Source organism: Triticum aestivum, chromosome 7A (assembly GCF_018294505.1).
Source record: "Triticum aestivum cultivar Chinese Spring chromosome 7A, IWGSC CS RefSeq v2.1, whole genome shotgun sequence".
NCBI classification, from domain to species: Eukaryota; Viridiplantae; Streptophyta; class Magnoliopsida; order Poales; family Poaceae; genus Triticum; species Triticum aestivum.
In genome coordinates this window covers 508,337,583-508,409,671 of record NC_057812.1, presented here as the reverse complement: position 1 = coordinate 508,409,671, position 72,089 = coordinate 508,337,583, and the positions used below count along the sequence as shown (strand labels likewise).

At 45.4% G+C, this 72,089-nt stretch overlaps 1 protein-coding gene across 1 annotated transcript; it reads right to left on the bottom strand.

The window, feature by feature from the left end:
* Nucleotides 1-33,567: 33,567 nt before the first annotated feature.
* Nucleotides 33,568-48,988, bottom strand: LOC123153434 (uncharacterized). Its single transcript, XM_044572559.1, has 14 exons — nt 48,785-48,988; nt 48,340-48,653; nt 48,074-48,246; nt 47,304-47,384; nt 46,140-46,314; nt 45,388-45,572; nt 42,519-42,644; nt 42,341-42,429; nt 42,045-42,078; nt 37,282-37,437; nt 37,085-37,234; nt 36,500-36,697; nt 35,209-35,292; nt 33,568-34,572 (listed from the first exon to the last, which is right to left on the bottom strand). The coding sequence occupies exons 2-14, from the start codon at nt 48,602-48,604 to the stop codon at nt 33,904-33,906; spliced, it is 2,385 nt and encodes a 794-aa protein (XP_044428494.1). The 5' UTR covers nt 48,605-48,653; nt 48,785-48,988; the 3' UTR covers nt 33,568-33,903.
* Between the last annotated feature and the right edge of the window lie 23,101 nt (nt 48,989-72,089).

Below are 72,089 nucleotides of genomic sequence, written 5' to 3'. Positions count from 1 at the left end.
AACGACTTCATCACCGACACCGATGCAAATGACAAGGACTACTCCGCTCCTACCTACTGCTTCATGGCACGCGGTGCCAAGGTAAACACACGCACTACTCACTATCAAACATCTAGTGAAGATGACTCTGATTGTGATTCCAAACCCAGCTACAAAACACTTGCTAAAATTGCAACTGAACAACAGAAAGCTATGGAACATATTCAAAAACTGTTAGACAAAAGCGATGATCTGCTAGACGCTGAAATGACTCGATCTCAGTCCTTAATTGAAGACATAAAAAATCTTCATGTTAAGTATGAGGAACTTGAAAGTCGTCATGAAACGCTCTCAACAACTCATGAAAGGCTTTCCTATGATTATCTTCAAAGGAAGCAAGATCTTGAGAAATTGAGAGCGGCTCATGAAGATCTTCAAAAGGAAAACGAGTCACTTCGCGCCAAACAGATCAGTTCCGCTCAGGAAGGATTTGAACCACCATGTCTTAAATGCATTGAGCGTGATAACGCTACCTCTGTTGCTGAATGTTCTACTGCTGCTACTATTGCAATATCTTCAACTGTTGATGTGGTAACTAACCCCTCCGCTGAGGATACCACTGCTATTGCTGATGAGAATGCTAGGTTGAAGACACTGCTTGAAACAGGGATGTACAAAAGTCTCAAAGGGCATCAGACACTATGTGATGTCCTCAAAAGGCAGATCCTGAACCGAAACCCTAGGAAAGAGGGTGTTGGGTTCGAAAGGAAAATGAATGCTGATGGCTCTTACTGGAAACCTGAGCAGTACCCCAAAACCACATGGGTTGCTGCAAAGGAACCCTCAGCGGATCCATCCACCCTATCTGGCTTCACTTGTGCTAATCCCATCGTTATTGATGAATCCTTTGATGCAAACTATAAACTGTTTAAGAATCAGAATGGTGAAGTGTTTGCCAGGTATATTGGTACTAACTGCAGGAATGGACCGTCTATGAAGAAGATCTGGGTGCCGAAAAGGTGTTTGGAGAATCTTCGTGTGAATGTCATCATGACACCACAGGTGAAGAAGATAAACCCCAGACCACAGGCTTCATACGGTCCAAAGGCTTCATACAGACAGAGGACTCACCTGAGTCGCACTAACGCAAATGTTTTGCAGGGAAGCCATACTCAGGCCTATGAATATGAGCGCGGTTCATCAAACCGCCATGTTCATAAGACCAAGAACTATTCTGCTTATTCTTATGAGTACTATTGTCCTCCTGCAAGACTTTTTGCTAGGGCTCCAAAGCCAAAGTTCTCAGATGCTGCACTTAGACTTATTGCTTCTAAGCCACCCTTGAAGATGTGGGTGGCTAAGAAAGCTTAACTCTCTTTTGCAGGGAAGGGTCTCCAGCAGAAAACCAAAATCGTCTGACGCTATTGCTGGGGACCTTAAACATCTTGTAGGGCGCAAGATCAAATGCCCGAATGGTCTTATTATGTACTTTGTTCCTGAATCGCTTGCTACTCGCCCTATCAGTCCAAATCTCGATCTAAGCTTTCATAACCCACTGGTTCGTCAAATGTTTTTGCTTCACAATTCTCTTCGTGAAGCCTATCCCCCTAACTGCACTTAGGGTACGACACCAGCAGCTTCAGAATGGATTATTGATAGTGGGTGTACCAATCACATGACTGGCAAGAGAAGCCTTCTTATGGACTCAACCTTACGTCCATCCGACAAGAGTCACATCACATTTGCTGACACTGGTAAAAGTAAGGTATTGGGTCTAGGTAGAGTTGCAATCTCAAAGGATCAACACATGGATAAAGTCATGCTTGTTGAATCCCTTGGTTTCAACTTAATGTCTGTCTCAATGCTTTGCGATTTAAACATGATCGTGATGTTTGGAAAATATCGTTGCCTTGTTCTAATGGAATCTGACAAGTCTCTAGTGTTTGAAGGGTATAGGAAAGATGATTTGTACGTGGTAGATTTCTCAGCAGGACCACAGCTTGCCGTATGTCTTCTGGCAAAAGCTTCAGAATGCTGGCTCTGGCATCGGAGGCTAGGGCATGCTGGCATGAGGAACCTCCACACCCTTGCAAAGAAGAAGCATGTCATAGGCATCGAGGGCGTCAAGTTCAAGAAAGATCACTTATGCGGTGCCTGTGAAGCAGGAAAGATGACGAGGGCCAAGCATCCCTCGAAGACAATCATGACAACAACTCGACCCTTCGAACTGCTCCACATGGATCTTTTCGGTCCCACTCATTACTCAACTCTTACTACTACTGCTTGTCTCTATGGCTTTGTCATTGTTGATGATTATTCTAGATATACTTGGGTGCACATAATCCTCTACAAGACTGAAGTGCAGGATGTCTTCAGACGCTTCGCCAATCGAGCAATGAACAACTATGGCGCCAAGATAAAGCACATCAGAAGTGACAATGGCACTGAATTCAAGAACACTGGCCTTGATACATATCTTGATACTTTGGGCATCACACATGAATTCTCAGCTCCGTACACGCCACAGCAGAATGGCGTCGTCGAACGCAAGAACAGAACACTCATTGAGATGGCCCGAACGATGCTTGATGAATACAAGACTCCAAGAAAATTCTGGCCTGAAGCCATTGATACTGCATGCCATACAATCAACCGTGTTTATCTTCACAAGCTTCTGAACAAGACATCTTATGAGCTCCTTACTGGCAAGAAGCCAAATGTCAGTTACTTCAGAGTATTTGGCGCCAGGTGCTGGATCAAGGATCCACATCACACTTCAAAATTTGCACCAAAAGCACATGAGGGTTTTATGCTTGGATATGGAAAGGATTCGCACTCCTACAGAGTCTTCAATCTCTTTCATTATAAAGTGGTTGAAACAGTGGATGTGCGGTTCGATGAGACTAACGGTTCACAAAGAGAGCACCTGCCAAATGTGCTAGATGAAGTTCCATCCAGTGAATCAATCAAACTTATGGGAACTGGAGAAATCATACCCTCTGAAGCTCAACCTGAAGAGGAACTTATCATCTCCGCACCTGATCAACCTGAAGACAATGCTCAGCCTGAAGACAATCCCTCTAACAATGACAATGATCAGCAAGAGCAAAATCTTCGCCCTGTACATCCTCGTGTTGCCAATGAAGTGCAGATTGAGAGAATAATTGATAGCATCAATGCACCCGGTCCGCTCACTCGTTCAAGGGCAACACAGCTAGCAAATTTCTGTGGGCACTTCGCATTCGTCTCAATAACAGAACCCAAGAAAGTTGAAGAAGCCTTCATGGAACCTGAATGGATTCAAGCTATGCAAGAAGAGCTTCAACAGTTTGAGCTGAATAATGTATGGGAACTGGTTAAGCGTCCTGATCCTCGGAAGCACAATATAATAGGCACCAAATGGATATACCGCAACAAGCAAGATGAGCATGGTCAAGTTGTCAGAAACAAAGCTCGTCTCGTTGCTCAAGGATATACTCAAGTGGAAGGGATTGACTTCGATGAAACATTTGCTCCCGTGGCTCGACTTGAAGCCATACGCATACTGCTGGCCTATGCAAATCATCATAACATACTTCTATATCAAATGGATGTGAAGAGCGCTTTTCTCAATGGCAAGATTGAAGAAGAAGTGTATGTTGCACAACCGCCTGGCTTTGAAGATCCAAAGCATCCTGACATGGTATACAAGCTCAACAAGGCACTGTATGGCCTCAAACAAGCCCCTCGGGCTTGGTATGACACACTCAAATACTTCCTGAAAAGCAAAGGCTTCACACCTGGTTCCCTCGACCCCACTCTCTTCACGAAGACATATGATGGTGAACTGTTTGTGTGCCAAATATATGTGGATGACATTATCTTCGGCTGCACCAATCAGAAATACAGTGAAGAGTTTGGATATATGATGCAAGAGCAATACCAGATGTCCATGATGGGAGAGCTGAAGTTCTTCCTTGGTCTTCAAATACGACAGCAACGCAACGACATCTTTATATCTCAAGAGAAGTATCTCAAAGATTGCCTGAAGAAGTTCGGTATGCAAGACTGCAAAGGCTTCACGACGCCAATGCCAGCCAAACATCATCTGGGTCCCGACGACAATGGTAAAGAGTTCGATCAAAAGGTATACCGCTCCATGATTGGTTCTTTACTTTATCTATGTGCATCTAGGCCAGATATTATGCTTAGTGTTTGCATGTGTGCTCGATTCCAAGCGGCACCAAAGGAATCGCATCACTTAGCTGTGAAGCGAATTCTTCGATATTTGGCTTACACCCCAACTCTAGGATTATGGTATCCAAAGGGCTCAGAGTTTGATCTAGTTGGATTCTCGGATGCTGATTATGCTGGTGACAAGGTTGATCGCAAGTCTACATCAGGCACATGTCATTTTCTGGGACGATCACTTGTATGTTGGTCTTCAAAGAAGCAGAACTGTGTATCTCTCTCCACTGCTGAATCTGAATACATTGCTGCTGGATCTTGCTGCGCTCAGCTTCTGTGGATGAAGCAAACACTCAAAGACTATGGCATTCATCTGAAGCAAGTGCCACTCTACTGCGACAACGAAAGCGCCATCAAGATTGCCAACAACCCAGTTCAGCACTCGAAGACAAAGCACATTGAGATTCGTCATCACTTTCTCAGAGATCATGTTGTGAAGGAAGATATTGATATCATACACGTCAACACTGAAGAGCAATTGGCAGATATCTTCACCAAGCCCTTGGATGAGAAGAGATTTTGCAAGTTACGGTGTGAGCTAAATATCTTGGAATCCTCAAATGTCCTGTGATCAGGCACACATCCTAACACTTATGCATATTGATGACTTAGATGTGCAACACACGAAGCAAAGTATATCTTCAATCAATGAAGACATGCATTCTAAGTGTGAATACATTAATGAGGAATTTGACCTCGGAGCGCCACGATAATTGTGCGCCGTGTCTGGGTCTAACACTTCCTATACGGTGGGTAACGCCACCACCAAATGTTCTGTTTGAAGTGTTTCACTCATGGCGTTACATTTGCTATGTCTTCACATTTGGTTTGGCTTCAATCTCAACATGTCTTCATGATTATCTTCACTATGTTGATTATATATATATACTAGTGTTCTGTCCTCTACAGCATTCACTTATAGCTATGTCTTCTTGTTGAATCTTTTGAACTAAGTGAATGTGATCGGACCCTAACCTCTCTATGCTTTCTATCTCAAACTCTATCTCTCCAAATCATATGCATTCTCTTGAAACTGTCAAATGTCTTCTCTGCGTCCTTGTCAGCAGAAGATACAGAGACAAACATTAAGTCCGCTTTCAATGCTAATTCCTTCACCTGAAACCCGGAGAAGTGGGAACGACCACCCGACAATCCAGGCGTGCGTGGGACGTGGAACAACCTCCGATATGCTGCATGATGGCCACGTGTTCCTCAGATGTGAATCGCCAGGGGCACCTGTGTAATAACACTGAGCCGCCCCTGTCCCTATAAATACACGCCACACCACAGTCATTATCTCTTCTTCCACTCTCGCACGAACCCTAGCGCCACCGCTAGCCCTCGACGACGCCGGCGACGAAGCGCTTAGCTGCCGCAACCTCTCCGACGCCGTCTTCACGCCGACCGCGGACATCGTCCTCTCCGCCGTCGCCGTAGGTGTCCTCCGTCGCCAAGTTAGGGCACGGACGATCGAACTGCTCGGCCTCCTCTTCCACTCCGTCTAGCAGTTCCTTGTGTGGTAAATAAAAACCTCCTTTTTACGGCCCCTTTGATCCTACAGATTCGTCACTTTCTACCACAAGTAGTTTCTGTTCACACATGTTGGATCCACTTCATACTGCATCTCATATTATGCCTAGTATGTTCACTTATGCTTCACAAAGTAGTTAGATTCCTCACTTGTACTGATCTCTGGATTCGTACAAATCTGGAACCAACTCCTTATCTATGAGTGAATGTCTTCGCACGATGAGGTCAATGTCTTCTAAACTGATTTATCTTCAAAATCTTCTGAGAATGCATATGACCTCTTCCCCTTCCCTCGCACCTTAATGCTGTCACAGGTACATGTCCGTGGGAGAATCCCTTGGTTCTCATAGTCTGCATTCATTTGCAGAATTCTTACAGCATCATATAAATTCTCCCGAAGCCAGTTCCTGTTTGTCCAGCAAGCGAAAGCCTCTGAAGCCTTTGAACGTGTTGAAGCCATTCAGTTTAAAGTTCATGGCTACAGAGATATCTGCAAGGAAGGGAGGCAGACAGCGTCGTGGGGGAACATCAAGAGATTTGACTGATGACCTCTCAGAGCTTTACAAGACAGATCCTGAAGAGGATTACAATCAGCGCAAGACCCGAATCCAATGGATTCGAAGATATTGGGCAGAACAATGGTTCAAATACCGGTTTGTGACCCAGGAATATGCTGAGAAAAATGCCATCAAGCGACCTTGGGGAGACATCCTATACAAAAATCTTCGACCCAGGTCCAGAGCTGAAGCCATTGAACAAGGCTTCTATCCCTGCATGGTCCATGGACCACAGCCTGCAGATGCACACCCATCGTCACTACTATGGTGTCGTGACGACAATCTGTTCAAGCGCAACTTCCAGTTTGCCAAGAACTCAGCGAAGCAGAACAAGAAGTCTTTGGGACTAGACTTCAACCCTGGTCCCTCTGCTCCCTGTACTGACGGCACACGTGATGCAGAACCCAATTTCATCGGTCCGTTCTACAACCTGGATGGCCTCATTACTCACATTTCTGTTCTAGGTGCCAAAGTGGATCATTCTGATAATGATGCTGACACTGATGAAGCCCCAGCCCCTACTCCAAAGCCGCAGAAGCCAAAGAAGGCTAAGGCTTCAAGATCAGCTGCTCCACCAAAAATTTCATGGGCGAAGCCACTGGCTACTGCACCTCCTGAAGACAGTGTGCAGTCTGAAGATCTGTCACGCATCTCCAAGCCCCAGAGAGTCAAGATGCCTCTGCCACACACCAGCCAAGAACTGACTGCTGCTGCCATTCTGCGCAATGATGCCATTGATCTGTCTAGTGATGAAGATCTGGCAGATCATGCTCTTGAGCAACTGATCAAGAGCAAAGAAGAAGCAGAAATCTTCAATGATCTGCCTCTCTTTGACGTGGCAATCATCCACAACTTCATTGATGAGTGGTTTGACACGCCCAACCTCAGCTTCAAAGATCTGCAACTTCCAATTGGCCTTAGTGTCACCTTCCATGGCGCCATTGCTTCAGAGCTAGCTCTAGCTCAGCGCATCGTCGAACTGAAGAAAAGATTGACTTTGAGAAAGCTCAGTTCAAGAAGCATATGGCCAAAGCTCAGTGTGCAAGAGGTGAAAACTTCAAGATATGCTGCACGAGCTCAAAGAAGCCTTTCTCAAGAAACATGCAGAAAGCTCAAGGTTCTCGTGAGCGCATGAAGGTCCTGGCTGACAAGAGTGTGCCAAGCCTACAATGAGGCTGAGAAGCGCAAGGCCCTTGGTCGTCCTGGCATCGACCCCAGGATGGCTGCAAAGCACAGGCGAGCATGCAAGAAGAGAAGAAGAAGAAGAAGAAGAAGAAGAGAAGAAGAAGAAGAAGAGAGAAGAAGAAGAAGAAGAAGAGGAAGAAGAAGAAGAAGAGAAAAGAAGAAGAAGAAGAAGAAGAAGAAGAGAAGACCGCTATGGCCGAACCCGAGCACCAAGGTAGGAAGCACATCCCATTGTCTTCCCAACTAGCATGACTGGCTCGAAGCCAAAAGCCAGGTCTACCGCTTCAGAACTGAAGAAGACAAGGACTGCTGAGGCTGAAGCCAGAAGAGGAACATTCTGAAAGCCTCTGATGCTGCTCCCTCCAAGAAGAAGCGGAAGACCAAGAAGGAACGGGCTGCTCCCATAGAGCCCTTACTTGTTGAACCCATCTCCATGGTTTGCCCTGCCGCTGAACATCAAGAGCGCCAACTGACTGTCCATGAGCCTGCTTTCACAGAGGCTCATGAAGCTAAAGACTTTCCAGCAGCTGATCCCACTGCTGCTGAAGACATTGGTCACCATGACCATGTTGAAGATGATGCAGTTCTTCCTCAGATCGAGCACCAACAGGTACCATCGCCTATGCTTACGCACAGCAAACTCATCAGCATTGGTCGTCCTCTAATGCCAATTGCTCAGGATGCATCATGGGCTGATCACCCATAAGAACAAGAAGAAGATGACCTTGAGGCCCAGCCAACTCCTTCTCCAAAAGCATCGCCAGCGTTACGCAGGCTTCGCAAAGGACCAAGGCCTCTAGTCTCTGAATCTAAAGCTAAAGCTGTTGAAGACATTCTGGCTGCATCAGCCGATGACACCCAAGAAGAAGAACATGTCCCCACTCCCCCAACTACTGACGAAGCTGTTCTCGCGGAGAACGTGTCTGTGCCCGATCCTCCAGCTCATCAAGTGGAGGTAGAAAATCTTGAGGCTGCCACCACCAACACCAATGAAGCCACTGACGCTATCATGGCTGAAGCAAATGTGGAGCCTACACCAACCCAAGAACCTGAAGTCAGCGAAGCCAATGATGCTACTGCTTCTGTTCCTGCGCCTACTGCTGGTCCTCAGTTTGACTATCATATAGAGCATAAGCCTCAGGTACAGAAGCCAATTCCAAGGTTGCCCAGGTTTCCAGGTCCTGCATCAGCACCTGGATCCTTCAATGTCAACGGCTTCAAAGCAGACAACACTTTCTTCAACAGCTCCAAGAACCCCTAATCAAGGGAACGAATATCTTCTGATCAGTTCTGGAGCTATCCACAGCGAAGCTATTACTCCTGCATTCTGTACAATCAAGGTCGCATCTTCCCACATAAGCATCTTGACACCGAAGCAATAGCTGGTCTGCCCTGTCTGGAAGAAGCTCTGGATTGCTTCAAAGAGGTTGGACTGTTGCCTTTTGTCACCGACCAAGAGCACTGGAACGAAGAGTTGCTGCTCCAATTTTATGCCACACTTCACATACATGGCTACAATAGAGATCCGAAGACTTGGGTCCTGGAGTGGATGACAGGAAATGTTCATCACGAAGCCAAAGCCTTTGATGTCATTGAGCTCACTGGTCTGCCCACTCCTAGAGATCTCTATGAACCTGGTTGTCAGCTTCACAGTGAAGCTATGGAGAACATCTTTCAGAAGCCTGAACCGAACATGAGTCAGATGCTCAGTATGATGAAGCCCTTGCCACAACATGCTGCATATCCTAAGGAGTTCTTTGTTGAAGACCTTGAGTATCTGCCAAGGACTATCTATCACATCATAAGGCAAACTCTCTGGCCCATCAAAGGGCATTCTCCACATGCCAAGCTGGAAGGTGCAATGAAGGCTTTGGTCTTCTATATTCTTCATGGCAAATGCTTCAATGCACAAGACTTCTTCATCCGCCAACTTGCTGCATCAGGCTCTGATCTTTTTGGCTTGAAGTTCTATGCTCCATGGATAATGCGGCTGATTAAACTCCACTCCGCTATCCCATATCAGCCATCTGCTCGCAATCATCGGATCTTTCTGCCTGATGTGGATATGTCCGTTGAAGCCATTTATCCTGAGCCTGCCAAGGAGCCTCTTAGTCTTCATAATGTGGAGCATCAAAGTTTCTCTCAAAACATTGAAGGAGTTGAAGCAGTCACTCGTGTTTATCCTCTAGCTGGAACTACACGTGCACCTCATCGTGCCCTTATTGAAGCCACCGAAAGCACTATTGCCCAACGACCCAAGAAGCGATCTCGTGTTCTCAATGACCGAGAGCTTCTGGTGGCTCTTCATCAGAAACAGCATAGGCATCATGACTGGCTGAAGCGCCAAATGCAAAGCCTCTTGGTGGATGTTAACCGCATTCACAATCTTGCCACCAAGAATGCCTTTGTTGCCCATGAAACCTCTCGACGCACATGGAAAGGGCTGACGCTTATGTGCTCTGAAGATGATCTTCAAGAGGATGGCTTCTTTGAACGCTTCAAGTTTGACTCCACACCTCCCCGAAGGGCAGTGCTGCGACGAACTCCATCTCTTGAAGACTCTGAGTTCTCTTCCTCTGCGGCAACTGTGAATGCCCGAGTGATCGAGGACGAAGACGATGCTACTTCACCACCCCCTCCTTCAGCACGCTTCGACACTTCTCCAAGTTCTTCTGCACCGCCGAACACCACTGACGACCCTGCTGCTTCACCTACTCTTCATGGGAACGAGTAGATGCTCTATATCTTCAAACCTTTTTGGTCCTTACTGACAAAAGGGGGAGAAGCATATGAGTTCGATAGTCTTCAAGCGGGTCCATATGGGCGGTTGCTTTATATTTTGCCTAGTGTTTACAACTCTCGTTTTGATACATTTGGTTCTTTGAGTTGTAACACTTAAACTCGATGGTCGTCTGCTACTTATTTGCTACTTTGTGATGCGATGATAAATTCTGCACTTAGATCATTTTGCAGACGTCCATTTTCCATTATGCATGTCATTATCTTCACATACCTTCACATGCATAATGAATTGTCATCATAAGTTGAAGAAGATCTCCACAAGTACAACCTGCCATGTGCATTTGCATTCCAAAAGCAAATTACTCATATGGACATCTTCAGGGGGAGCCCTTGCAACTTATGAAGACAATTCCTTATCCTTTACAATTTCACATTATATTCCCCATTGAAAACTTCAACTAGTTTGTCATCAATCACCAAAAAGGGGGAGATTGTAAGTGCATCTAGTCCCACCCCTAGTTGGTTTTGGAGTATTGATGACAAACCTAGTTGAGGGACTAATGTGTTTGTGAGAATTGCAGGATGACACAGGTAGAAGTCCCTCATTGATTCGGTTTTCCTACCAGAGATGACCCCTAAAAATGTATGAAGACATTGATGTCAAAGGTGGTATGTGAAGATATTCACATTGAAGACTATGACAAGAGAAGACATCGCATGAAGCCTATGGAGCTCGAAGACTTAGATCTTTCGTAGTTCTTTTTCTTCCTTGTTGAGTCATAGGAACCATCGTACTGTTAAGTGGGGTCCAAGAGAACCAGTCAGAATGACTGAAGTGATGCTTAACCAAAACCTATGTCTTCGAGTGAAGACTATGAGAGCGAATCTTGTCCAGAGTCGGACAAGTCAGCTTTGCTTGTAGCCCAAGTAAAGTTGCCGTGTGTGTTTGAAATCTGACCATTGGAACACGTGTCAGTTCCTTAGTGACCCAGGGTCATTTCGGACAAATCAGGTCGGGTTGCCTAGTGGCTATAAATAGCCCACCCCCTACAACCATAAATGGTTGGTTGCTCAGAGTTAGAGTACGGCTTTTGTCGTTTGAGAGCAACCCACCTCGAAGCCTTTGAGAGAGAATTCCTTGCGAGGATAAAGCCCTAACCACCCAGAGCCAAAGAGTGTTAGGCATCACTTAAGTCTTCCTGTCTGTGTGATCTGAAGACTTATTGCACTTGAGGACTGTGAATCCTCCAGCCGGTTAGGCGTCGCGTTCTGAGCATCCAAGAGTCATTGTGGATCGCCGGTGAACGAAGTCTGTGAAGGTTTGGGAGTCTACCTTGAAGACTTATCAGAGTGATTGGGCGAGGTCTATGTGACCTTAGCTCAAGGGGGATACGGTGAGGACTGGGTGTCCTGAGCTGCGTGTTTAGGACTGGGTGTCCGGGACTGTGTGTCCTCGGGTTTAAATACCTAGCCGCCCTAACCAGATGTACAGTTGTCACAGCAACTGGAACTGGTCTAACAAATCATTGTCTTCAACGAGTCACTGGTTTCATCTTTCCTTTCCCTTTACTTACTGTTGGTCCTTGTGAAGTCATTGTATGATTGCACTATTTTTTGTCTTCACTGAGTGACTGCGTGTTCTGTTTGGCTTCATAATATCTTCCTACCTGATCCTAACTACCTAGCTGCTATAGGTCATTGTGCTTTCACTTCATTGAATACTTGACTATGGTTTGCCTAGTGTAGTCTACCTTCCGCTGCATGGTAATAGGTCTATTTCTATCGTTTGTCTTCGAAACTTCCACGTTTTGAAGACTTTCATAAAAATCACCTATTCACCCCCCCCTCTAGTCGATATAACGCACTTTCAAGACCCGTTGACTAAGCCTCTCTCACGAGCAAAACATGATCAGTACCAAGACCCCATGGGTGTTAGAATCATTACAATGTAATCTAGATTATTGACTCTAGTGCAAGTGGGAGACTGAAGGAAATATGCCCTAGAGGCAATAATAAAGTTGTTATTTATATTTCCTTATATCATGATAAATGTTTATTATTCATGCTAGAATTGTATTAACCGAAAACTTAGTACATGTGTGAATACATAGACAAATAGAGTGTCACTAGCATGCCTCTACTTGACTAGCTCGTTGATCAAAGATGGTTAAAGTTTCCTAGCCATGGACAAAGACTTGTCATTTGATAAACGGGATCACATCATTAGAGAATGATGTGATTGACTAGACCCATCCGTTAGCTTAGCACGATGATCATTTAGTTTGCTGCTATTGCTTTCTCCATAACTTATACATGTTCCTATGACTATGAGATTATGCAACTCCCGAATACCGGAGGAACACTTAGTATGCTATCAAACGTCACAATGTAACTAGGTGACTATAAATATGCTCTACAGGTGTCTCCGATGGTGTTTGTTGAGTTGGCATAGATCAAGATTAGGATTTGGCACTCCGTGTATCGGAGAGGTATCAGTGGGCCCTCTCAATGATGCACATCACTATACGCCTTGCAAGCAATGTAACTAATGAGTTAGTTACAGGATATAGCATTACGTTACGAGTAAAGAGACTTGCCGGTAACGATATTGAACTAGGTATGATGATACCGACGATCGAATCTCGGGCAAGTAACATACTGATGACAAAGGAAACAACGTATGTTGTTATGCGGTTTGACCGATAAAGATCTTCGTAGAATATGTAGGAACCAATATGAGCATCCAGGTTCCGCTATTGGTTATTTACTGGAGATGAGTCTCGGTCATGTCTACATAGTTATTGAAACCGTAGGGTCCGCACGCTTAACGTTCGGTGACGATCGGTATTATGAGTTTATGTGTTTTGATGTACCGAAGGTTTTTCGGAGTCCCGGATATGATCACAGACATGACGAGGAGTCTCGAAGTGGTCGAGACATAAAGATCGATATATTGGATGACTATGTTTGGACATCGGAATGGTTCCGGGTGAATTCGGGCATATACCGGAGTACCGGGAGGTTACTGGAACCCCCCGAGAAGTATATGGGCCTTATTGGGCCATAGTGGGAGAGAGGAGAAGGGAGCCTAAGAGGGGGAGCCCCCCCCCCCCGAAGCCCAATCCGAATTGGGTGGGGGCCCGGCCCCCCTTTCCTTCCTCCTCTTTCCCCCTTCCTTCCTCTCCTAATCCAACTAGGGAAGGGGGGAATCCTACTCCCGGTGGGAGTAGGACTCCCTTGGGCGTGACATAGAGGGTTGGCCCCTCCCCCTCCTCCACTCCTTTATATACGGGGGAGGGGGCAGCCCATAAACACACAAGTTGACAATTGTCTTAGCCGTGTGCGGTGCCCCCCTACACCATAATCCACCTCGGTCATATTGTTGCAGTGCTTAGGCGAAGCCCTATTCCGGTAGCTTCATCATCACCGTCATCACGCCGTCGTGCTGACGAAACTCTCCCTCGACACTTAGCTGGATCTAGAGTTCGCAGGACATCACCGAACTGAACGTGTGCAGATCGCGGAGGTGTCATACCTTCCGTGCTAGGATCGGTCAGATCGTGAAGACGTTCGACTACATCAACCGCGTTGTCATAACGCTTCCGCTTACGGTCTACGAGGGTATGTGGACAACACTCTTTCCCCCTTGTTGATATGCATCACCTAGATGGATCTTGCGTGTGCGTAGGATTTTTTTTATATTACTACGTTCCCCAACAATATTAATATCATTATTCATAACATACATCTCATTCATAATGAAAGTATGGCCCTTATGTTTATTCATAATACTAAACATCAAAAGTTCTGTTATGAACAACCTTCTTGCAAGATACCTTACACAAAGAGCTAGAGTGTGTAAAACTCTATAATGAATTATGAAAATAAATACATAGGGAATACAACGATGGAAGGTATAGTAACTTTTACTATGATCCCATAGCATATCAAAACCTCATTCCTGGCTCGTCTTTCAGGCGGTAGTAGTTCTTCCATGGATTCGCAATAGAATGCATCGAGCGGGTATCTTTGTGATCAACTCACAATACCCAAGAATTAGCGATTAACAAGTTTAATCATAATTCCTAAGAACTATTTCTTCTGACCAGCCTTCTATACATCAATAACTCGTATGACATTCATACATATGAGCTGGATATTCCAGTCTTCACTCCTTTTGCCTTTATACTTCTAACAGTTTAACTTTTAGTATTTCTCCTACTCGCAAAAGAAGAACCCAACTTAAGAGTGGTGTTAGCCACGGACTTCCTAGGCGTGTAAGTCATACTAACAACCTTTGGACACTTCCTTTCTCTTTAAGTTGTTGTTTTATTCACCTTTCATCATATGACAAGTGTTCTTCTGGATCCCTATCTTATCAGTCCAATGCATAGTAAACACTTTACTAATAATTTGCAAACATACATTGCTTTGTTTGTATCTGAAAACGATTTTCAGTTCCATGAATATCACATAACTATCCCAAACTTTCGAAGTTCGGGTCTCATGGAAGCAAACATTTTGCACTTGAACGTAACAGAATTCTAGCTTTTGGATCGAAGGACGAGAGTCACATCATTCATAGCATTTGCGGGAGGATACCGAAAGCATGCGATAGGACAAAGTCCTTCTCGGCACTCTTGAGGACAATCCTCACATTACATTGCCAATCATAAAGTTTTAAACAGATATTTAACAGCTATTTAATTTTAACAAGGAAGGTGGAAATGTGAGCCATTATTCTACAACTATTTTGCAAGAAACACTTAGATAATATTAATTACACTGAGAATTAAACATGTTAATTCAATAGTGCGCTCCCACTCAAATCAATATCTCTCATAATTGATTGTGAGTGATTCAATATCCATATTACAATTCAACACCAAGGATGCATCCATCTCAAGTGACGAGAATTGCAACCGGTAGGCCAACTTGCCAATCACTTCTTTATGTGACTCTTGTTCATCTTTCGATGCGTGTGTTCCGATCTCATGACTTTCATGCTTGAACATCAAGACAACCAAGTGATCTCGATGTGAGGTCTCAACTCACCCGCCTCACACTTCTCTAATCGTTCGTACCCATGCATCCATGTGATACCCCGAAGAGATAGGTGCCATGACGGTACTACACTTGGGAGAACACTAACTACTTGATATTTTAAGTGATAGATCACCCTAATAAAAATATACTACCGCGCAATCAAGAAGGGTGCATCATAAGGGATAAACATCTCAGGCAATTCATAATAGCATGATATGGTATAGCCCTTTCTGACGGAGAAGTCTTTCATTTCTTCGTCTTCAGTATTTGCCTCGATGTTCACCTTCATGAATATTGCCACCGCCTTGTCAATGCACCAGATAATATTGCTATCTCTATAGCTAATAAAATAAGTGCATTACTTAAGGTTGACACGCAGGTCATTTAAAGTGACAATCATATGGCTCCTGCCATCATGCCGAATCATGACATGCAGGTCATGTTAATTTTAGATTATATAGTCATCTCATACATAATAAAATTATTATGAGCACTGCTATACCACATCACATGCAAACCATCCTGCAAAACCAAGTTAGACGCCTCTAATCGGTTCATACAAAAAAGGTTTTATGTGGCTTCTAAGGTTTCGTAACAAACCGAAGCTACCAACGTCCATCATCAAGTATGATAATTCAAGTCGCTAGATTAACTTTGCAGGGTCTATGAAGCACGAGATAATAAAATCTCGAACCCCATACTAAACTTCTTCATACGCATGACCCCTGTGCAGATCATATCTTCATTGCCCTTTCGTGTGCGAAACATCCATCTTTCTTTAACTATGGTGGAACCCAAAGAACTGTTAGCACTTCGTTGATATGTCAATCAGCATACTCAGGGAGCAGCATGAAAGGATCGCGGATTGCCAGAACTTTGTGAGATTCCACCATGTTGTCAAGATTAGGATTATGCAAATTCAAGGGAAGCAACATGAACATCGGGTAATAGATTTCATCTGCTACCCGCACAAATAATTTTCAGTAATAGAACTCATCTACTACATAATTATATTATGCAACACCCATACATCTCTATGTATTCTAGATCGCAACCTGCATCTACGCATAGCACGGCTCATTATGCCACTATAGGGTAACGCGGTAGAAAACAAAAAATTCCGACCTATGCACCAGCCCAGGACCACTATGGAGACTGCATACAAGGTTTGATCTTTTTCGTTACTGACTCGTAGCGCAGTGGAAGTAGAGTCGATGACGATCGGCGATGCGGATCCCCGCAACTAGGATTTACAACCTCCCAACCGCGAGGATGTACTCCCTCATCTGCCCCACAGACAGCCCTCCGGGAAGCGGTCGGGCAGTCCCTCGGACGGTGTCGTGGACAGCCCTTCGGGAGGCACTCTCAAAACTCGGACGGTCACTCGAGCAGCCCTTCGGGAGGACTCACAGAACTCGGACCGTCACGTGGACAGCCCTTTGGGAGGCACTCTCAAAACAGCCCCTCGGGCACAAAGATCGAAACTACGACCTCTCTACGGGGTTGCACACATACGATGTCATCTATCCGGCAGGGCTTCGCCATCCAGAACTTGTTCCTGCCAGAACCCAGACGGCCTTTCAGCTCTACAAAACTATTTCACGGGGAGGGAGAGAGAAGCCAGATCATAGCATGGCACTTGTATGGGAGAAAGAGTGTGTCTTTAGGCAGCCCCCTCCACCCCTATTTATAGGCCAAGCCCAAGGGTGGCTTCTCCAAGAAGCCAAGGGGATAATACCAAAAGGCCCTCAAGGTGGCTTCTCCAAGAAGCCAAGCAAAAAGCACTTTCACTATTCATGACAAAAAAATTCAGCATCCGTTCGAACTGAAAATATTTATGTGGGCTCAGAACATTTCCAGTACCCACTAAAATAATTTTCAACGCGTTCCGAAACAATTTTGGTTTAGTGATTTTCATCTGCGCGAAGCAAACAAGAATGTATTTTCACTATTCATGAAGACAATTTTTTGCGTCCATTAAATCCGAAAATATTTCTATGGGTCTTAGAATAACTCCAGTACTCACTAAAATGATTTTGGATTCATTCCGAAACAATTTCAGATTAGTGAATTTCATCTGCGAAAAGCAACCAAACCGGTACCGACAGCTCCAGAACATTTCTGGTTTTTAACCCGAAAAAATTCCTAGAAGTTTTCAGAATAATTCTGGCACCCTCCAAGAATTATCAGGCCTGTCTTGAAACCAATTTTACTTAATGGTATATCCCGAAACAAATTTTCGGTTGTACGAAACTATTTTGCTATTCTCTCTCCGGAACTCTTCCATTATCTCCGAAACTTTTTCGGCAAATTTCTCTCAGACTCCATGTCTAGTATTCAGCAGATAGATGACCCTTAAGCGTGTGACCCTATAGGTTCTGTGAAGCATAGACATGACTGGAACACTTTCTGATCAATGATCAACATCGGAGCCGTGGACACCCATATTGACCCCTATACCCACACGAATGAATATTTGAGTGAACCTCCAGTTGTCGTGTGCTATTCATGTTGCTTCGTGATATGTTACAAATACCCGAGGTAAGACATGTTGGCATCCCCATGGATCAACAACTTGTCTACTATGCCAGTTACCTCGTTATTGGTATTGTTCTCTTTTCTCGTTCCCGTGTTCCGGCATCCCCATGATCAAATCACAAAGTGTCTGGCCAGACGATGATGGATACCATAACATCGAGAGGGCCGAGAGATATCTCTCCATCGTTGGAGGATCAAATCCCAATCTTGAGCTATCAAGTTACTTGACATACTTTTCCATTTACCCGTAAGCCGTCGTAATAGCCACTTATTCAGGGATGATGTTTAACAAACCCCAAAGTTCATGAAGCAAGCATGAAGAAACTCGATGCTCTCATGGTCTAAGGAATCATGCAAACATTAACCATCTCTGGGTTATGTACCATTAACTTGTGACGAATGAATCTCATAGCATAACATTAATCCGGGTCGATTCAACACAAATGTTCTCTTAACATTATGCCCTCAAAGTTGTTGTCATAGACATGCCCATGATCAGGAAAACAAAACCATCATGCAACACTTGAGCTAGTCATAGAGGCTAGACTAGGAATACTTCTTACCGTTTATTATTCCACACGTGCATATGAGTCTTCCTCCGAGCCTTGTGTTATTGCAGACTCGAGAACCATAGCAGTTATAGCATGGAACATAAACATAATTATGAACATGGAGATAAATAATAGCATTTATTATTGACTCTAGGTCATATCTCCTACAATTTGGACACCGAAAGTGTTTCGGGACGTACCGGGAAGGAATCAGGTCACCGGAAGGGGTTCTGGGCACCCCCCCCCCGGCAAGATATGGGCCTTATGGGCCAAACGAGGGGATAGACCAGCCCACAAGAGGGCTGGTGCGCCCCCTTCCTTGTTTGGCCAGCCCTAGGGAAGCAAAAGGGGGAGGGCTAGGCGGAGCCCTGCGGAGATCACTTTACCATCACCGTCACCATGTCGTCGTGCTGACGAAACTCATCTACTACCTCGATGTCTTGCTAGATCAAGAAGGCGAGGGACGTCACCGAGCTGAACGTGTGCAGAACGTGGAGGTGTAATGCATTCGGTACTTGATCGGTTGACGTGAGAAGAAGTTCAACTACATCAACCGCGTTGTGAAACGCTTCCGCTTACGGTCTACGAGGGTACGTAGACACACAGTCTCCCCTCGTTGCTATGCATCTCCATGGATAGATCATTGTGTGTGCATAGATTTTTTTTGTTTTCCATGCAACGATTACCAAAAGTAGTCACCAAAGGACCGGACCCCATGGTAGAGACGGTAGAAGATATTTTTATGCATCTGAAACCGCCGGTGAAAATTGTTAGTGAAAAAAGCATTAGGGGCAAAGTAGTTGGACATCAGTGTTAAATGGCCTCATGACCTATAGCGATTTAGCACTCGATGACTCTTGATGATCCCTTGAAATCGAGAACATGCTATTCCACATCTGTAAGGACCACCTGCATCATCATTGTCTCATTCATGTAGTCCTCCTCGTCAGAAGAGTTGTTTGATGACTCAACATAGAGCTCGTATATGTACTCCATATCCGGATCAAGTGCTTCAAAGAAGAAGGGCCAAAAAAATTTACCACAGCCATTTCACCAAATAGTTGTTGGGCATGGTGATTACCATAGGAGCTGATGGTACCTGCACAAAGGTTTGGAGGGGGTGTAGAATGGTTGTGGAGAAGAAGTGGCTTGGAACCCGGATGTGTCGTTGTAGGTGACGGACTCGTCGAGTACCATCAAGGTCGTGCCGGGGTGGTCTAGGTGGTGGACCTGTGGCGAAGGAAAGAGAGAAAAGGGGAAGGAGAGAAAATGGGAGGATGGAGGAGCGGGGTCCGGGAGGGGTTTTGGGTGGGCCGGGGGTGTCGGAGTTTGATACGTCTCTAACATATCTATAATATTTGATTGTTTTATGCTATTATATCATCAATCTTGTATGCTTTACATGTCATTTTATATCATTTTTGCGGACTAACCTATTAACTTAGTGCCTAGTGCAAGTTCCTGTTTTTTGCCTATTTCTTTGTTTCGCAGAAAAACCATACCAAACAAAGTCCAAATACGATGAAACTTTATGGTGATTTTTTTGGACTATAAGAGACCCTAGAATCTTCGGGGGGCAAAAGATGCATGAGGGAGCGACAAGCTCAAGGGGCCCGCCCGAGGAGGTGGTCACGCTATCAGCACTTGCGGGGCCACATGGCTCCGTTTGACCTAATCTATGGCCCATAAATTCCCTAATGTTCCAAAAGCCCCAAAATGAGACCCAAAACAATTTTACCGACGCCGCAAACCTCAGCTCTTCTGCAATCCCATCTGGATGCGTTTTCCGGTACTCTGTCAAAGGCGGAAACCATTGGGGAGGCAATCTTCATTGACCTTGTTGCCTCCATGATGATGTGTGAGTAGTTCTGACAGGACCTACAGGTCCATATCAATAGCTAGATGGCTTTCTCTCTCTCTTGTTTTGATCTTCAATACAATGATCTCTTCAAAGACCTATTCAATGTAATTCTCACGGTGTGTTTGTTGGGATCTAATGAATTGTGGGTTTATAATCAGATTATTCATTGGAAGTATTTGAATCCTTTTGAGATCTATTTATGTGTGATTTGATAGCCTTGTATTTCTCTCCGATCTATCTGTCTTCTTTGGCAGAGTAGATTGATTTATCTTCAGTGGGAGTGGTGCTTGGTAGTAGGTTTAATCTTGTGGCGCCCTTACTCTATGACAGGGGGAGTTGCAACGCACGTATTGTATTGTTTCTACTAAGCATAAAACAATGGGGTTTGAACATATTATTTGGTCTTACTTTGTCTATATTATGTCATCTTACTTAAAGCATTACTCTGTTTCATGAATTTATACTTTGAGATGCATGCTAGATAACGGTCTTAGGGTGAGTAATAGTAGTAAGCGTCAGTAAGTTTAATGGTCTACTTATCATGAACGTAATGCCTATATATGAATCATGCCATGAAGAATCATAATCATAACTACGCACTATTTTGTCAATTGTCCAACAGTAATTTGTCTACTCACCGTTGCTATATGTTGGGGAACGAAGCATGAAAATCAAAAAAATCCTATGAACACCCAAGATCTATCTAGGAGAAGCATAGCAACAAGATGGGAGAGTGTGTCTACATACCCTCATAGATCGTTATTTAAGCAGAAGCATATATCACACGGTTGATGTAGTCGTAATCGTCATGATCCAATTGCGACCCAAACCGATGGAGTGCCGAACGAACGGCACCTCCGCGTTCAGCACATGTGCGGCTCAATGACGTCTCCTCCTCCTTGATCCAGCAAGCGAGGGAGAAGAAGTAGACGGGATTGCCGGCAGCACAACGACATGACGGTGATGGTGGTGGAGTGATTCCGGCAGGGCTATGCCGAGCGCTACCGAAACAACAAAGACAGAGGAGTTACGAAGTAACGGGAGAGAGGGGGGCCAAGGGCTTGTGTGTCCTCTTGGGGGTGTCCCTTCCCCTATATATATAGGTGGAGGGGCATGGTGTCCAGACCTCCAATCCCTAGGACAGGCGCACCAAGGGGGAGGAGTTGAACTCCTAGTCCAATTCCCTCCTTTCCTTACACAGGTGGACTTTCTACCTTTCCCAGCCACATGGGCCTTGAGGGACTTGTGCGCTAGCCCAATAAGGCCAGGGCGCCTCCCCTCATCCCATGCTGGCCCTTGGGACATGGTGGAACCCTTGGTGGACTTCCGGACTCCTCCGAAAGTTTTCGGAACCTTATGGAAGCTTCCCGGTACAATACAGAAAAAACTGAAACCTTTTCCGGAACCCTAAAAACAACTTTTTGTATATAAATCATTACCTCTGAACCATTCCAGAGATCCTCGTGATGTCCGGGATCTCATCCGGGACTCTAAACAACATTCGGTTACCAACATGCACATCCAATATTACTCTAGCGTCACCGAACGTTAAGCGTGAAGACCCTACGGGTTCAAGAATCATATAGACATGTCCGAGACACCTCTCCGGTCTAACCAATAGCTGAACCTAGATGCCCATATTGGTTTCTACATATTCCATGAAGATCTTTTATCGGTTGAACCACGATGTAAAGGATTCGGTTAATCCCGTATGCAATTCCCTTTGTCCGACGATATGTTACTTGCCCGAGATTCGATCGTCGATGTCTCCATACCTAGTTCAATCTCGTTACCGACAAGTCTCTTTACTCGTTCCGTAATACAAGATCTCGTGTGTAACACCCTCGATGCGACTATAGCTCCCACGTGTCGAGGCACGACTTAGAGACATAATCGCATTGAAGGCATATGTCGCAAATTAGGCAATCTTCACAACATCCCATGTAATATGATAATAAAGGGGAGAAAACATAGTTGGCTTACACTCGCCACGTCAATCAAGTACATAAATAACATTACATCAACCAAACACTCATGGCCCGACTACGGCGCCAAAATAAAAGATAACCCAACAAGCGACACGGTCCCGATCACCCCCAACTGGGCACCACTACTGATCATCAGGAAAAGAAACATAGTATCGTTGAGAGTCTTCGTCGAACTCCCACTTGAGCTCAAGCGCGTCTCCTGGAGCAGAATCATCGGGCCCTGCATCTGGTGTAATAGTAATCTGTGAGCCACAGGGACTCAGCAATCTCGCACCCTCACAATCAAGACTATTTAAGCTTATAGGTAGGGCAAGGTAAAAATATATATGGAGCTGCAGCAAGCGACTAGCATATATGGTGGCTAACTTATTCGCAAAAGAGAGCGAGAAGAGGAGGCAAAGCACGAGCGATAAACTGGAGAGCAACCTGTGCAAACATTACTCCAACACCGTGTCCACTTCCCAGACTCCGCCGAGAAGAGGCCATCACGGTAACACACTCAGTTGATTCATTTTAATTAAATTAAGGTTCAAGTTATCTACAACCGGACATTAACAAATTCCCATCTGCCCATAACCGCGGGAACGGCTTTCGAAAGTTCAAATCCCTGCAGGGGAGTCCCAACTTAGCCCATGACAAGCTCTCACGGTCAACGAAGGAATAGACCTCCTCCCAAGACATTCCAATCAGACTCGGTATCTCGGTTCTTTAAGACAACTCCGACAATGGTAAAACAAGTCCAGCAACACCACCCGCTGTGCCGACAAATCCTGATAGGAGCTGCACATATCTCGTTCTCAGGGCACACCGGATAAGCTAAGTGTACGGGAGCCAATGTAACCCAAGTTGCCAAGGGACGGCCCCGCACGGTGCTCTAGGTTGGACCAACACTCAGAGGAGCACTGGCCCAGGGGGGTTTAAAATAAGATGACCCTTGAGTCCGCGAAACCCAAGGGAAAAGGCTAGGTGGCAAATGGTAAAACCAAGGTTGGGCATTGCTGGAGGAGTTTTATTCAAAACGGACTGTCAAGGGGTTCCCATTATAACCCAACCGCGTAAGGAACGCAAAATCCGGGAACATAACACCGATATGACGGAAACTAGGGCGGCAAGAGTGGAACAAAACACTAGGCGAGAGGCCGAGCCTTCCACCCTTTACCAAGTATATATATGCATTAAGATAACAAGATAATATAATGATATCCCAACAAGTAAATAAATGTTCCAACAAGGAACGGCCTCCAATCTTCACCTGCAACTAGCAACGCTATAAGAGGGGCTGAGCAAAGCGGTAACATAGACAATCAACGGTTTGCTAGGACATGGTGGGTTAGAGGTTTGACATGGCAATTTGGGAGGCTTGAAAGCAAGTGGTAGGCATCATAGCATTGGCATAGCAAAAGAGCGAGCAAACTAGCATAGCAAAGATAGTAGTGATTTCGAGGGTATGATCATCTTGCCTGCACATTTGTCAGAGTTGACTGGATCCACGAAAGCAAACTCAACGGGCTCCTCGTTAGCGAACTCGTCTCCCGGCTCTACCCAAACAAGACAAACAAGCAACAAGGACACAATCAACCACGTGCAAGGATCAAACAAGATGATGCAAAAATGGTATGCTATGCGGGATGCGATGCGGGATGCAAATGCAGGATGTGACAAGAAATGCAAGAACCTGGCCTCAACTTGGAAATACAAGTGTGCCACTGGAAAGATGAGATGAAATCGCTTGAAAACGATATAAAGAACGCCGGAATCGAAGTTACGGTTTGGAAATGGCAAGCGATTCAAATATGACACCGGTCTGCGATTTACAGCAAGTAGCCATCTAAATGAAATGAGATGAACATGTTACAGCACCCAAACATGATAACAAAATACATGGCAGGGATGCATTCAAGATGCTTAACAAAAGTCTAGCACTGAGCTACGGCCAATTCATCCATTAACAGGTTCAAACAAGCATGGCAAAAATGCATATGGCAAACAGATCTCAGACTTAGTGAAATTAACACTTGTCTGGAATTTCAGATCAGGTAGCACTCTTCGGAGCAACAAAACTACATGCTACAGGACCTGAACATGGCAAAGTAAAGCATGGCATGGAGCTACTCAAAGAGCTTAACAAAAGTCCCTTAGTGACCTTGAGCCAAAAGGGATCAGAAAATACAATTGCAAGCATGTGAACATAGCAAAAAAAATAATCAGTTTTCAGACTTAGTGAAAACTGGAGCATGCTAAAAACAGATATCAAGTAGGCATATTTACGAGCTCGGTGCACTCACTACGGAGCAAGTCATGATAAGCTAAGCATACACCCATCAAGAATACACAAAATTCAAGCTAGACATGGCAAGAACAAGAGCATAGCATGCATGGATCAACTACAACATAATCGGCAAAATTGCAAACAAGTTGACAATCTGCCCAGATTCACAAAGTAGCAAAAGTAGAGCTCGATTGACTCAAGCTATGGTGCTCCAAAATTGCAAACAAAGACATGGATGGATAGAGCACTACAAGATTAACAAAACATCCTTACTAATCATCCTCAAAAGAGGCACGGATCACTAGGAAACAACATGAACATATGACCATATGAGATAACAGCTCAAGGACTTAGTGGAAATGCTAAGTCCCTGAAAACAGAATTAGCAAGTGCACCACTTTGTAAGCTTGTGCTAGTCACCACACACATCACAAAAATACATGGGTTGCACCTCTATAAAGATGACAAAACCCTTAACAAAACATATGTAGAGCATCAGGGCATTCATGCACACATTAATCATGGCAAAAAATGACAAAAAGCTAAATAGAGTAGCAGATCTGATAATTAACTCAAGTAGCCCTCTTCTAACAGCATTTCGGGCATCAAGATGAACTCAAATGAAAATGATGCAATGGAATGAAATGATGTACTCTCTGATATGAACATTTTGATATTCTATATGCATGAATCGGAGCTACGGATGCAAAGTTACGAGGCTATGAACAAGAGCACTTGGATCTAGAATTTTTGGGACTTAGAGGAAAAATCAACCCCGAGATAAAAGTCAACGGAGCACGAAAGTCGAGGCAGTGGCGGATCTCACCGGAGCCGGCCGGGACTTCGCCGGAGAGGGGGCGGGGAGGCAGATCCGGAGCTCCCTCGGCCGGATCCCGACGGCGGCGAGGTAGAGGATGGCCGGCGGGGTCGGCGGCTCGCGGTGGCGCCGGGCGGAGGCGGCGACGCGCGCGGCGGAGCGGCGACCGGCCGGGCGGCGGGCGTGTAGGCGGCGGCGGCGCGGAGGCGGCGGCGGCCGGCTCGGAGGAGGAGGTAGCGGCGGAGAGGCGACTGCGGGCCGCGGGGGCCCCGGCTGGGCCGCGCGGGCCTCGGGCGGTGGCGGCGGCGGCTTGCCACGTGGCAGGCGGCGGTTGGCGGCGGCGGATCCGTCCGGTCCGGACGGACAATGTCCGGCGCGCGCGAGGGGACTATCTAGGGTTTTTTCGGGAGGAAGGAGAAGGAGATCCGCGAATTTCGGGAGGGGACTTTAAATAGGCATAGAGGGAGCTAGGAGAGTCCAAATGAGGTGCGGTTTTCGGCCACGCGATCGTGATCGAACGATCTAGATGATGGAGAAGGCTTAGGTGGGTTTTAGGCCAAATTGGAGGGGTGTTGGGCTGCAACACACACGAGGCCTTTTCGGTCCCTCGGTTAACCGCTGGAGTATCAAACGAAGTCCAAATGATACGAAACTTGACAGGCGGTCTACCGGTAGTAAATCAAGGCCGCTTGGCAAGTCTCGGTCCAATCCGGAAATGTTTAATCCCCACACATGAAAGAAAGCTAGAAATGACCACCGGAGGAGAACGAAGCGCCGGAATGCAAAACGGACAACGGGGAAAATGCTCGAATGCATGAGATGAACACGTATGCAAATGCAATGCACATGATGACATGACATGCGATGCATGAAAACGACAACAACACACGGAGACAAAGACCCGAACCCGAGAAAAATAAATAACTTAACGCCGGAAACAGCAAGAGTTGGAGTACAAATTGGGAAAGTTACATCCGGGGTGTTACAACACTCCACCACTATGAAAGGATCTCGTCCCGAGATCTAGGACTGAAAGAACACCGGGTACTCAGAACGGAGGTGATCCTCACGTTCCCAGGTAGCTTCACGGTCGGAATGGTGTGACCACTTGACTTTGAGAAATTTGATTGACTTGTTGCGAGTCTTGCGTTCTGTCTCTTCAAGAATAGCAACTGGGTGCTCACGATAGGAGAGATCTTCTTGGAGCTCAATGTCCTCGAAGTTGACGGTGCGGTCAGGAGTCTTGAAGCACTTTTGAAGCTGAGAGACATGGAACACGTCGTGAACATTTGCAAAGTTTGAAGGAAGCTCGAGTTGATAGGCGAGGTCGCCTCTCTTGCTGACAATCTTGAAAGGTCCCACGTATCTGGGGGCAAGCTTCCCTTTGATACTGAAGCGACGAGTACCTTTCATAGGAGAGACGTGGAGGTAAACATGATCTCCGATCTCGAAAGCCAAATCACGGTGCTTACTATCATAGTAGCTTTTCTGGCGGGATTGGGCTGCTTTGAGGTTATCACGAATGACTTTGCACATTTCCTCTGCCTCTGTGATTAAGTCATTACCCAAAAGCTAACGTTCACCGGTTTCAGACCAGTTGAGAGGGGTACGGCACTTCCTGCCATACAAAATTTCAAATGGGGCCTTGCCCGAACTTGCTTGAAAACTGTTGTTGTAGGAGAATTCAGCATAAGGAAGACAATCCTCCCACTTCATGCCGAAGGAGATCACACAAGCCCTGAGCATATCTTCAAGAATCTGGTTGACACACTCAACTTGACCGCTAGTTTGAGGATGGAAAGTTGTGCTGAAGCGGATGTTGGTGCCCATGGCCTTCTGAAAAGAGTCCCAAAACTTGGATGTGAAAATGCTGCCACGGTCTGAAGAGATCACTTGTGGAATACTGTGCAGAGAGATAATCCGAGAGGTATAGAGTTCCGCCAATTGAGCTGCAGTGATCGACTCTTTGATAGGCAGAAAATGAGCCACTTTGGTGAGTTTGTCGATGACAACGAATATAGCATCATTGCCACGCTTGGACTTTGGAAACCCAGTCATGAAGTCCATTTCAATGTGGTCAAACTTCCATTCTGGAATGGCAAGAGGTTGGAGGAGACCAGCTGGCCTTTGGTGTTCTGCCTTCACTCTTCTACAGACATCACATTCATTCACGAATTGAGCAATCTCGCGCTTCATTCGAGTCCACCAATAGGCCTGCTTGAGGTCCTGATACATCTTCGTGCTCCAAATGAGTGGACTTTAAATAGGCATAGAGGGAGCTAGGAGAGTCCAAATGAGGTGTGGTTTTCGGCCACGCGATCGTGATCAAACGATCTAGATGATGGAGAAGGATTAGGTGGGTTTTGGGCAAAATTGGAGGGGTGTTGGGCTGCAACACACACGAGGCCTTTTTGGTCCCTCGGTTAACTGTTGGAGTATCAAACGAAGTCCAAATGATACGAAACTTGACAGGCGGTCTACCGGTAGTAAACCAAGGCCGCTTGGCAAGTCTCGGTCCAATCCGGAAATGTTTAATCCCCACACATGAAAGAAATCTAGAAATGACCACCGGAGGAGAACGAAGCGCCGGAATGCAAAATGAACAACAGGGAAAATGCTCGAATGCATGAGATGAACACATATGCAAATGCAATGCACATGATGACATGACATGCGATGCATGACAACGACAACAACACACGGAGACAAAGACCCGAACCCGAGAAAAATAAATAACTTAATGCCAGAAACGGCAGGAGTTGGAGTACAAATTGGGAAAGTTACATCCGGGGTGTTACATCGTGACTAACTCATTAGCCACATTGCTTGCAAGCTCTTTACAATGTTGTATTACCGAGAAGGCCCAAAGATATCTCCCTGTCACATAGAGTGCCAAATCCCAGTCTCGATCCATGCCAACCCAACAGACACCTTCGGAGATAATTGTAAAGCATCTTTATGATCACCCAATTACGAAGTGACGTTTGATAGCACACAAGGTATTCCTCTGGTATCCAGAAGTTGCATGGTATCATGGTATTAGGAATAGATACTTGACATGAAGAAAGCTATAGCAATAAACTCAAGTGATATGATCGAATGCTAAGCTTGTGATTGGGTCTTGTCCATCACATCATTCTCCTAATGATGTGATCCCGTTATCAAATAACAACTCATGTCTATGGTTAGGAAACCTTAACCATCTTTGATCAATGAGCTAGTCTAGTAGAGGCTCACTAGGGACATAGTATTTGTTTATGTATTCACACTTGTATTTAAGTTTTTGGTCAATACAATTCTAGCATGAATAATAACCTTTATAATGAACAAGAAAGTATGATAATAACCAATTTATTATTGCCTTTAGGGCATATTTCCAACACTATGCTTATGAGAGATGTCTCTAGTGAACCTATGGCCCCGGGTCCATTCTCCATATTTACTAAAACCCTAAATTTGCTCGTTGTTTTTATTTTATATATCTACCACTATCAGATTAATCCTTGCAATTAGTGGGATCAAGGGGATTGACAACCCTTTTGCCTTTGTTGGGTGCAAGCATTTGCATTTAGTGTATGCAGGTACCACTTATCTTGCTTTCATAGTATTTCTTATTAGTTCGATATAAACTTGTTTCTTAACTGGGGGAAATACTATCTGCTACTATATTGCTTTAACCCTTTCTCTTCGGGGAAAGCCCAACACTATCACAAGTAGAAAAAGGAATTTTTGGTGCCGTTGCCAGGGAGGCTTCACCAAACAAATCAGGTGCCTTCGCACACATCTATCAATTTGCTTGTTTTTACTTTCTTTGTCATTTGCCATTTTATTCACCTTCTCTTTTTCATCTCCCTCCTTCCTCTCTAAAAAATTAAAAATACCAAAAATATTTTGTGTGTTATCTTTGCTTGAATCACCAACATGTCTACTCAAAAAAATACTAAGTTGTGTGATTTCTCAAATACTAATAGTAATGATTTTATTAGTACACCAATTGCTCCTCCCGCCACTACTGCGGAGTCATATGATATAAAAGTTGCTTTGCTAAATCTTGTTACGAAAGAACAATTTCCTGAAAACCTAATGAAGATGCTACATCCTATATTAATACCATCGTTGAATTATGTGATATGCAAAAAAGAAAGACGTGGACAATGATATTGTAAAACTGAAATTATTTTCTTTCTCTCTTAAAGATCGAAATAAAGCATGGCTTTCATCTTTACCACAAAATAGTTATGAAAGAACATTTTTATTGTTTCATGCTATTATAATATCACTTCTGAATACTTTTTTATAGTAATTTATATTGTTTTTATGGACTAATCTATTGATTGAATGCCCAGAGCCAGTTGACGTTGTCTGCATGCTTTTTCTTTTATAGAAAATCCGTATTAACGAAGCTCAAAATACCATGGGGATTTTTGACAAATTCTTTCTAAAGGAGAAGAATCCAGAAAGCACCGGAAGATGTTGGGGGCTACATAGGGCCACCAGATGGCCAAGCGGTGTGGCCAGTGGGTGGCCCACATGGGCCAGCCTTTTTGGGTCCCTGGGCACCGTCTCTTGACCATTTTTCATATAAATTCCCATAATTTTCAAAACCCTTGGTACCATTTTTACCTATTTTTTCGACGCTGTGGGGTGGGCTCACGCGAATAACCAGCATCCGCATGCAAAAACGCTTTCTGATAGTATGTGCACCCGCATATGCCATTGTGACAACAAAATATTTTTATTTTATTTTTATTTTTGTGAATTAGTGCCAGTGTATTTGTATCTCCTCGAAAGCAGGGCAACACATTCTTTCATCTCACTAGATGCAATAGTGACATACTTGTGGTGGACTCATGTCCTCAGGCTCCCCCGTTGCAACGACGTTTGCTCCAGCACTAGTGCGGAGCTTCCGAGGTAGTCCATGAGGGGACGCATGGTCTACGTCGACGACATCTGGAAGACAGTGGTTTGTGGGCTGGGTTCTTGGTTTGCGGCTGGCAGGTACGGTTTCTTCCTTCGATGTTTTAGTCAAATGGGGTGCCTGATCTGGAGTTAGATGGCGTGTTTTGGGTGCTGACCAGCTAGATTCTTTCAATGGCAATGGCTTCGTCGTTGGTAAGGCACTTTGAAGGTCCGAAAAGCTGCATATTAGCGATGGAGCCGCATCGAGCTCAGGTGAAGAAGTGATCCATCATATTATTCTTTGGTGGGTGCTACGGTGGTGCCGGAGGCAGGTGATGGGCGTTGGCGTCATCTTCGGTCCTGATTGTATTTTTACTTCTTGGCTGGTGGTCCTTTGTGCAAAGACTAGTGTTCTGGGGTTTTTTCAGTTTTGTCATGTCAGTGTATATGTGGCTTGTAACTCTAGTTTTATTATATAAATGAGACACGTAGTGCACGCAAAACAAGAAAGATGTGGATGCTATTTTGAACATTCCTATTCGGCAAGACATGGGTGAGGACTCTTTCGTGTGTTCGAAAATCTAGGCAACTACATTGTTAAAACGGCGTACAGTATTCTAGTAACTCAAAAAGAGGGAATTGTCTAGTGGAAGGGATGGCTACTAATACCTCAAAGAATTATCGACAGTTGTGGAATGCACTTTGGAAGTTGGATGTTGTGCCAAAGGTGAGAATATTATGATGGGGAGTTCTTTGTGGAATACTTTCAAAGAACACACACTAAAAAAGACCCCATATCAACGAGTTGAAGCAGATGTAATATATGCCTTGCGATGGACGAAGATCTTCAGGACGCTTTCATTCACCGTTTGTATGCAAAACATTTTTGGGAGTAGGAGCATTTGGGGGTGCAATCACAAAATATGTATATATGAAGTCTCGCATAAAGTTGTGTCCCGGCATATCTTTTGTAATATCTGAACTAGTTATAATTTGGGTATGCAAAATGACATTATAATTTGTGGATGACAACATGACTCGTGTTTTGCAAGTGTTATAACAAGTTGACTGAAATTTCAACACGGACGGTTCAAGTTTGAAGCAAGTGGATTGAAAGAAGCAATAGCATGTTACATTATTTTTCTTTATTTTTAATCTATAGTAGAAGTATATCTAAAAAACAGATCTACACCTATTATCAAACCAAGCACACATGCACTCCAATGTGATAAAATTACCGAAGGATAAGAAGCCGGATACATCTCTCCTAGGCCATCTCATACACGAGCGGGAGATGATTCTCATGAAGGTTGATGAATACGATTCCAGATTTTCTAGCTAAATTTTCGCGCTCCGAGCACATAACCGACTTGTGGTTACATGATGCCCCCGGGATCTCTAAGCCTTGGCTATGAATTGTAAACCTATTCATTAGTCAATAAAGCTCCCAATCTTTATGCAAAAAAAAAAAGAACTGGTACTATGCATCAGGTACTATACTGCATCAAAGTAGATTAACGTTATATATATGGACACCCTAGCTGGCGAGCGTTGGCCGAGAAAGGGTGGCATTACGAACGATTTCGCTAGCATTATTAGTTATCAGGAGGTGGCAGTTTCTGTCGAAGAAGGTAATTTTTCGTTTTAAACTGCCATTTGATCTCATTTGGAACTAAAACTGCCATCAAAAGGGATTCATGTGCCACTCCTCTCTCACCAAACAGTCACTAGATATCATTTTCGTTTTTATATACCATGAGAAATGATTCAGTGATGAGCTCCCATTCCCATGATGGCATTCTTGCGCCGACAAAGCTGGCAATAACGATCAGCGGCGTCTGCAGCTATCGCGGCATCAACGAGTGCCCAATATCTAGTCCTGGCCATGGACAGCCCGGCCGAACGACCCAGCCTGAAAAAGCCCAACCCGCCTGGCCCGACACTGCTTCGAGGCCTAGATTTTGAGCCCGGAGGCTGGACCGGGCTCGGGCCTGCCATTTTCGTGATTTACTAAAGAGGCTTGGCCCATGGCCCGAGACCCGACGGCTTTTACACATGCAGGCTGGGCTTGGGCCTGATTTTCTAGGCCGGCGTCCGGGCTGGGCCATGCCCAGGCCTAGGTTTTTTGCGTCGGGTTTGGCTAGACCCGGCCCGAGAGATGGCCAGGTATACCAATATCCCTAGGAAACACAACGAGCACATGGGACAGCAAGCGGTGGCTGACGACCATAGCATCCCACAAGCAGTCGGCTGCCCGGCGGTGGCGATATTCAGATCGAAATCGTCTAGGGCTCGGCTGTTCGAGCTTTCAGTAGAATATACGAGGTAGAAACTTGCAGAATGTATGGGCAGATAACAGTTTTTCAAACAAAACTTGCCGAATAATCCTGCCCAGCAACGTCGACCCTTCGCAAGGCGCACACGCCAGCATACTCTCTCCCGTCCACAAATAAGTATGCTCTCCCATCCACAAATAAGTATGGGAGTATCTAGAACTCATTTAGATGAGATATAATTTGATCTCATTCACTTGGAAAACAAGAACATATGACATCCACGTCAGCACACACGCATCTTATAGCATCATATTCAAGAGTAGGGCGTTTTGGAGCTCGGTCTCCATGGAGGCCGAATTTTTTGAAAAAATCAAAATTCACATTTTTCAGTTTCAAAAAAATCTGAAAAAAATCATACAAGTAAACAAGGATGTTATGTGTATGTATGTAAAATTTGAAGATGAAATACCCTAAAATACGATCTGTGCAAAAAAGACAAACTCATGGACTTTTAGGATGAATAGTGCATCTACTAAAAAGCCTCAGATTTGTTCTTTTTGTGTAGCACTCATTTTAAGGTGTTTTGTTTTGAAAATTTACACACATGTGCTTTATGTCTCTAAGTATGTGTGTATTTTTTTCAATTTTTTTTGAAATGTGAAATTTTAAATTTTGATCAAGTCAAACTCGGGCTCCATGGAGCCCGAGCTCTAAAGAGCATTTTCGCATACCCAATGGCTATAAAAGATGAATGAGATCAAATTATATCTCATCTAGATGAGTTCTAGCAAAACTGAATAAGTATGGCTTTAGACGCACCTTCAGTCAAAACTTTCCTTTTTAGAGTTCAGACAAAACTTTTACTCCCGGAGTAGAACTTTGACTGTCAATATCGTTCTAGATATTTTGATTGGAGATTGGAGATTTTAAAATCGTATGTATAGCTTACTTTGTAAACTAGGAGTAGGGTATTTTTCCCCGTATTGTGATAGAACAAATATAATTTATCTGACTTTAGAATTTGTCAGGGTTGTTTAGTTCAAAACGTGGTGCAATTTCTGACATGAGACATGATGAGAGCTAGGCAAGTCACTGGACAAGATATACCAAGTAATTTATATTTCTGGGCACATAATCAAGAATAAAATGCACAATTACATATGAATGGGGAATTATATACACAATGAGGCAATTATTCTCACGCGTATATAATTTACACTAGTAAAACATGCTTTTGGGCACAAGTCCTATGGCTATCTTCTGACCCCCCACACAAAAAATCTTCAAAATGCTGTCTTCTGTTGTCTATTCTCCATATAAAACAACCTGACCTCCAGCCTTCTTAGCTTCTTTACTCTCCATGCAAAATGAAAACACAAAGGTAGGAGGAAACTCGACAAGATATATCAAAAGCTGGACAACAATAGCGTCATAGCTCTCACTTCATCAAGTCCAGGAATACAAAACCGTTCCAAAGGCTATGAAGCACCATCGATGCCAATAGGTTGCGTGATCTGGCAAAGACACCTCCCATCACAACCCCGAGAAATATCAACGGCAACACCCTTTGCACGTTGAAGTGCGCTAGCGCAAATGCTGCGGCACTTAGCAGGATTGACCATGGAAGAGGCATGTATCGCGTTAGAGATGGGAGAAGGAAACCACGGAACACAATCTCTTCCCATATAGGTGCACATACAGTTACTACCACAGCATACAAGACCATTGCCACCGGATCACGGGCCATGATGGATTGTTCTACACTGGATACCCCAGTGACTGGCCCTGATGACATATGAACTAGGCTGATGTTGATGTGAGAGAGCAAATTCACCAGTGGGAATAACAGGCACCCCAACGCTACATCCCAATGCCATTTGCCCTTCAATTTGAACTCAAACCAGCCTGGAGGAAGCGGACGGAATCTACCTAGGCACTGGTGAAGGATAGCAATCCCAGCAAGGCCTTCAGTTATGTCCGTCACGAGGCTATATAATGCTTGGCCTCTGTGCGTCAATGTTTCCTTGCTAAAGCCGGCAGCATGAGCCAAGAATGGCACTATCCAGGAACCCACAAGCCAAAATGCCGCGATCCACAAAAACATGACCTGCATTCACAAAGTATAACTAGCTTCCCTTAATACCAAATTCATGTAAACTGCTAAGGCCTTGTACAATGCAAGGTGCTTAGGAGATGCTTGGAGAAATAAACCAGGCTTTCCTTAAGCACCGGTGCTTATTTGTACAGGGCAGACGCTTAATTAGGCGTCTCTCCTCTAGAAATAGGCACTGGTGCTTCAGAAAAACCACTTTATTTTTCTAAGCATCTCTCTAAGCACCTAGCATTGTACAAGGCCTAAAAGATCATTATATTCAATCAATGTTCCCTGTTTAACTGATAACTTTAGCAAGACAACCAATAACCAACGTATTACCAGGGGCATCCATTTCTTTCCATTACATACATAATATGCTAGCACATGCATCATAACATTTTTTTTCATGTCATATCCAAAAGATGTAACCACATAGGTTCGGCATCTTTTAGATCAGATTCACTATTGATATGTCCGTGTCCGTATACAGAAATCTAACGGAACATGGATGAATTACAATAAAAACAACATCTGACCCCTACCCATGTCCCTTAGGATACCCAGAAGATATCTTATGAATTAGCAAAACGGATGTCCGACAAAACCAAAACAAATATAGGAACATAATAGAATAACTTGAGAACTAACCTGGGTAATTGTTTGTCCAGTCCAAGGTACTGCCCAGCGCTCATTCCAAAATCTGGATACCGTTTCCTGTAGATTTCCCTTTATCTGGAAGATAAATTCAGAATTTCCATTGATTCACAGGACAAAATAAAAGTCTTAACAATGAAAAGGACTGGCATCAACATCTAGCCAATTGGCACTAAACAAAATATGAACACCTGAACCGATCAAATATCGAATGAGTGAGAAACTAATTTTCAAAGTATATTAACAATAAGATGGTAAATATTCTGCCAAGTAACTACAGATCCCACAATGTTTGCAACAAGAGTAACACAAAAGGAGAATATTAGAATTTAGCTTTACTGGTGAAAGACCGTGCAAGATATCATACAAATACCTGGGCTTGATGAGAATGTGTAGTGCAAGGCCCTAAAATGGCAGGTATTCATAAACTTATAAACGACAAGCACTTCTTCCTATATGTTACTCCCTCAGTTCCATAATTCTTGTTGTGGTTTTAGTTCAAAACTAAAACCACGACAAGAATTATGGAACGGAGGGAGTATTAAACATTGAGATGATCAATTGTTCATCCAAAAGGTTCCTTATAAACTCGGATAGACATGCAACGCAATACAGTAGCACAACAATAGCTATTTTCCTTCGGTCCACACATTGACTGGCACCACACTAACAGAGAAAAGCACATGCCTCTATCGGTAAGAAAATCAATTCAGGTGCAACAACTAATTTTTTATCAGGTCGCCGCCAGTTAATACTAATAGAAGCGATGTGATTCGGTAACTTGAAAACCAGGCCCAGCCGTAGTTAAAAAAGGCGCGCCTAAGCAAGCGCTTAAGTGCGCCTAGGCTCTAGGTGATAGCAAAACACCTAGCGCATAACTGCGCTTAATCTGCACATAATTGCGCATAAGCATGCGCTTTGATCAGAAAAGCGCAAGACGGTGGCAAAACGCACAATTAACGCCTAGCGCTTTTTTGAACTACCGCCCAGCATTTAATAGATCAAGTATGAACTCAAATCGATGTAGTAGTTCACAATGTCTCCTTCATCGACTGTGAAGAATGTTCTATGCCACGATTCCATGCATGACTATTGACTACTGTTTTGCCATTTTATCTCTTAAGCTCTCAAATAGCGTTTCAAGTGAGCAACTGAGCATAGAAACTGGTAGTTCTACTTCTATTGTATCACGCATACTGTGCTTCATTTTGCAGTATCAACCTACTGAAATTCCTATTGGTCAAAACACAATGTAGTTGGAATGCGAAAAAGAAACAAGACAAACCTTCTGCGCTCTAACAAACCAGTCTCCCTTTACATAATTCTCATCATCCCTGTTGGGGATTCCACCGTCTTCCTCCTTCAGGTCAGGGTCCCCTGAGATCTCTGCCTGCTCATTGTACTTGAAGCCGGTGCCATCATCAGATGTTGTTGATACATCGTGCTCCTGCTTGAAGCACGAGATGTGAACCGGCCCCCACCCCTAAATGCACACAACAAGCACAAGAAACAAAAAAAAAATCAAATTAACGCAAGCAGCATGCCATTGGCATGTCATTCAGATTGGACAGGTGGATAGCAATGTTGCAGCTCGGAAACCAGACTTAATACATCACACTAGCAAAATAAACCACACATATCAAAGTTAATGAATCCATCGTTGCTTTCGTCTACAGATATCTGGAACCAAGATTACTACACTGATCCACACGACTCGCAAAATCTGTAGCCATTTCTCGCCAAAATTCCACAAAGCCGAGCACTGTACAAGGCTTGCCTGCTGAAGTTGCGGCAGACAACGACACGACCGGCTACGCAGAAACAAGGTCAAACGGTTCAACCAGGGAGCAGGGGATCTTTTTGGCCTTACCTTGGTGGGAGCAGCCACGCGAGGCTTAAATCTGAGTGATGGCCTCTCTGCGGCGGCGGAGGGAGGTGGGAGCCTAACCCTACCGCAGGTGAGCCGCGGAGGGGGAGGGGCTAGGCAGGAGGTGGACGACATGCGTGTTCGGTAACCCGCCGAACCGATTTAGGGCAGGAGAGAGGGGCTTGGGCAAGGAGGCGAACGGCGCAGCGCGACTCCGGCGACGTCGAGGCGGGGACCAGGATGCGGGCGAGTGCGCGTGCAGGCCACAGCAACGGTGGGGGCGCGGGCGCACCGGCGGCCGGCTGGTAGGGCGACGAGGGGGGAATGCGAGCGAGCATGCGCGCGGTGAGGACTACCTACAAGATAAGACGTAATTTGGTTTCATTCACCTGGAAAATAAGAAAGGATACAACCCACGTCAGCACACACGCATCTTATAGCACCACATTCAATGGCTATAAAAGATGAATGAGACCAAATTAAATCTCATCTAGATAAATTCTAGCAAAACTGTTTCACATTCACTTGTGCATCAGTTGATATCTATGCCGATGTGTTTTGTGTTTGTTGATCCGATCAATCCAAACCATCCAAATTTTACACTCTTAGGCCTCCTTTAGTTTGTAGGAATGTCATAGAATTTCTATAAGATAGAATTTGTATAGGGAAAAAAATTTTGAGACCTTTTTTTTTTAGAACGAAGGTTTTAGAGGAGTCCGGCTTTAAATTAACAAAGCCATCAACCGGCCAAGAATAGTAATACAAGCGCGAAACCAACACAAGAAAACAGAAAAGCGACAAGGTACAAAGACGCTGGACAGAGCTCACAAGCCTCACACACACCAAGCTAAATAAGATCGAACATGGAGACACGCAGCTTGGAGATGTGTAGGTCCTCAATCCCGTACGGGTCACCAAGGAAGTAGGAGAATGTCAGCACAGGAGTAGCAATTCCGACGGTGAGGAAGGACACGCCGTCGCCAAATCGCCAGCGGCCCCGACATGCCATGACCTCCCAGCTCCACTGTCAAAGAAAGCCCCTGCCTCCTCGCCTGGATCGAAGGCGCCGAACCGTTGACAGTGTCGCGGTTCACCCTAGAACCTGGGAGGAAGGACACCGGCAGGCTGCATCTGGAAAAGGAACCGAGCGCACCCGACAAGCCACGGAGCGCTGACCTGGAGCAGAGCACCACCAAATCCATGGACTGGACATGAATGAGAAAGAGATGCCGGAATGGGCGGAGAAGAGCAGTAGCGGCCAGCTACCTCCGCCGCTGCACACCCACCACATCGCCGAGCAAGCCCAATGCCCACCTAGCTCCCAAAGACGGCGCCTTCAGGAAGGAACGCGACGCCAAGGGCGCCGCCGCCGCCCAACAGAGTTGTGGTTTTCACCCGGGAGACTAGAGGGCAAGGGGGCAGTGGATCTGACCTGAACGGCGCCTCCAAGGAGGGGAGGGGCGCCCTCGAGCGTCGCCGCCGCCAAGACCGGCGAGGCCGGCCTGGGATTTCTCCCGGTCTTCGAATCCACGACACCCATACCCTAACGGCGCGAGACCTGGTGGCCCGCAGAGGAGCAGGCTGGATCTGGCCGGGGAGGAGCTCGCCAAACAGGGGAGGCAGGGGCGGCCAGATCTGGCGCTGCCGATCTGCCGCTGCACCACGCCACCCGTCCTCCGGTTCACCCGCCGTCCACACGGCCAGGTTCGCCGGCCCACGCCCCCGCCACCGCCTGTCGCAGGGCCGATGACGTCTCTCCGACAGGGCCGCCGCCCCGGGGACCTCGGCCCCCTGCAAAAGAGGCAGGGCAGCCAGGGCCCCGCCGCCACCTTCCTCGGCGGCGCCCCGGGCTTGCCCGGCGGCGGCCTCAGGCGGCGGCGAGGGGGGAAGGGAGGGGAAAAGGAGGCGGCGGCGCTAGGGAGGGGAGGGAGTCCGGGCCTCTTTGAGGCCCTTTGATTTGTAGGAATGAATTCCTATTCTTATATAGGATAGGAATCAATCCTTCACATCTTGAAGGAAAAAAAACATTAGCTAAAACTCAATGGAAAAATTTCTATCCTATGCATCAAATGACATCTCTTTCTCTGTAGGAATTGAGATGCATGTCATCTCACTTCCTATGATTTTCCTATTCCTACAACATATCTATCCTATGAACCAAAGGAGGCCTTAACATAATTGGCCACGCAATGACTATCCCCGCAATTGTGCAATTATTCTCTTTCTTTTATCAAATATATATCCATTTTATTTTGCACCTTGCATTGTTGTGCACGTTGAACTCTAGTCGCCTTCTCTCCTTATATGTGCATACATACTGTGTTTCGCATGATACATACTTTCCTCTTTGGTTGTATATGTCTACATAAGTTTTATGACAATGTATCTCTGCTCTTATAAAAAAACAGAGTTAATAATGATGATGTGTCTGCCATCCTGCAATATAGGATGTCCAATTTATATCTGACGAATATGAAGGAAACTATGACAATTTTGCAAAAAGATACCCACACCCTTCTCTAGATTTGCAAATAAGGTCTTTCCTCGTTCATTCTTTTCTCCCACAAGATAAACTACTCATACAAATGTATCTTGATGTTCCGTGCAACGCACGAGCATCTTGCTAGTAATAGTATTTGTGTAAAATCATGTGTAGCAACACATTATACGATTGCCAGTAATTATGAATGTCACATGGCTAATGTACGTAGATGGTTTAACCATATGGCAAACCTGGCGATGTGTCCAAATCTGATAAATACATGTGTTTTCAATTGTGCATTTTTCTTTAGTTGGATAGTTGAGTAGAGGTATAAATGCTCAAAAAAATTATAGGGGCGTTCATGGCATCCATGGTCCATGGAACACTCCTGTACGTGTATGTAACCGTTGGGTGGTGAAGGCGGTGAGATAAATTAGTAATATGATCGACAAAATACAAATATAGACCTAACAACCATTCATACCGTTTATCGACTACTTCAACATATGGGTGCAGCACCTTCCTTCGGGCAACGTTTTTTCAGAGTACCACCAGGTTGAAAGAAATCGCTTAGCACGAGTTCTGTTACAGAACCACAAAGCAGTTGACATCATCCTATTTGGCCAAACCATTAGTTTTTTAGAAACTTTGCGCTTTTAGTCTGATTTCTTGTTGTATTGTGTTGAATTGTTTTTAGATTTATTGTGTAAAAAGTGTGGATGAAAAAAAATTGATTAGTCAGATGACAAAAATAGACGAAGCTAATTAGACAAACGGAGTCATCGACTTATAGAAGCAATTTTCCTATTGTTTTGTACCTCAACATTTATTGAAGGAATTTATCACACTTCTTTTATTCAATAGTGTTTATCAAGGGAATTTCTCTAACGTTTTGATCCCAAGGGCTTCACTTAGAGCTTAAATTCAGGAGAATCTATCCAATGCGGTTTGTTCCTCTACACTACATGTTTTTGGAGGTTTTTCTCGATCGTCATCATCATGAGCTATGCATGCCAATGACGATAGGTTTGGCTGTGGTTTCGACAAGAATTTTGAGACATACTCCATTTCTCAGCTGTAATGAGCTATGATGTTGTCCGTGTTTCTTGGAGTGCTATTTTGATTGTAATTTCTCTTTCCCTTGCTTAGGCCTTTTCTCAGCTGCCCCATTTGTAACCGATGTTTCAGCTAGATTAAAAAAACTCAGCAATGCAGGGCCTTGCGTCTCCTCCGTCGGTCGATTAGATCGCCTCCTCCAGGATGATGGTGTGGCCATTTTCACGCTTCCCCGTTTCGGACTTTCTGAACAAGATACTCCCTCTGGCTGCCCTACGTTTTCCTTCATTAAACAGCGACCACAACCACTCAATTTTCCAAGCCACAACAGCAGCGGTTTCCTTATCAGTTATGTAGATGTAGCACCTCCAACTATCAGCTATTCTGGGTTACTATGTTCTGCTACCTAGCTTGTGGTGTGGCCACACTGCCAGCATTCATAGACCAACACGGGTGCAACACTTTGATTGACGCCGTTTTTCTACGGACAGGATGTCAGTAACCTGACCTTGTGCAGTGCTAGTGATTTTAGTCCTACCTTAGACATGGGAGGAGGCTAGGAGCTCCTTATAAAGGAGAGTGCCACATTCCTTTTAGGTCAGTCTTTTGGGATGTAGTGAGCTCTTCGCTTGTACTGGAGTGTCCGATGCGCACGGAAAACGTTCAAACATATGCTGATGGACCGGGAGCTAGGCCTAGACTGTTAACAAGTGGTATCAGAGCTGGGCCCCACGCCACCCTAAAAGGGGCTTCCCTAGGGGGGTGGGATGTCAGGAACGTGACCTTGGGCAATGCTAATGACTTTAATCCCACATCGAATATGGAAGGAGGCTAGGAGCTCCTTATAAGAGAGACTACCACATTCCCTTCAGGCCGGTCTTTCGCGATGTAGTGGGCTCTTCGCTTGTACTGAAGTGTTCGATGCGCACCGGAAACGTCCGAACATATGCCGATGGACCGAGAGCTGGGCCTAGGCTGTTAACACAGGAAACCAGAGAGGAACATGACACGCAGCAAAAGAGGCGATGGTCCAATCATACATGGCAAATGATGGTGTCAAATACGCATATCCAATCCAAACACAAGATCAAAAGGTAAAATACGCCCGACACAGCATGCAAAAAAAATCTTTGAACTATTGCAACCTTTATTTTGATTACACCGCAGTTCAATAAGATAAAAATCAAGCAAACCCCAACATTGGCAGCCTTGCGGGTCTCAGCACGCGTGGCCTTTCGTTTCAGTTGTACATTATTCAGTTTGACTCAATTTACTACAATGTTTTTGTAACTCGTTTGCCAACATCTAGCTAACTGATTGATGGGCATTTATACATTTGCAGAAAAAACATCCCCATGTTAATTATCGGGAGAAAAGAACCAAAGCATTTGATTCATCTCAGTTCGCAATCTACGCGGCACAAGCCATAGCTTCTGGTTTAGCTGTTTCCTCAGGTCTGCTGAGCACAAAAGCTGAGGTTAGTAACTGGTTAAATAAACAAACAAAATGAGATGAAGAACTAGTAAGAAACAAGTTGTATTTCCCATTTCCATAAAAAAACGACGCCTGAAGAAAATTGAATCTAGTTTTGTTTTGAATGGATGATAGACCATCAGTTAACGTATTATGTATGTATATATTAATGACACTGAGGTCAGTATGCATAACAAAAGAGATTAATCAAAAACGTTGTTAGAGATGGCGGTTGACACAAATTGTACCTCTCAATTCCTTCTCCAACTTCCATTCTGATAAAATTGCCAATTGTTACTTTCGAACCAACCTCCTTTGACAAATCATTCAGCAGAGTCTGAAAATAATGATACCAACAAGCAAAGCTATTAGAGATCACACAATTCACAGCCGTAAATCATCAAGGGAAAAGGTTGGCCAACTTACCTTAATGTTTGTGCTATCATTAACAACGTATTTTTGCTCCAAAAGCACGACATCTTCAAAATACTTCCTCAATCGGCCTTCCACCATTTTCTCTATGGCCATTTGGGGTTTACCTGAACTCTCAGCCTAACGTGTTACAAAGCAGTATGTCATGTCATTTCTGAAGTAACTTGGCATGCACAGCTCGCCCTCATATTATGTGGATCCATGTCATAAAACATACTAATTCAACTCATGGAAATAAGCAGTGTAAGTGCTACCCACTTCTAAAACTTATAAACCAAACAGCTGTCCCGATATTACTAATCCAAAAATCACCATATTATGATACAATCAGGCTGCTTCCCGTTACGTCATCTTTCTCATCTCCGCAACACACATGCTTCTTTCTTTTAATCTTTTAATCCAAAATCTTACGGCGATGCATGCATCTGCTTATCCTTAATCATTCCCTACTTTGTAAAATTGTTTTGTTTGTTCTGTCAAAATGGTAGAGAACTTAAGAACCAGCTGATGGCCTGTGATAGACACATTTATCACACAAGTGCATGTCCATTTCTTGTATAATAGTGGATGGATGTCAACTACTCAGAGCATTACTAGTAGAGCCCTCAAACCCTCAAACCCCTAAAAATAACCGCTTTTTTACAGTTTTCGCCGAAAAAACGCCGTAGACTAGAACCTCTAAACCCTCAAACCCGTAAAAAAAATTAGAGGTCCAACCCTCAAACAACTTTGCAATCTGTAGAAGTAGGGGTTGAGGGGAAAATCGCCCCCCAACCCGCACTCCTCCTCCTCGCTCGCGCGGGAGCCAACCGCCTCCTCCTCCCGCTGCCTCCTGCCGCGCCGGCCATGGAGGGCCCCGCCGCCGCCGCGCCCCCGCCCGCCTCGCCCGCCCCCGCCCCCGCCCAACCGACCGTGGCCGACGTGGTGGCGGCGACCCACGTCGGGGCCAAGCGGCGGCGGGCGGGCCTCGCACCACCGTCACCGCCCCGACCACTGTCACCGCACCGGCGCCCGCCCTCGCCGCCTCCCTGCCGCCCGCCCCGGCCACCAAGAAGAGCCGGCCGAAGGCGGCCTCTCATGGGCCATGAGGGGCGGCCTCCAAGGTCGCCGGCTCGTCCCCGGCCGTGACCAAGCCGCGGAAGAAGCCCGCGGCGGCCGCAGTCGCCGAACCTCCTCCCGCCGCGCACGAGGTGTTCGAGGAAATGGCAAACCCATCCTCGTTCATGGACCTCCTCCAAAACGCGGAGGTGGACCTCGGAGCTCCGCCTCTAGACCCCTTTAGGGTTGGTGACGACTTGGAGGAGGAGGAGGAAGATGAGGAGGATGTAGGGGATGACGAGGAGGAGGTGGCCGAGATAGGGGAGGAGGCATTCACCGCCGCTTCCCGCCCACACGCGCGGTCGACAAACTACACCGAGGCGGAAGATGTCCTCTTGTTTCGTGCTTGGGCAGCTGTGGGAATGGATGCAACCACCGGCACCGATCAAACCGGTAAACGGTATTGGCAAAGGATCGAGGACGTCTACTGTAAGATCAAGCCGAAGAATAGTGGGTTCATCCATCGCTCTTTCCGGTCGCTTCAAGGCCGGTGGGAGTTGATCAAGCCCGCTTGTTCTCGTTGGAGTGCGGCCATGGACCAAGTGATAGATGCACCACCTAGTGGAACCGTGGAGAGTGACTATGTGAGTACATATTTCTTCACTATTTTGATTATGTGTGTGCACTATGCTATTGGTGGGTTCTTATGTGATTTATGTGTGGTTGATAGGAGACAATTGCCGGCATGAGGTACAAGGAGATGGCCGCTTCCAAGGGCAAGCCATTCCCATTTAAGCATGTTTGGTCAATTCTTCAAACCTTTGACAAGTGGAAGTTGAGGGATCAAGAGACCGCACCCAAGAAGTCGGCAATGCTAAGGATGGATGATAGTGAAGATGAGGAGGAGAGGAACTTGGGCAAGCCCGAGGGAACCAAGAAGGGCAAGCTAAGGGTGAAGATGGAAGAAGAGGCGTCAAGCCTAAGGGAGAAGATGGACCACATGATGAAGGCAAGAGAGGAATTGACAACGAAGACATTGGAGACGAAGCTTCTTATCACCGAGAAGAAGAAAGAGGTCAAGCTTGCACAAGTTGAAGCAAAGCGTGAAGAAGCAAAGCGCAAGGCCGAGTTGGAGGAGAGGATGATCAAGCTCAAAGAGGCAAAGGTATGGAAAGAACTCATGGTGGAAGAGAAAGAGCACATGATGATGTCCAAGAAGGACATGGATGAAGACCAATTGCAATGGTGGAAGGACTACAAGGAGGACATCGCGGAGAGGAAGAGGATGTTCCGTGTTGCGTCCTCTACTTTTTGAGGTGACACTCCGATGAGTAGTTGTGGTGATGGCGGTGTGTACGACTCCACCGGTGCCGATGGAGATGCTTGATGGAGCCCGCTTGTGGTCTAGGAGATGGCGCCGAGGTGCAACTCTTTGGTGATGGTGCCGATGAGAGGAGGAAGATGATGATTTTGTGATGTAAACTATTAAACCATGCATCAATGATTGTCATTTGGTAGTTTGTTTGGAAGTTGATTGTGTTCTTGTTGTCATAAATTGTGAGATGTCAAATGATAGATTTAAAGGTTGGGGTCGAGGCAAAGACTAGAACCCTCAAATCCAATCCTTAAAGCAGTTTAAGGGTTGGGTTTGAGGGTTCTAGTATTTGCCCCTGTTTTTCAACCCTTAAAAGTGTCAAAAAGTGGCACTTCTCAACCCTTAAAACTGCTTTAAGGATTTGAGGGTTGGAGGGTTCTACTAGTAATGCTCTCAGCCACACGACTATATGACTGTAAATCATTCTAGGTAACGTCAGAATAAGGTTACCTGAGTTCGGAGCACGTCACATTCATTTTCCAGAGCTGCAGCAGAAACCAAATCTTTTGATAAGAATAATGGTTTTGCTGCAACAATATGCATTGCGATAGACGACCCAACTCTCTTGAGAGCATCAAGGGAAGCACTGCTATCTTCTGCTTCTAATGTAATCAATCCAGCAATGCGGCCCAAACCTGAAGCAAGAAAATGCATCAATTAAGTGAACGAGCAAATGTGCCGTTTATCCAAAGCAAGGAGAAAATGGGGAAAAAAAAGAAGAGTGCTGACAGGAACAAATGCATAATACCGAGTTTGGTCATCTTAGGAAAGAGATTATTAGTAGGATTAATCTAACGTGTTAATTTATATAAGGAGTACAGAAACAAGGCTTCCCCGTTTTAGATCAAGTGTCATTTTCTTAATGTTGTACTGCTAGTACAAAATTCAAGAGTAGTTGTTGAAATTGCAATTTGTCAGTAGTATGGCTGCACGGCTATGTTTCTGCCAACAGTTCTGCAAAAGTAAACTAAGGCTTGTCTCCTGCTAGAAATACAATAAATACACAGTACTGTATGATATCCAGCTGTCTACAAAGAATGAAACGGTGATAAGAATAAATAGGAGACAAACATGCTCCAGCTGAAAATTATTGTTTGTAGTGTTTAATAATCATACTTAGCTAATGAAATAAAAAATCTGAAGAATGACAGACACATGGTCTGGATAAAACTTGACAAACTGAAATAACAATGTCTGCGCACCTGGCTGAGGACAGGTATGCAGATAAGATGAAACGACACCATGTGCAGTCGTGGACAACATGAAACCTCTTCTGAGTTTTACATTCTCCCCAACCATGGCAGCAACTTCTGTAACAGCATTTTGAACAGTTGTTTCACCACTGAGTTTAGGATGATCTAGGTTAATACTCATGTTCTGCAAAGATGAGGAGCAATGTAGTAGTTTCTCACATGAAAAAAACAGAAGAAAAAAAAGGAAGATAAACATATAATAATCTCAGCTGTATTGCAGACACTTCAATTTATATAGATCATCAGACATTATTAGCCTAAAATTTACTATCCATCTATGAAAAATAGATGCAGGCACTGCAAGGCACTACAGCTGAGAAACAGGCACCTGATTGTTCCAAAAGTAATGTAACATAAGCAAAACAGGAAATCCAACCAAAACCACCTGAAGTAATTTCATTTCGTTTCAGATGCTTTATGCTTGTCACCAAGCATTGCCTGTATAATTGAATATGATGACCCTCAAAAGCATCACCGCCACTCACCCATCCCATTCCTCACCAATCACAAATCAAATATACGACAAACTAGTCTCAGCATAGATGCACAAAGTCAACAGTGCAGGACATAAATAATCTTACTTGCACTGCTAAGGCTGCATCACCTTCATTACAGGAATTTCTGTTGGTGTTGTAAACCCCTTCATTTATACTATGATGTATTTTTTCACTCATGTTGCATTAGTAGATGCCATGTCAAGTTTATCATATCAACTCTTGTCAATATCTACAAAATTTCAGTGATACTAGGTCACAGCATAACACTATGACATCTCCATGTTCTTGATCAATGGTATTTTAGTACTTCAAGCAATTCACCAAACCGACTCCGTACATAATGAAAAGCTGATGCCCACAAGGCTTAGATGGTATTAGGCCCCGCCATAACACTATACACAAATTTGATCATAAAGCCAGTTCAAACGGAATATAAATCGATATAGAACTCCATCTAATTAAAATCCAATAATTTGGATTTGGTAGTCACGAGTCTAGAGCCATCACTGGTAGATATAAGCAACAATGCCATACGTCATGTACTGGAACTGCTCAGCAGGGGAAGATGATAGAAACAATAGATGTTCAATAAACTAAAAAACAGGTAATTACACACCTCCAAATATGCAGGAGCAAAAGGAAAAACCAATTTGCCGGGATCCTGTGCTGACAAAGCCATCTTTGCCAAGGATGAAGCCTGTATGGCAAATGAATTTTCGGGAAAAGGGTTATCAACATTGTATCAGTGTAAGAGCACAGAATCAATCGGCACATTTAATTAAGTACACTCTAGTGTTGTGTCCAATATGATACCAGAAGTAATTAATATCCTAGGATATAAAATGACATGAACAAAGTACTTCAAGAATACAATTACAACAGAGTTTGAAGTTGGAGTATCAGAAAAAAACTAGAAAGCTGATTATACACGGTTAGAACATTCTTATTTATGTTTGATATAACATAAGGTCCGACACAACATTTACTACTATTATGAAGGGGAATTGGTGGGTCCGTCATCCAACTCCCCTCACAAACCAGACACGTGGGACTGATTTTCTACCATCCGAAAAAACAATCGGCTGCCTCTGCTCCCATACCATGTGCGCTTGATTTTCTACCGTCCAAAAAAAAGGACTGCCCATTTAAAAATCGTATGAGATCTTAAAATCGGACGCATTGCCATCTTTTCCCAAAATTAAAATGATACTTCAAGTCATGGAGAAATGATTTCTACTTATGCCAACTAGCAATAAAATCATTTTATAATTTCCATATACTTATGTTAAGGATATGGACCTAAAAGGACCTTGTCTCTCACTCTTACAGGGTTTCAGTATAATTATAAGATAAAACACAGATCATGTTGCTGAGGGTGATACCGACCAGATACTGGAACACATCATTTCTTGCCACAAAGTCAGTCTCGCAGTTTAGCTCAACCACAACAGCCCTTTTCTCATCTTGTGCGATAGCTAGCAAACCTTCAGCAGCAGTCCTTGACGACTTTTTGGCAGCAGATATCACCCCTCTTTTCCTTAGATCCTTCTGTGCATCCTCTGAAAGAAACCAACAAACTGGGATAAGAATGGAGGGAATAAACACATTTGTCAACAAAGCTGCGCCTAAAGCAAGGAGAAAGAAGAGCTAACCAATATCCCAGTTGCAACTGACTAGCGAAGCCTTGACATCTTTGATCGGGGCACATGTTCTTTCGCGTAGTCGTTTAATAAGATTCATTTGCTCCGAAGCAGGCACCTCAGAGCTAAATCTCCTACAAATCATGCCATTTGGGGCAAAATGATTGCTCGACAGGTGAGTTTCGAACGTTGCAGAAGTATACCCTCGAGCAGCTTGTCGTTGAGCACGAGACAGAAGCCCTAGTATGGGCCTTCTAGCACCCTGACCCCAGGCCATTCTCGGATTGCTCTGCAACAAGGGCGGACAGACGCAATTCTTCAGAAAACTACACAGGCAACGCACATCACAGCAGCCAAATTCAGTTTTGGGTAAAAGACGATTAGGCGCCGCCGCTGCCAGATGCAGAGAGGATAGAGGGCGCCAAGCGCAGGGAGAAAGAGAGGAATGGAGCCCCACCTGCAGATACGCCGCTGCCAGCCGCCGTTCAACCGCCGCCGCCGAACGCCAGAGAGGGTGGGAGACTGGAGGCCGAGAGGAGGGTGCGCGCGGTAGGGTTTCGTAAGGGGTTGAACCAGGAGCAGAAAAAGGAAAAGAAAACCTTTTGATCTGGATGGATGGAAAAATGGAAAACCTTGGAGAGCACCGATGAGGCTGGTTGCTCCCCTTGGTGTGTCGCCCACACAACGTAATCACATAGCATATATTTTTTAGTGGATGAATTTTCGCAACCATGCATGTAGTCATTTTGTTAATTATTCATCAAGACTTTACAATGTAATACATCAATAAGTTTGAAGTCATCATCTTCGCAATATCGATCGCTACTCATATCAACTTGGTGAAGTGATTCAGATTGTCAGGACCACGTATCCCAGATCTCACACCAAAGTCCAACATCTAACACCGGAGACCCAACATCTAACGCCGAATTGTCGGGTCTGGGCCACACACCGGTCCGGCTCACTATCAGCGGGCACCGCATGCGCACACTGCAGAGGCCATCGCCACCATCTTCCATCAAATCTTCTTTAGAGCAGGTACTGACGCATCAACTTTACCAGGCCTGCCATCGACGCCAGACAACGCCACCTCCCTAAGCGTGTCGGTCATCACACACCCGTCGCCAAGACCCTGCCGTGCCATGCTGTCAAGACTCCATGTCGTCGATGCGTCACATGAAACGCCGCTCCACCTGCATCCTCCGCCCGGCTACTCTCTTCGTTCCAAAATACTCTCTATGTCCCATAGTAGAAGAGGTTTTGCAGTTCAACCGCAAAAACGTCTTGTATTTAGGGACAGAGGTTAAGTGTCATGGTTTTAGTACCGAAAAAGATGGGAGGTATGGGAACTAGAGATCTTTACAGCTTTAATCTTGCTATGTTAGTGAATCATTATATGCACATGTTCTTGGTGCAAAATACTATCCTGATGATGACATTTTGAAAGCCAGACCAAAGAACGGTTCATCATATACGTGGCCAAATATTGTTGCTGGAATCCAAACTTTTAAATAGGTTTTATTTGAAGAATTTGAACCGGTGAGAAGATCAACATATGGCAGGATCCTTGGATCCCCTCAAGTGTTAACCATAAGGTGATCGCTCCAAGGGGTCAAATTATGTTGACAGATGTAGAAGAGTCGGTAGACGTCTTTAGTCTGGTCGATGCACAATGTATATTGCAAATACAACTGAATGTACAAGATTGTTAAGATTTTGTCACGTGGCACTACAACAAATCGGGCACCTTCTTTGTCAAATCAGCAAATCATAGAGAATAGGAACACCCACATGGACAACGTCTCGAACCAAATTATGGTTGAATGTTAGAAGGACGATGGTATCTTTAGTCCACTAGGGTTCAAGTCATGATTATACAGGAAGGGTTGACTTCTCATGGTATATTTGATTTCAGACTTGCCAGTTTCTCCAGAACGTCATGATTATTTGGATTCGTTCCCCGTTGGCGCAGCCATCCAGAAGATGAAACATCCACTCTGTTCTTGTGTTGGTGATGTCGTCTACACATGCCATGCTCCATGTTTTTGCCATCACCATCCATAGGGCACGCACCCTTTGTAACGCCCCGAGACCGATGTGCCAGGTGTCGTCCAGTTATTCGCTGTTGTTGCCTTGTCTTTGCTTGCGTGTCATGCATTGCATATCATGTCATCATGTGCATTTCATTTGCATACATGTTCATCTCATGCATCCGAGCATTTTTCCCGTTGTCCGTTTTGCAATCCGGCGCTCCTATGTCACCCGGTGTCCCTTTCTACCTCTTTTCGTGTGCGGGTGTTAAATGTTTTCGGATTGGACCGAGACTTGTCATGCGACCTTGGTTTGCTACCGGTAGACCGCCTATCAAGTTTCGTACCATTTGGACTTCGTTTGATACTCCAACAGTTAACCGAGGGACCGAAAAGGCCTCGTGAGTGTTGCAGCCCAACACCCTTCCCATCTGGCCCAAAACCCACCTAAACCTCCTCCATCATCTCGGTCGTTCGATCACGATCGCGTGGCCGAAAACCGCACCTCATTTGGAGTCTCCTAACTCCCTCTACCTATATATATGTGCTCTCCTCGGAAAATTCCGCGCAGATCAAACCCTAGTCTCCCTCCTCCTCACGCCACCGGACATGTCCGCTCCGCCGCCGGACGCGTCCACTCCGCCGCCACATCACCCGGACCAATCGCGCGCCGCCACCTCAGCCCCGTCGCCGCTCTCCTCCAACCCGCGGCCGCCACCTGTCCCAGCCGGCACCCCCGCCGCACTGGCCCGCCGCGGCCCAGATCCAGCCCGCGGGGCCCGGATCCGGCGCGCCGCTGGCCCGCGCCTGCACCAGCGCCCCGCCTCCTCGCTGGCGTTCGCCGTCCGCGCCGCCAGCGCCCACCTCCGGCGGTCGGAATCCCGCCGCTCCGCCACCTGAGCTTCCCCGGCCACCCAGCTCGCCGTTCGCCGCCGCTTGGTCCATGAGCGCCTTCCGCGCCGAGGTCGCCGCCCCGTGCCTCGCCGGAGCGCCCCTGCCTCGCCGCCTTGGCCCCGGCCACCGCCACCGACCTCGCCATCGCCATCGCCATCGCCGGCGAGCTCCCGCGCCGCCTCCTCCATCGCCGGTCGCCGTCCCGTCGCCGGATCCGGCCGGTTGGACGAGATCCACCGGTCCAGGCCCCTCCCGATCCGGATCCGTGTCGTCCCGCTTCTCTCCGGCCCGCGTTGACTTTCACGGAGGTATAATTTCACTAAGTCCCCGAAATTCCCAGATTCACATGCCCATGTTCATCATGTCATAATTCATCATCCGTAGCTTCGTTTTGGGCGTGTAGCATATCAAAATGTTCTTCTGAGAGAGCTCATCATTTCATCCCATTGCATCATTTTCTTTTGAGTTCATCTTGATGCCCGAAATGCTGTTGGAAGAGTGCTATTTGAGATAATTGTCAGATCTGCTGCTCCAATTAGCTATTTGTCATTTTTGCCATGATTATTGTGTGCATGATATGCTCCTGATCTCTACATGTGTTTTGTTATATGCTTTGCCATCTTTCCAGAGGTGCTTACCATGTATTTTTGTGATATGTGTGGTGACTAGCACAAGCTTGCAAAGTAGTGCATTCGTTAATGCTGATTTCAGGGACTTGGCAATTCCACTAAGTCCTTGACCTGTTTTTATCTATATGCCATATGTTCATGTTGGTTCCTAGTGATCTGTGCCTCTTTTGAGGATGATCAGTAAGGATGATTTGTTAATCTTGTAGTGCTCTATCCATCCATGCCTTTGTTTGCAATTATGGAGCACCCTAGCTTGAGTCAATCGAGCTCTACTTTTGCTATTTCGTGAATCTGGGCAGATTATCTACTTGTTAGCGATTGTGCCGAGGACGTTTTAGTTGATCCGTGCATGCTATGTTATTGTTCTTGCCAAGTCTAGCTTGCATAAGATGTATTCTTGATGGGTGCATGCTTAGTTTGTCATGACATGCTCTGTAGTGAGTGCATCGAGCTCGTAAACATGCCTACTTGATATCTGATTTGCATGCTCCAGTTTTTCTCTAAGTCTGTGATCTGTTTATGTTTTTGCCATGTTCACATGCTTGCAATTGTATTTTCTGATCCCTTTTGGCTCAAGGTCACTAAGGGACTTTTGTTAAGCTCTTTGAGTAGCTCCATGCCATGCCTTGCTTTGCCATGTTAAGTTCCTGTAGCATATAGTTTTCATGCTCCAAAGTGTGCTACCTGATCTGAAATTCCAGACTTGTGTTAATTTCACTAAGTCTGAAATCTGTTTACCAATTGCACTTTTGCCATGCTTGTTTGAACCTGTTAATGGATGAATTAGCCGTAGCTCAGTGTTCATCTTTTGTCAAGCATCATGAGTGGATCCCTGCCATGTATTTTGTTGCCATGTTTGAGTGATGTAGCATTATTATCTTGATGCATTTAGATGGCTACTTGCTGTTTATCGCAGACCGACGCCATATTTGTTTCGCTTGCCATTTCCAAACCGTGTCTCCGATTCCGGTGTTCTTTATATCGTTTTCAAGCGAAATCATCTCACCTTTCTAGTGGCACACTTGGATTTCCAATTTGAGGCCAGGTTCATTCATTCCTTGTCAAATCTTGCATATGCATCGCATACCGCATCTCGCATATCATACCATGTTCATGTGTGGTTTGTTTACTATGTTGTGTGCTTCTTTCAGGTGTTTGCTCCTTCGGGTTGGTTCCGGTAACATCGCGTTTGTGAGGACCCGTTCGACTACGCCTGTTTGTCTTCTTCATGGACTCGTTCTTCTTCCTTGCGGGATTTCAGGCAAGATGACCATACCCTTGAAATCACCTCTATCTTTGCTTGCTAGATGCTCGCTCTTTTGCTATGCCTATGCTACGATACCTACCACTTGCTTATCATGCCTCCCATATTGTTGAACCAAGCCTCTAACCAACCTTGTCCTAGCAAACCGTTGTTTGGCTATGTTACCGCTTTGCTCAGCCCCTCTTATAGCGTTGTTAGTTGCAGGTGAAGATTGAAGCTTGTTCCATGTTTGGAACATGGATGTTTTGTTGGGATATCACAATATCTCTTATTTAATTAATGCACCTATATACCTGGTAAAGGGTGGAAGGCTCGACCTTATGCCTGGTGTTTTGTTTCACTCTTGCCGCCCTAGTTTCTGTCATATCGGTGTTATGTTCCCGGATTTTGCGTTCCTTACGCGGTTGGGTTATAATGGGAACCCCTTGACAGTTCGCTTTGAATAAAACTCCTCCAGCAAGGCCCAACCTTGGTTTTACCATTCGCCACCTAGCCTCTTTTTCCCTTGGGTTAGGCCAGCCCAAGGGTCATCTTTATTTTAACCCCCCTGGGCCAGTGCTTGTCTAAGTGTTGGTCCGAAATGGGCAGCCTGCGGGGCCACCTCGGGGAAACTTGAGGGCTGGTTTTACTCGTAGCTTGACCTATCCGGTGTTGCCCTGAGAACGAGATATGTGCAGCTCCCATCAGGATGTCGGCACATCGGGTGGCTTTGCTGGATTTGTTTTACCATTGTTGAGGATGTCTTGTAACCGGGATTTCGAGTCTGATCGGGTCTTCCCGCTAGAAGGAATATCCTTCATTGACCGTGAGAGCTTGTGATGGGCTAAGTTGGGACACCCCTGCAGGGATTTGAACTTTCGAAAGTCGTGCCCGCGGTTATGGGCAGATGGGAATTTGTTAATGTCCGGTTGTAGAAAACCTGAACTTGACCTTAATTAAAATACATCAACCGCGTGTGTTACCGTGATGGTCTCTTCTCGGCGGGGTCCGGGAAGTGAACACGGTGTTGGAGTTATGCTTGACGTAGGTTGCTCTAGGATCACTTCTTGATCATAGATTTTCGACCGTGCTTTTGCCTTCTCTTCTCGCTCTCATTTGCGTATGTTAGCCACCATATATGCTAGTCGCTTGCTGCAGCTCCACCTCATACCTTTACCTTACCCATAAGCTTAAATAGTCTTGATCACGAGGGTGTGAGATTGTTGAGTCCCCGTGACTCACAGATACTTCCAAAACCAGCTTGCAGGTGCTGATGAGGAGTCCGTGCAGATGACGCAACCAAGCTCAAGGAGGAGGTCGATGAAGATCTTGTCCTTTGTATTGTTTCGTTCTAGTTGATCAGTAGTGGAGCCCAGTCGGGACGATCGGGGATCTGTGTAGCATTTGGGATAGTCTTCTTTTATTTTGGTTCCGTAGTCGGACCTTTATTGTATCTGGTTGATGTAATGCTTTATTCATGTAATTGTGTGAAGTGGCGATTGTAAGCCAACTATGTATCTCTTTCCCTTATGTATTACATGGGTTGTGTGAAGATTACCTCACTTGCGACATTGCTTTCAATGCGGTTATGCCTCTAAGTCGTGCTTCAACACGTGGGAGATATAGCCGCATCGAGGACATTACAAGTTGGTATCAGAGCCTTCCCCGACCTTAGGAGCCCCCACTGCTTGATCAAATTAGCTGACGTTGTTGAGTCTAGAAAAATGTTTTGAGTCAATTAGGAATTATATATCGGAGAGTTAGGAATTCTTTTTACTCCTCAGTCCCTTCATCGCTCTGGTAAGGCATCCCGACGTAGAGTTTTGACTCTTCTCTTCTCAAATTTTCACAAAAAAAATTTAGGATCACACGGGTATCTTGGAATCGTTCTGGTGGATTTGTGACGAGAACATTGTTCTTGGTGCCTCCTGTCATTTAGGGGTTGTGGCAGTGTCCCGTGGAGTTGAGCTCCGAGGTGTTGTCATCACAATTTTATCGTTACAGTTCTGGAATACCTGAGTTTAGTTTCGCCGACATCGAAAATCTCTTTTATGTAGTTGTTGGTGAGATAACCTCGATGCCACCCAGTACTGGGGCGGGAGTTCGGGAGTATTGCCATAACTTGTATAATAGATGCTTTTCGAAGGTTGAGGTAGATGATTTCCGAAGGTTTCTTGGTTATGTGTTGAAGGATGGATACAGCTGGATGTAGGATTTGCTAGTTTCAGTGAGATATTATGCTTCCCCTGTATCCCCAACACCTGATTGCATAACCAGAAAATTTCAGGAGTTTATAAGTGGGAATTCAAGTAGCTCCTCGGATTTCTTTCCGACAGATGTATGATACGAAATTGGGGTTCGACGTCTAGTGGTCCGCCTATCCACGGTTGGTTTTACAGTGGTCTCGTTGTGTCTTAAAGAGTCCTTGGCTATGCCGACCCGGGGACGCTTCGTATGTCATGTGCACTTCCTTGTACATGATGGTGCTGTACGATCGAGCCCGTGTAGGCCCCACCACGAAAACTTCGGAGGAAATCTCTATCATATGTTTGTTCCGGCTTATTTTGCAAGCCAATCCTTTGTTTTGTTTTGAGTTGTGGTATTCAAGTTGCTTCGAAGTCAAATGTTGATTCCATACCTTCCCTAAGCGGTGGTCTCATACTCCGATGTGAACACTAATCCTTCATGATAATCGAGATTGCCATGTCAATCCTTTTCAACCGGTGTGATTCTCTTCAAGATGATCCTATCATTTTTTCCTATTTGCAACATCCAATCTCAGTTCTTCCCAACGGTGCTTGTTTTCATCCATCCCAAGTTTCCTTTGTTTTTCCCGCCCTCCCACCCTTGTTTCTTCAAGGACTCAGATTTCTTAATCAATTATCCATTTATTGATGGAAGTTTCTCTATTCTTACCCGGTGGTTCTCAAGAAGATGTTCTACTAGTTCACCATTCTTCATTCTTTTTCTTCTCTGGTGGTTTAAATTCAAGCGTTATTGATCATATCTTTTTTTCCTCATTCCAAATACCCTCTCATGCCGGTGCTCCTCATATTCATTCACTTCTCATTATTCATTTGTTCCGTAGTGCTGAAGATATCTCAAAAGATTTGTGTCTCCATTATCAATCCGTCCAGGATATCTCGAGGTGTTATCTCATTCAAGCCATTTTATTCAACCGGTGCATTTCTCTCTTCAAATCGTTCAATCAGTGTCTCTTTTGAGTGGGCCCTAACCCACAGGTCTTTTCCCAGGATCTTACCTGACTCTTCTTATTTTACCGGAGCTAGCCTAAATTCTTTCAAAGTGTGACGTAAGAATGAATTTTCATCAATCAGAGGATTTCTCCAAGATCTTTCAAATTCTTTTCATCATTGGCTCAACCTTTTCTATTTTTCATTCCGGAATGCATCAATGATTCATGGTGGTGTTTCTCATCGCCATTCTCAGAATTTGAACACCAAAGAAGAGTTTTACCTCCATATCTTATCCGTTCTCTCAGAGATTCGTGATTCTAGCTTGTTGCCATCCTCTCATAATTATTTTCGATTGTGGGAATTCTTTTCACCTATCCGGAGCAATTCAAGAGTCTTCTCAGTTTGTTATCCAGAGTTCATCAATTCAGGTTTATTCATTCTCAGCTTTCAGTTTTCATTCTCCAAGCTTACCGGTGCTTCGTTCAAGTAATCTTTAATTGGCTCGTGATCTCTTCGTTCTCATGTATCTAAATCCTCTCAAGCATCCTCGTTCATTTTATAATTCTTCCCGATGTTTCTTTATCTTCTTGTCGTTCATTTTCAATTCTTATGGTGGTTCATCCAAGAGTTCTCGGCATTCATTGTCATATCAATTCTTTCGTTCTTTCAAATCCTACCAGTGGATCATTGAAGGCCTCTTCAAGTTTGCGCAATATCTATCTTAATCCTTTCTAAGAGAGTAAGTAGTATGCCAAATCCGTTGTTTGTCATCAATTTAAATTGGTGAAGGATACGCATAACGTAATTCTTATTCTTGCTTCATCCAACTGTTTAATTCCCTATTCCGGAGGCTCATCAAATTCTTGTTTTCATTTGTTTCATCTTTCTTTTCTGGAGTTCCACGTTTTTTTCCGCATTATATCATCGCGAAGCTCCATCTAAATCATTGCAAGGATTCACCTTGTGTTTTCAATTTCTCTTTCTTTTCATTCCTTTGTTACCGGAGTTCTTCATGGAGGCTCGACATGGTGGTCCATCAAGGATTTAATTCCTTCTCCAACTCTTTCATCGAGATTCTTTTCTAAGAAGCTCAAGCTTTCTTCATATTGTAATCCGGAGTGCAATTCTTTCTTTCGTATCATTGGAGACGGTATTGTGTCATTCTTGATAATCTGAGTTCATGTTTCATGATTCGAATGTTGTTAAGAATGAGATATGTTAAATCCATCAACCTCTTCGTTGGAATTATCTTGGGTTATATTTCACCTAAAGCCTTCCCTAAGGTTTGTTGCTATCTATGGTGCTTATAAAGGACCCAAGTTCTTCATTTATCCTCCCGGTGAAATAAGTTTCTCGTCTCCTTATTCATATCAATCCAACTCTTTTTCCCATGAGTGGCTGGTTTTCATCTCTTAAATTGAGATGTACTCCACAAGACCATATCAAGCTTATTCTTTTCGTTGTGGGTTTTCCAACAACTCCGTTCTAGCATTTGTTGTAAGAGTGCTCCCTCAAGATCTTGTTTCCCTTCGCTCATTCCATTCCATTGTATTCTTTTGTTCCGGAGTCATTGTCGTGTTGCTCTTTTCTACCCATCATCTCGTCTTGTCAAAGATCATGTTCTTTTCATGCCTATCCATTTTACCGGAGTGTTTTGCCCTTTTTGCTCAAGTTCTTTTCATCTTATCAAGTCTTGTATCACTTTTAAACCGGAGTGCTGTCCGAGATCTTTCTTACCCCTTGTTCCATTCATTCAATAGTTCCGGAGGCAGTATGTTGTTGATCTCATCAAGCATCTTCTCATCTTGTCAAGATCATGCTCAGTTCCTTCCATTTTCAGTTGTAGTGCTGCCCAAATTATACCATTCTTTCCCTCTCTATCTTGTTTTAACCGGAGTGCCATACAAATTTGTTCTTCCTTGTCTCTCTTTTCTAACGGAGTGTTTTCAATTTTGCTCATCTCCGTTGCATTCTTTCCTTCCATTTGTTCAACCTCTCAAGGCTCGTGGTTTCACTCATTTGTCAAACAAGTAACTTAGTTTTTACCGCTTATCTTCCTCCTCCGTTTTTTTCTCCCTCCGGTGCCATTCTAGATCTCTGGACGAGATCCTCTCGTAGTGGTGGAGTGTTGTAACGCCCCAAGACCGATGTGCCAGGTGTCGTCCAGTTATTCGCTGTTGTTGCCTTGTCTTTGCTTGCGTGTCATGCATTGCATATCATGTCATCATGTGCATTTCATTTGCATACATGTTCGTCTCATGCATCCGAGCATTTTTCCCGTTGTCCGTTTTGCAATCCGGCGCTCCTACGTCACCCGGTGTCCCTTTCTACCTCTTTTCATGTGCGGGTGTTAAACATTTTCGTATTGGACCGAGACTTGTCATGCGGCCTTGGTTTGCTACCGGTAGACCGCCTGTCAAGTTTCGTACCATTTGGACTTCGTTTGATACTCCAACGGTTAACCGAGGGACCGAAAAGGCCTCGTGAGTGTTGCAGCCCAACACCCTTCCAATTTGGCCCAAAACCCAGCTAAACCTCCTCCATCATCTCGGTCGTTCGATCACGATCGCGTGGCCGAAAACCACACCTCATTTGGAGTCTCCTAGCTCCCTCTACCTATATATATGTGCTCTCCTCCGAAAATTCCGCGCAGATCAAACCCTAGTCTCCCTCCTCCTCACGCCACCGGACATGTCCGCTCCGCCGCCGGACGCGTCCACCCCGCCGCCACATCACCCGGACCAATCGTGCGCCGCCACCTCAGCCCCGTCTGTGCTCTCCTCCAACCCGCGGCCGCCACCTGTCCCAGCCGGCACCCCCGCCGCACCGGCCCGCCGCGGCCCAGATCCAGCCCGCGGGGCCCGGATCCGACGCGCCGCCGGCCCGCGCCTGCCCAAGCGCCCCGCCTCCTCGTCGGCGTTCGACGTCCGCGCCGCCCGCGCCCACCTCCGGCGGTCGGAATCCCGCCGCTCCGCCGCCTGAGCTTCCCCGGCCACCCAGCTCGCCGTTCGCCGCCGCTCGGTCCACGAGCGCCTCCCGCGCCGAGGTCGCCGCCCCGTGCCTCGCCGGAGCGCCCCTGCCTCGCCGCCTTGGCCCCGGCCACCGCCACCGACCTCTCCATCGCCATCGCCATCGCCGGCGAGCTCCCGCGCCGCCTCCTCCATCGCCGGTCGCCGTCCCGTCGCCGGATCCGGCCGGTTGGACGAGATCCACCGGTCCAGCGAACCAAACGGCCCCTCCCGATCCGGATCCGTGCCGTCCCGCTTCTCTCCGGCCCGCGTTGACTTTCACGGAGGTATAATTTCACTAAGTCCCCGAAATTCCCAGATTCACATGCCCATGTTCATCGTGTCATAATTCATCATCCGTAGCTTCGTTTTGGGCGTGTAGCATATCAAAATGTTCTTCTGAGAGAACTCATCATTTCATCCCATTGCATCATTTTCTTTTGAGTTCATCTTGATGCCCGAAATGCTGTTGGAAGAGTGCTATTTGAGATAATTGTCAGATCTGCTGCTCCAATTAGCTATTTGTCATTTTTGCCATGATTATTGTGTGCATGATATGCTCCTGATCTCTACATGTGTTTTGTTATATGCTTTGCCATCTTTCCAGAGGTGCTTACCATGTATTTTTGTGATATGTGTGGTGACTAGCACAAGCTTGCAAAGTAGTGCATTCGTTAATGCTGATTTCAGGGACTTGGCAATTCCACTAAGTCCTTGACCTGTTTTTATCTATATGCCATATGTTCATGTTGGTTCCTAGTGATCCGTGCCTCTTTTGAGGATGATCAGTAAGGATGATTTGTTAATCTTGTAGTGCTCTATCCATCCATGCCTTTGTTTGCAATTATGGAGCACCCTAGCTTGAGTCAATCGAGCTCTACTTTTGCTATTTCGTGAATCTGGGCAGATTATCTACTTGTTAGCGATTGTGCCGAGGACGTTTTAGTTGATCCGTGCATGCTATGTTATTGTTCTTGCCAAGTCTAGCTTGCATAAGATGTATTCTTGATGGGTGTATGCTTAGTTTGTCATGACATGCTCTGTAGTGAGTGCATCGAGCTCGTAAACATGCCTACTTGATATCTGATTTGCATGCTCCAGTTTTTCTCTAAGTCTGTGATCTGTTTATGTTTTTGCCATGTTCACATGCTTGCAATTGTATTTTCTGATCCCTTTTGGCTCAAGGTCACTAAGGGACTTTTGTTAAGCTCTTTGAGTAGCTCCATGTCATGCCTTGCTTTGCCATGTTAAGTTCCTGTAGCATATAGTTTTCATGCTCCAAAGTGTGCTACCTGATCTGAAATTCCAGACTTGTGTTAATTTCACTAAGTCTGAAATCTGTTTACCAATTGCACTTTTGCCATGCTTGTTTGAACCTGTTAATGGATGAATTAGCCGTAGCTCAGTGTTCATCTTTTGTCAAGCATCATGAGTGGATCCCTGCCATGTATTTTGTTGCCATGTTTGAGTGCTGTAGCATTATTATCTTGATGCATTTAGATGGCTACTTGCTGTTTATCGCAGACCGGCGCCATATTTGTTTCGCTTGCCATTTCCAAACCGTGTCTCCGATTCCGGTGTTCTTTATATCGTTTTCAAGCGAAATCATCTCACCTTTCTAGTGGCACACTTGGATTTCCAATTTGAGGCCAGGTTCATTCATTCCTTGTCAAATCTTGCATATGCATCGCATACTGCATCTCGCATATCATACCATGTTCATGTGTGGTTTGTTTACTATGTTGTGTGCTTCTTTCCGGTGTTTGCTCCTTCGGGTTGGTTCCGGTAACATCGCGTTTGTGAGGACCCGTTCGACTACGCCTGTTTGTCTTCTTCATGGACTCGTTCTTCTTCCTTGCGGGATTTCAGGCAAGATGACCATACCCTTGAAATCACCTCTATCTTTGCTTGCTAGATGCTCGCTCTTTTGCTATGCCTATGCTATGATACCTACCACTTGCTTATCATGCCTCCCATATTGTTGAACCAAGCCTCTAACCCACCTTGTCCTAGCAAACCGTTGTTTGGCTATGTTACCGCTTTGCTCAGCCCCTCTTATAGCGTTGTTAGTTGCAGGTGAAGATTGAAGCTTGTTCCATGTTTGGAACATGGATGTTTTGTTGGGATATCACAATATCTCTTATTTAATTAATGCACCTATATACTTGGTAAAGGGTGGAAGGCTCGGCCTTATGCCTGGTGTTTTGTTCCACTCTTGCCGCCCTAGTTTCCGTCATATCGGTGTTATGTTCCCGGATTTTGCATTCCTTACGCGGTTGGGTTATAATGGGAACCCCTTGACAGTTCGCTTTGAATAAAACTCCTCCAGCAAGGCCCAACCTTGGTTTTACCACTCGCCACCTAGCCTCTTTTCCCTTGGGTTAGGCCAGCCCAAGGGTCATCTTTATTTTAACCCCCCCGGGCCAGTGCTTGTCTAAGTGTTGGTCCGAAATGGGCAGCCTGCGTGGCCACCTCGGGGAAACTTGAGGGCTGGTTTTACTCGTAGCTTGACCTATCCGGTGTTGCCCTGAGAACGAGATATGTGCAGCTCCCATCAGGATGTCGGCACATCGGGTGGCTTTGATGGATTTGTTTTACCATTTCCGAGGATGTTTTGTAATCGGGATTCCGAGTCTGATCGGGTGTTCCCGCTAGAAGGAATATCCTTCGTTGACCGTGAGAGCTTGTGATGGGCTAAGTTGGGACACCCCTGCAGGGATTTGAACTTTCGAAAGCCGTGCCCGCGGTTAAGGGCAGATGGGAATTTGTTAATGCCCGGTTGTAGAAAACCTGAACTTGACCTTAATTAAAATACATCAACCGCGTGTGTTACCGTGATGGTCTCTTCTCGGCGGGGTCCGGGAAGTGAACACGGTGTTGGAGTTATGCTTGACGTAGGTTGCTCTAGGATCACTTCTTGATCATAGATTTTCGACCGTGCTTTTGCCTTCTCTTCTCGCTCTCATTTGCGTATGTTAGCCACCATATATGCTAGTCGCTTGCTGCAGCTCCACCTCATACCTTTGCCTTACCCATAAGCTTAAATAGTCTTGATCGCGAGGGTGTGAGATTGCTGAGTCCCCGTGACTCACAGATACTTCCAAAACCAACTTGCAGGTGCCGATGAGTCCGTGCAGATGTCGCAACCAAGCTCAAGGAGGAGCTCGATGAAGATCTTGTCCTTTGTGTTGTTTCATTCTAGTTGATCAGTAATGGAGCCCAGTCGGGACGATCGGGGATTTGTGTAGCATTTGGGGTAGTCTTCTATTATTTTGGTTCTGTAGTCGGACCTTGATTGTATCTGGTTGATGTAATGCTTTATTCATGTAATTGTGTGAAGTGGCGATTGTAAGCCAACTATGTATCTCTTTCCCTTATGTATTACATGGGTTGTGTGAAGATTACCTCACTTGCGACATTGCTTTCAATGCGGTTATGCCTCTAAGTCGTGCTTCGACACGTGGGAGATATAGCCGCATCGAGGGCGTTACACCCTTGGGCATCTACATAGGGGATGGAATGTATCCACACGCTCCATTCCACACATAACACAAGTGTCAAATTCAGCTATTTTCCTCTTGATATTTTCCAAAGTGGAAAAATAATTTATCGCAACACACCACGCAAATACGCTACCTAGGGGGAGCAGGGCACCCCCACACCACCTTCTAGATGGCACGAGTGTCGACCGGTGCCCTGCTCATGGCACACATGGTGGTGTTGGTCTTTTCCGTCAGGGCAATCTTGTACGCGCTATAGATGTTGAATACACCTCAAGGATCTAGTGCTCGGGCCAGAACGTCCTCAAGATGCCACGGACTGGTCTTGATCGCTAGAATGCACTCCACATGAGAACAGTTGAAACTAAACTAAACTACCACATGCAAGTTTTTTACTTTCACTAACCAATTGATAGCAAGGATGTGGAAGACTTATAATCATTCTCAAGGGTGAAAATGTGGTAACACACATAATTGATCATGCATCTAATATACTTTTCTCAAGGGCGCAATAAAACTACACATTAAGGATATTCATAACTCATCGAAATAAAGGTTCCTTCCTTGTTCAAAAGGACTTGCTAGTTCAACTTCATTATTCAACCTAAGGCGAGCTCATCTTGGTTTGCAAGAAAGTAAATAGTAGAAAGTAAGATACAAGATACTGTTGGATCTCCTACGAGCTTACTAAGCCGATGGGATCCTAATACCTAGTTCTGATTGGGCTCGATAGGTGTCTTCTCCTCCTTAGCTTCCTTGGGTTCCTCGCCCTTATTCAGATTGCCTACAAGACTGATGCACTTGAAGCGAGAGACCATTACTGAAATTTCTTTCTGCTGCTCAAAGGCCAACTTCGTGAGGTGGCGGGTCTCTAGAAAGAGAGCTTAGTGGTAAAATCAAAGAGGGTGTCTATCTTATTATAGAGACCATCGAGCTTGGCATTAAGGTCTTTGCTCATCCTCCACTATGCATCAATGCCTTGACCAATTATATCTGCACATGTTTTAGAGGCCTTCTCGAGCTTGTTGATCTTTTCCTTGATCTCAACAAGGGGTGGTACTTCCCTTTCAGCTCGCGAAGTGCCATCCTGTAACGCCCCGGATGTAATTTACCATATTTGTATTTCCAACTCTTGCCATTTTCGGCACTAAGTTATGTGATTCTTTCATGTTTGGGTTTTGTCTTCGTTTTGCGTTTTGCCCATGTCATGCATATCATATCATGTCATCATGTGCATCGCATTTGCATACGTGTTCGTCTCATGCATCCGAGCATTTTTTTTTCGTTGTCCGTTTTGCAATCCGACACTCCTATGTCATCCGGCGCCCCCTTTTACTTTTTTCGTGAGCAGGTGTTAAACATTCTCGGAATGGACCGAGATTTGCCAAGCGGCCTTGGTACACCACCGGTAGACCGCCTGTCAAGTTCCATGCCATTTGGGGTTCGTTTGATACTCCAACGGTTAACCGGGGAACCGTAAAGGCCTCGTGTGTGTTGCAACCCAACACCCCTCCAAAGTGGCCCAATAACCCATCCAAACCCCCTCCATCCTCTCGGTCGTTCGATCACGATCACGTGGCTGAAAACCGCACCTCATTTGGACTCTCCTAGCTCCCTCTACCTATATATTTGTCCTCCCCGTCCAAAATCGGGGTCCTGAAACCCTAAAATCAATCCATCTGCGTCGCCGGACACGTCCGCCGCCGGCCGGACGCGTCCCCGCCGCCGCCCGAACCAAGTAGTGCCTGCCATGTGGGGCATCCTCCGCCGCCAGCCGCCGCCGACCCGCCCGAGCCCGCGGGAGGCCCCCCGGCCCGCCCGCGCACCCGAGCGCTCGTGCCTCCAACCGTCGAACCACGCCGCCCGGCTCGCGTCTCCGCCGCCGTTCGCTTTCTCCGCCGCCGGCGCGCCTCCACCGTCACCTCGCCGGCGCACCGCTGTTGCAGGTCGCCTCGCCCGGCGCCGTGCCGCCCCGATCTCCGCCGCCGTGCTCCGGCGCCCGCGAGCCACGCCTCCCAGCTCCAGATCCGCCACCATCCCAGCTCCGTCCGCTGCGTCTCTTCCTCCGGTGGGAACCCCGACGAACCTCAGTTCGCGCGCCGCCCCAAACCCGAGATCTGAAATCTGAGGTTGACCCCGAGATATTTCTAAGTCATTTTCTGCATTATTTTCTAGCACTGTTCGACATGCCATAACTTCTCATCCGTAGCTCCGTTTTGCGCGTGCAATATATGAAAATGTTCATCATGATGTGCTCTTCATTTTGTTCCATTGTGCCATGCTTGTTTGAGTCCATCTTGATGCCCAAATCGTTGATGCAATAGTGCTATAAAATATTAGTTCCTGTTACTTAACAGATTATGAGCATTTGTCATTTTTGCCACATTTATTGTGTGCTGCATATGGGCATGAGCTCTACATGTGTTTTGGGCTATGCCATGCCATCTTTACAGGGGTGTATGCCATGTATTTTTTGTGATCTTTGTGGTGACTAGCACATGCATGCAAAGTAGCTATCGTGATATTGCTGATTTCAGGGACTTAGAATTTCACCAAGTCATTTTCCTGATGTTATTCTTATGCCATGTATTCATGTTGCTACAGAGAGATCCATGCTTCTTTTGAGTATGTTCAGTAAGGATGATTTGGACATATGGTTGTGCTCTATCCATCCATGTCCCTGTTTGCATTTATGGAGTGCCCTAGCATGACTCAATCTTGCTCTACTTTTGCTATAAAATGTTCCTGGCAGACTGTTTACGTGTTAATCAATTTTTGCCAAGGTTGTTGTAGTTGATCCATGTATGCTATGACCTTGTTCTTGCTTTGCTTGGCTTCATGATCATGTATTCTTGCTAGTAGTATGCTTAGTTTGTCATGCAATGCCTTGTGTTGAGTGCATCGAGCTCGCAAACGTGCCTTCATAATTCTGTTTTTGCCATGTCCAGTTTAAGTCTGAATCTATTAACGAAACTTGCTATGTTTACATGGGTGCCATCATATCTTCTGATCCTTTTTAGCTTATGGTCAGTAAGGGACTTTTGTTATATGCTTTGAGTAGATTCATGCCATGCCTTGATTTGCTATTTCCTGTTCCTGTAGCATGTTGTGATCTTGCTCTAAACATTGCTTCCTGATGTTAATTCCTGACATGTTAGTATTTTCACTAAGTCTCTGAAGCTGTTATCTTTTGCACTTTTGTCATGCTTGTTTGAACCTGCTATTGTGTGTTTTAGCCGTAGATCAATGTTCATCTTTTGTCAAGCATCTTGAGTAGATCACTGCCATGTGCTTTGTGGTTATGTTGGAGTGCAGTAGCTTAGTTTCTTGTTGCATTCTAGGTGGCATCGTGCTGTTAATCGCAGAATTGTGCCATTCTTGTTTTGCTTGCCATTTGCAAACCGTGCATCCGATTCCGGTGATCTTTATATTGATTTCGACCAAAATCAACTAATCTTTCCAGCGGCACCCTTGGTTTGCCAAGTTGATGCCTGGTTCAATATTTTCCTTCCGGAGCACGCATATGCATTGCATATCACATCCCACATATCATGCCATGTTTTGCATCATGTTGCTTGTGCATTGCACCATGGTTGATTGTGGTTTTCTTTGCTTGTGTTCTTGCCTTGGGTAGAGCTGGGAGACAATTGCGTGATCGAGAAACCCATTGAGTATGCTTTCAAGGATCAAGCTTACCTCAACTCGGAGAACTTTGTAGGCAAGATGACCATACCCTCGAAATCACTTCTATCTTTGCTTGCTAGTTGCTCGCTCTATTGCTATGCCGCGATACCTACCACTTGCTATATCATGCCTCCCATATTACCATGTCAAAATCTAACCCACATTGTCCTAGCAAACCGTTGTATGGCTATGTTACCGCTTTGCTCAGCCCCTCTTATAGCGTTGCTAGTTGCAGGTGAAGATGGAGTCCGTTCCTTGTTGGAACATGATTATTGTTGGGATATCATTATTATATCTTGTTTACTTTAATGCACCCATATACTTGGTAAAGGGTGGAAGGCTCGGCCTTATGCCTGGTGTTTTGTTCCACTCTTGCCGCCCTAGTTTCTATTATACCGGTGTTATGTTCCTTGATTTTGCATTCCTTACGCGGTTGGGTTATAATGGGAACCCCTTGACAGTTCGCCTTGAATAAAACTCCTCCAGCAAGGCCCGACCTTGGTTTTACCATTTGCCACCTAAGCCTTTTTCCCTTGGGTTTCGCGGACTCAAGGGTCATCTTTATTTTAAACCCAGGGGCCAGTGCTCCTCTGAGTGTTGGTCCAAACTAGAGCACCGTGCAGGGCCGTCCCTTGGCAACTTGGGTTACGTTGGCTCCTGTACGCTTAGCTTAGCTGGTGTGCACTGAGAACGAGATATGTGCAACTCCTATCGGGGTTTGTCGGCACAGCGGGTGGTCTTGCTGGTCTTGTTTTACCATTGTCGAAATGTCTTGTAACCGGGATTCCGAGTCTGATCGGGTCGTCCTGGGAGAAGGAATATCCTTCGTTGAACGTGAGAGCTTGTGATGGGCTAAGTTGGGACACCCATGCAGGGTTTTGAACTTTCGAAAGCCGTGCCCACGGTTATGGGCAGATGGGAATTTGTTAATGTCCGGTTGTAGAGAACTTGAAACTTAACTTAATTAAAATGAATCAACCGCGTGGGTAGCCGTGATGGTCTCTTTTTGGTGGAGTCTGGGAAGAGAACACGGTCTCGTGTTATGCTTGAACGTAAGTAGTTTCAGGATCACTTCTTGATCTTTTTAGCTTCACGACCGGGCTTTGCTTCTCTTCTCGCTCTCTTTTGGGTAAGTTAGCCACCATATATGCTAGTGCTTGCTGCAGCTCCACATCACTACCTGTAGGATCGAAAGTATGTCTAGAGGGGGGGTGATTAGACTACTTGACCAAATAAAAACTTAACCTTTTCCCAATTTTAGTTCTTGGCAGATTTTAGCTATTGTAGGACAAGTCAAGCAATCATCACACAATTCAAGCAAGCATGCAAAGAGTATATTGGCAGCGGAAAGTAAAGCATGCAACTTGCAAGAATGTAAAGGGAAGGGTTTGGAGAATTCAAACACAATTGGAGACACGGATGTTTTTCCCGTGGTTCGGATAGGTGGTGCTATCCTACATCCACGTTGATGGAGACTTCAACCCACGAAGGGTAACGGTTGCGCGAGTCCGCGGAGGGCTCCACCCACAAAGGGTAACGGTTGCGCGAGTCCACGGAGGGCTCCACCCACGAAGGGTAACGGTTGCGCGAGTCCATGGAGGGCTCCACCCATGAAGGGTCCACGAAGAAGCAACCACCCACAAAGGGTCCACGAAGAAGCAACCACCCACAAAGGGTCCACGAAGTAGCAACCTTGTCTATCCCACCATGGCCATCGCCCACGAAGGACTTGCCTCACTAGTGGTAGATCTTCACGAAGTAGGCGATCTCCTTGCCCTTACAAACTCCTTGGTTCAACTCCACAATCTTGTCGGAGGCTCCCAAGTGACACCTAGCCAATCTAGGAGACACCACTCTCCAAGAAGTAACAAATGGTGTGTAGGTAATGAACTCCTTGCTCTTGTGCTTCAAATGATAGTCTCCCCAACACTCAACTCTCTCTCATAGGATTTGGATCTGGTGGAAAGAAGATTTGAGTGGAAAGCAACTTGGGGAAGGCTAGAGATCAAGATTCATATGGTAGGAATGGAATATCTTGGTCTCAACACATGAGTAGGTGGTTCTCTCTCAGAACATATGAGCTGGAATTGTGTATGTGTTCTGATGGCTCTCTCCACGAATGAAGAGGAGGTGGAGGGGTATATATAGCCTCCACACAAAATCCAACTGTTACACACAGTTTTTCAATCTCGGTGGGACTGAATCAAAAAACTCGGTCAGACCGAAAAGGTAAACCTAGTGACCGTTAGAGATTTTCGGTGGGACTGACATGCAACTCGGTATGACCGATATGGTTAGGGTTTGGGCATAGCGTAATCTCGGTGAGACCGATTACACAAACTCGGTGAGACCGATTTTGGTAATTAGCTAACCAGAGAGTTGGTCAGGCAAACTCGGTGGGACCGATTTGCTCTTTCGGTGAGACCGAAAAGTTACAAAAAGGAAACACTGAATTTACATTGCAATCTCGGTGGGACCGATTCGCTCTTTCGGTGAGACCGAAAAGTTACGAAAGGGAAACAGAGAGTTTGCAATCCCATCTCGGTGAGACCGAGATCCCTATCGGTAGAACCGAATTGCTAGGGTTTGGCAGTGGCTTATGACAAGTGAAACTCGGTGGCGCCGGATAGAAAGAATCGGTAGGACCGAGTTTGGCTTGGGGTTTAGGTCATATGTGGAAGTGGGAAAGTAGTTGAGGGTTTTGGAGCATATCACCAAGCACATGAAGCAAGAGGCTCATTAAGCAACACCTCATCCCTCCTTGATAGTATTGGCTTTTCCTAAAGACTCAATGTGATCTTGGATCACTAAAATATAAAATGAAGAGTCTTGAGCTTTTGAGCTTGAGCCAATCCTTTGTCCTTAGCATTTTGAGGGTTCCACTTTCACATCCATGCCATGCCAATCATTGAGCTTTCCTGAAATAATCATCTTGGAATAGCATTAGCTCAATGAGCTATATGTTGTTATGAATTACCAAAACCACCTAGGGATAGTTGCACTTTCAATCTCCCCCTTTTTGGTAATTGATGACAACATATAGATCAAAGCTTCGACAAATGATAATAAGCATGAAATATATCGTCGCTTTGAGAAGTATGTGACAAGTGAGAGCTCCCCCTAAATTTGTGCATATTTAAAATTTGCTTTGGACTGCAAATGCACAAAGAGTTAGAGTCATGGGTTACTCTTCCATGTCACATACATCTTGGTGGAGCGCTTAAAATGATAAGAATAAAATACATGCACTCATCACCAAGAATAGTGAATGATCACATAAGATAGATAAGATATATCAAGCATGCATAAGTGTAGCTTATGATCAAACACATGATCATCAATGTCTCACGAGCAATGACATAGTATCTCAAGCACTCAAAAGCAAACAAAGTTCGAAAAACCACCAAAAAAAGCAAGAGAGAAAAAAGAAACACACTCTCTCTCGAAGCCTATGATCTATACATTTTCTCCCCCTTTGGCAACACGTTACCAAAAAGTTCCTAGAAAATGCATAGTGCTAAGTCGACACTCAGGCTTGATCTTCAGGTGGTGGTGGAGTCCGGAGCACTCCAAGGACGAAGCCTTCTGTAGACGTGGTCGGAGTTGAGGCTGAAGTAGATGCTAGAGCTGGTGGAACTGAAGCTGTAGCTGGTGCAGAAGTGGTGGCTCTGGTGTCAGCAACTGGCACTGCATATGATCTCTGAGCTCTTGGCACTCTGGCAAATGCATCAGTTGTAGTCTTGCCCTTCCTCTCCTGCATATCATCCTGAAGTTGTTCCACTACAGACTGAATCTCTGTTACTTTGACATCCAAGTCATAGAACTTCTGTTCCATGATTCTTTCTAAGCTTTGCTGATTCTGAGTGAGGGTGGCCAGTCCTTGCTCAATCCTCAGTGTGGATGCTATCAAATAACCAAGATGCTCTTGTTTGGTTTTCAAGAAATACTCAGATGCCTCCTCTTGAGTTGGCATCTTGGTAGCTTTCTCCTTCCTTGCCTTCTCCTTCTTTGCTTGTGCTTGAACGGGCGATGGTTCATTCTCATGCATGACAACCTGATTATCTTCAAAATCTGGATGAATGGGCAGATGTTCCTTGTCCAACAAGTATATGCCTGTGCCCATCTTGGAGTTAATGAGCTCCTGGATCCGAGGGGCATAACCACAGCTCCTCTTCTGATCAGCTGCTGTCCTCTTAATGGTCTCTACCATGAGGCTCATGACCTTGAATTTCTGAGGTACATCAAATACATGAAGCAAATTGATTGCATGGCCTCTGATCATCTTGTGATCACCTGACTTGGGCAACAGAGTGTGCCTAAGGATCCAGTTAATGGTTGGCAGCCCTGACAGAAGATAATGCAGAGACCCAAACTTGAAAGTATCAAGTGCCTCGTTTGGAATTTCCTTGTACATGTTGGACATAGAGTTGTGGTCCATCTTCTTCTTGGCATATACATCCAAGTCATCTTCCTGCTCTTCTGGGGCATTGATCAGCTAAGCCCATTCAGCAATTGTAGATTGGTACCTCGTACCTTCAGACATCCAAGTTATCCTACCATCTGGATAAAAATGGGCTGTGGAGTAGAACTGCATGATAAGCTCCTCATTCCACTTTGTGAGCTTCTGCCCAACAAAGTCCTCTACTCCACATGCCTTGAAGCTGTCCTGCACTCCAGGGTAGTGTTCCTCATTTTCCTTGATGTATTCCCAGTCGACCCATCTCATATCACATACAATTGGCTTCTTGTCCAACAAAACTGTCTCATAGAAATCTTGCTGTTCCTTGGTGTGAAACCTGTAATCCACAGCAGTTCTTCTCCTTGAAGCATACGGGTCTGCTTCTCTCCACTTCCTGAGCCCTGAATCTCTTCTGAGCTTCATGTCCTTAGCCACAGGATGAGCATCATTGTGGTCTGGGATCTTGGGCTTGAGTTTTCTGAGAACTTGACCTTCTTTTTCTTCAGCAATGTCAGGCACTGGGGCCTTGTTCTTCTCAGCAGCTGGGATGCTTCTTGTATTCCTCTTTGGCTTTGGCTTTGGAGCTGGCTTGGCCTTAGAAGCAGCTGCCCCTGTTCTTATGGCATCACCCATCAGCTTGGGTGCCTTAGGTGCTGGTGCAGCTACCTCTTCTTCTTCATCCTCATCTTCCATGATGGAAGCCTTTCCAAGCACTTTGGCTATGGTCTTCTTGACCCTTTCCTTTCTTTTCTTGCCTTCAGCAGCAACTGGCTCTATGGGTGCAGGCTTTTCAGGAATCTGGGTTGAAACTCTGGCCTTTGGCATAGGCTGCCTACCTGCTGGCCTTTTGATCTTTAAGCCTGGCTTTGTGCCCTGTGCTGGCTCAACTCTCTTTGATGTGGCTTCCTCTTCCTCTGCCACATAATCTTCATCCTCAGAATCTGAAGTTCTCTTCTTTCTCTGTCTGGTGGCAGCTTTAGGCAGATTGCTAGGAGTACTTCTGCTGCCATCATCTGAAGAACTGGAGGGACTAGTGCCCTCACTCATCTGCACTTGCTCTTCTGACATGTTCTGGCTATCACTTTGGTCTAACATGATGAACAAGCTGACTGCTGACC

What these genes read in the sequence shown, in the direction of transcription:
- LOC123153434 (XM_044572559.1), bottom strand. Translation starts at nt 48,604, where the DNA reads ATGGCCTGGGGTCAGGGTGCTAGAAGGCCCATACTAGGGCTTCTGTCT. An exon ending in GCATACCTGTCCTCAGCCAG is followed by an intron (nt 45,573 to 46,139) that starts GTGCGCAGACAT and finishes TTCTTGCTTCAG; the next exon opens with GTTTGGGCCGCATTGCTGGA. An exon ending in GGTTTGTTAGAGCGCAGAAG is followed by an intron (nt 35,293 to 36,499) that starts GTTTGTCTTGTT and finishes TTTATCTTCCAG; the next exon opens with ATAAAGGGAAATCTACAGGA.